Here is a 72089-nt window from a genome sequence, read left to right as displayed (position 1 = left end):
CCATTGTGGCCAGAAACATAGTTTTTATTTTTATTTTTTAATTAATTTTTTTATCTCAAGTTAATGTGAGGGTACACATAATTAGGACACATTATTTGCATTTATAACACAAAGTCTAACTTGTAGCTATGTTTCTCACACAGAAAGTGTACCATGTACCCTCACATTAAATTTGTTAAGTAATCTTTTGTTAATTAACATTGATTTATCCTAGAGAATGTTCTATGTGAATTTGAGAAGAAAGTGTCTTCTACTGTTGGGTGAAATATTCTGTGCATGTCACAGGTTCATTTGCTCTGAAGTGTTCAGATCCTTTCCTTATTGATATTCTTTATGAATGTTCAATACATCATCAAATTAGGGCATTGAAATCTCTTAGTATTATGTGTTGCTGTTTGTTTCGACCTTAAGTTCATTCAGTATCGCCTTACATATTTGGGTGCACTGATGTTTGGTGCATTTATATTTATAACTGTTATATTTTCCTGGTGAATTAACTGGTATATTACCTCCTTTGTCTTTCGTGATAGTTTTAACTCTGCCCCCACTTAATGTTTTGATGTCATAAATTATATCTTTTCATATCATGTAGCCATTAGTATATTGTATAGTTACTGTTATTTTTATATTTTTACTCTTTAGCATCAATAAGAAAACTAATAGTGTTGTACAAACCAGCTTAGCTTTATGCTTTTATGTGCTTTCATGTTGCTGTGTAGCATGTTTTTGTTGCAACTTTAAGGATTCCCTTTAGCATTTCTCGTAAGGCAGCTCTAGTGGTAACAAACTCTCTCAGCTTGTATTTATCTAGCAAAGAATTTCTCCCTTTGTTTTTGAAAGACAGTTTTATTGGATAAAGTATTTTTAATTGGAAGGCTTTTTTGTTTTTGTTTCAGCATTTTTGGTATATCATCCCACTCCTTCTGGCCTGAGAGGTTTCTGCTGAGAAATCTCTTATAATTTTATGAGAGCTTACTTTTGTATGACAAATCACTTTTCTCTTCTTGCCTTCACAATTCTCTTTTTCTTTTTCTTTTGACAATTTTATTTGATTTTAAGATCACTAAACTTCTTGAATCTAGACATTCTTTTTCCAGCTTGGGAAATTTTGTCCATTATTTCTTCTAATACGCTTTCTGTTCTCTCTCAATCTCTCTCTCACTCCTCCTCCTCCTCTTTCTGATACCTCCATAATGCATATATGAGTTGGCTTGATGTGTCCCATAATCTTCTTAGGTTTTAGTCACATAATTTTTTTTTTCTCTACTGACTGAATGATTTCAAAGGACCTGGGTTTTTGGTTTTGTTTTTCATTTCAATTCACTGATTCCTTCTTCTGCTTGATCAAATCTGCTTTTGAACTTCTCTAGTGAATTTTTCAATTTATTCTATTATTTAACTGTAAAATTTGTTTCTTTTTTCTGTTGTCTATTTCTCTGTTATTATTATTTTGTTCATGTATTGTTTTTCTGAGTTTGTTGAGCATCTTTTTAAGTGTTGGTTTGAATTCTTTATCAGGTAATTTACATATCTCAAAATTCTTAGCTTCAGCTTCTGGTTATTTTTTTTTTCTTTGATTGGATGATTTCCCCTATTTTTTCGTGTGCCTTCTAACTTGGTGTTGGGATTTACATTTTTAAAAAGGAGCCTAGTCTTTATAGACCAGCTTCTCTCAGGGAAAGAACTCCACCAACAATCCTAGCAAGAGATTCTAAGAGCCTCTCAAACCTATGCTAGTTGCATCAGTGTCCCATGTTAAGCAAGACAGAAACCAGTCTGCTAGACAGTCCCCTGAAAAGCCAAAACATTGAACATATGCTACATTCTTCTCATGGCTACCAACAGAGATACTGCCAAGCTGAATAAACCATCTGTCTGGTGTGCTTCAAGTCATCTGAAGTAGCTCTGAGCCACCCATCTCTTTTTAGTTCATAGCATTTCCTAGCATCTAGAGTATGTCAAGTCCCACCAATTTCTAAGAAGGTAAGATAGAAACCAGTCCTTCTGGCAGTTCCCATAGAAACCAACCACTCAGGCAACTCTCCCAAAAGAAAGAATAGTGAAGTATGGTTCAATTCTTTTCCTTCTCAATGAGAAGTGAGGGGTTTGTGGTATTCTCTTGTTCCATGCTAAGCCAAGGGAGGGACTAAGGGGTACAAATCTTCCCTTTTGTTCTCAGTAGCCCCAACTTGGTGCCCTTTCCCATCAGCATTTAAGTTCAGGCAAGACAGAAGCTAATCCTTTGAGTAGGCTGTAGAAACGTCTATGCTTTGCACATATGACTCAGTCTTATCTTTACTTTTTTCCTCTCCTCTCCTCTCCTCTCCTCTCCTCCCTTCCCTAAGGAGAAGCTGGAGCTGGAAGTCTTTTCATCATACCTCACTGAGCAAGCAGGAAGAAATATGTGAATGGATGCTACAAATTTGTCTACCAATTTTGTTGCGTCTGGTTTCACCTTTGCCTATGATTCAGGAGCCAATTAACTGTTTTCCAGAAGGAATTGGACAAAGTATTGTTGTTCCATCATTGTTTGCACTGGGGAAATGAGGGTCTGGGGTTTCCTATTCTCCCTTATTCTGACATCAATCCCCTTACTGTTGATTTTTCTTCTTTATTGGAAATCATGTTGCATGTTTGAGGTTTCTACTAGGCATTAAATTGTGCTAAAGAAAATGAAAATTTAGAAAAAGGAACAGAAATGGGGATAACTGGATACTCTTTGAAGGAAGAGTATAAAACAAGCTTCTTTCTCTTCTCATCTTATAGGTGTGCTCTAAAAGATACCAGTTTCTAGATATAATGTGATTTCTCTATGAGTAAGCTGAAACTAAAACTATATATTCACTGGTTGAGCCTTTGACTGAGTTTGAAAATAAAACAGCACTGCATTTGAAAGTCAAAACTATCTCTAATCATTCGGTTTATAATACCAGGCCTTGGGAATAAAAGAAAAACACTTATCTTTATATATCATCAACAGGCAATTAGAAAATTTAATGCAAGAAAAAATCTCAGTCTCAGTTGCAATAAAAATTATAAAGTATCATAACATAAAAGATGTAAATAATGATAAAATACCTAAATAGTGCTTAAAGACATAGACACTGGAGACAGACTACTTAAGTGTGAATCCCACCACTATCATTAGCTGTGTGATGCTTAGCAACTTTCTCTTATGTGTCTCAATTTTTTTATGTTAAAATGTGGATAATAATGATAACTATCTCATAAGGTTGTTGTATGGGTTGAAGAATTAATAAGTATAAAGTAGTTAGAAAAGCACCTGACACCAAGTAAATTCTATAGTATAGTTTATTTATCATCCTTATCATTGTTATTGCATGGAGAAAATCATAAAATAGTAATGAAGAATGTATGATGTAATAAATGAAAATAGAAATAAAAGCCACAATCCAGAATAGATAAATTCATTTTCAAACTCAAATTAACTAAGATAAAAATTAATATTTATGTAATAGAATAATGTAGAAAAAATAACATGTTCTTGAATGAAATAATTTAAGTGAGTTAAACTAAATTAGCTTATACATTTAATTAATTTATGATAAACATTCCAATTTTGTTTTATGTAACTTGACAAGTTGAATTATAATTTGGAAGAGAATGAAAAAGTTGTAAAAACCTAGCAATGATGATAACACCTTCACAGATATTGAACCTACTATAAAGCTATTTTAATTTAAAAGGTGTGGTATTGATGCATGACTAGACAAAAATTAATGGGACAAAATAGAGAATAAGTATAATCATTATATATGGGAATTCAGTATGTAATATGATTACATTTTAAATAATTAGAGGAAAAGATAGACTACTTAAAAACCAGTGTTAGTACAACTAGTCATATAGAGAGAGTAAGATACTTATCAAACTTGATCTTGCAGAAACAAATTCTAGGTGCATTTAAGATTCACATATTTTAAAACTACTAAAAATAGGAAAGTCTTAATACATACAGTATTGCACAGAACAGAAAATTTATGTCATTAATAATAATATTTTCTTTTTCTTTTTTGGGATGGGGCAGAGTCTCACTATGTCACCCTCAGTAGAGTGCTGTGGCTTCAAGCTCACAGCAACCTCAAACTCTTAAGTGATTCTCTTGCTTCAGCCTTCCAAGTAGCTGGGACTATAGGCATCTGCCACAATGCCTGGTTATTTTTTGGTTGTAGTTGTCCTTGTTTAGCAGGCCCAGGCTCGAACCTACCAACTGTAATGTATGTGGCCGGCATTCTACTCACTGAGCTATGGGTACCGAGCATAATAGTAACATTTTCTTACTACACTAAAAATTATAGCTTTTAAAATAATAATAATAAAAGAAAATACTGGCTCAGCACCTATAGCTCAGTGGTTGGGGGCTGGCCACATACGCTGGGGTTACCAAGTTGGAACCTGGCCAGGGCCTGCTAAACAACAATGACAACTACCCTGTTTCCCTGAAAATAAGACATCCTCCAAAAATAAGACCTACTTACAGGAAAGATAAGCCGTCCCCTGAAAATAAGACCTAGCGCATCTTTGGGAGCACACCTTAAAATAAGACACTGTCTTATTTTCGGGGAAACAGGGTACAACAAAACAGCCGGGTATAGTGTTGGGGGCCTGTAGTCCCAGCTACTTGGGAAGCTGAGATAAGAGAATCTCTTAAGCTCAAGAGTTTGAGGCTGCTATGAGCTGTGACACCCCAGTACTCTACTGAGGGTGACATAGTGAGACTCTGTCTCAAAAAATAAAAGAATAAAAAAGAAAGAAAAAAAAAACAGTATGAAGTTTCCTCAGAGAGCTACCATTTGATCTAGCAATTCCATTACTGGTTATCTGCCCAAAGGAAAATAAATAATTTTATCAAAAAGACACTTGCACTTGGAGGTTTCTTGTAGCACAATTCATACTTGCAAAAATACGGGATCTACCTAAGTTACTATAAATTCATGAGTGAATAAAGAAAGTGTGTGTGTGTGTGTGGGTGTGTGTACCATCAAATCATTACACACACACACATACTATAGACAATCCATGGAGTACGACTCAGTCATAAAGAAGAATTAAATAATGTCACTCTCAACAACATAAGTAAACTATCTCAGGAGTGGAAAACAAACACTATATGTTCTCATTAATAAGTGGAGGTAATGAGTGTTCAGGGACACAGAAAGACATAAAAGACATTGGAAACTAAAAGGCAGGAGGAAAGGAAAGAAGGGATGGATAAAAACTTACCTATTGGATAGAATGAAGGCTGTCCTTGTGGCAAAAACACTGAAATCCCTGAATTTAGCATTATAGAATGTATCCATTTAACACAAACTTTCTGACCCTCTTAATACATATCTTGAAGTTAAAAAAAGTAAGAGATATATTGTTAAAATTAAAAACCAAACAAAAGAATGTAAGAAAATATTTAACACATATGATTTAAATTATGAATATCTATTATATCTAGAACATAATTAATTTAAAGATACACCCCAACAATACACAAAGAAATACATATTATACTTGAGAGTATGTCCAACCTTATCACCTCATCTAATGCAAAATTAGAGAGAAAGGGCTGTTCTTTCTTTTGTCCATCAGATTATATACATACAATTTAGAAGTTACAATATGCTATTTGGTTAGTAATGCCCAGTTGCATCAGTGAGATAATTGTATTTTTTTATTACAGCTTTTAAAATGTTTTATAGAATTGTTGGAGTCAGGATGTAGGGGAGGTTGTGAATGTACCTTTACTCAATTTTGGTGCAAATGCAAATTCCTAAGCATTTTGGAGGACCATTTTGGAGTTTCTAAAAACATAATTTTATACCATTTAATCTAGTAACTTAATCATAGGAATTTAAGTTACAGGAATTTTCACGTACAGGTAGATACACACACACACATACGCACACACTATGCTCACTACATCATACTAAAAAGAAAACAATTAAATGTCCATGCACAGGAGAATAACCCATTGCCAGAATCTTTAAAACAAATATAGTCAATTTTTATGGAGTGATCTAGGAAGATCATAAGGTATATTTATATTAAGTGAAATAGGATTTTGTAGTAAAAATAATGACAACAGCGACATATATGGAAGTTTTACTATGTGCTTTCACATATCTATGTACTTTATGTATAATGAATACATGGAGTATTCAAAATTGTGGAACAGGCACAAAAAAACTCACAAAAATCTTTGAGGTGTGTACTGCTGTTATCCATTTTTTTTTTATTAAATCATAGCTGTGTACATTGATATGATCATAGGGCATCATTCACTAGCTTCACAGACCATTTACCAAGTTTCACATATACCCTTGTAAGATGCACCGCTGGTGTAATCCCACCAATCCCCTTTCCTCTACTCACCTCCCCCCTCCCGCCCCTCCCTGTCCCCCTTCCTCCTATTCTTAGGTTGTAACTGGGTTATAGCTTTCATGTGAAAACTCTAAATTAGTTTCATAGTAGGGCTGAATACAATGGGTACATTTTCTTCCATTCTTGAGATACTTTACTAAGAAGAATATGTTCCAGTTCCATCCATGTAAACATGAAAGAGGTAAAGTCTCCATCTTTCTTTAAGGCTGCATAATATTCCATGGTGTACATATACCACAATTTATTAATCCATTCATGGATCGATGGGCACCTGGGCTTCTTCCATGACTTAGCAATTATGAGTTGGGCTGCAATAAACATTCTGGTACAAATATCTTTGTTATGATGTGATTTTTCGTCTTCTGGGTATATGCCCAGTAGAGGGATTAGAGGATTGAATGGCAGATCTATTTTTAGATCTCTAAGTGTTCTCTATATCTCTTTCCAAAAGTAATGTACTAATTTGCATTCCTACCAGCAGTGCAAAAGTGTTCCCTTTTCTCCACATCCGTGCAAACATCTGGTCTTGGGATTTTGTGATATAGGCTAGTCTCACTGGAGTTAGATGGTATCTCAAAGTACTTTTGATTTGCATTTCTCTGATGATTAAAGATGATGAGCATTTTTTCATATGTCTGAAGGTCATGTGCCTGTCTTCTTCAGAGAAGTTTCTCTTCAAATTCCTTGCCCAGCCTGTGATGGAATCCCTTGTTCTATTCTTGCTAATGCGTTTGAGTTCTCTGTGGATTCTGGTTATTAAACCTTTGTCAGAGACATAACCTGCAAATACCTTCTCCCATTCTGAGGGCTGTTTGCTTGCTTTACTTACTGTGTTGTTGGCTGTGCAGAAGCTTTTTAGTTTGATCAAGTCCCAGTAGTGTATTTTTGAAGCTGCTTCAATTGCCCAGGGGATCCTCCTCATAAAATACTCGCCCATCCTGATTTCTTCAAGGGTTTTCCCTGCACTCTCCTCTAGTATTTTTATAGTGTCATGTCTTAAGTTTAAATCTTTGATACAGTGAGAGTCTATCTTAATTAATGGTGAAAGGTATGGGTCCATTTTCAGTCTTCTACAGGTTGCCAGCCAGTTCACCCAGCACCATTTGTTAAATAGGGAATCTTTTCCCCACTGAATGTTTTTAATTGGCTTGTAAAAGATTAAATAATGGTAAGTAGCTGGATTCATCTCTTGGTTCTCTATTATGTTCCAGACATCTACTTCTCTGTTTTTGTGCCAATACCATGCTGTTTTGATCACTATCGATTTGTAGTATAGTCTGAGGTCTGGTAGTGTGATTCCTCCTGCTTTGTTTTTATTTCTGAGTAATGTCTTGGCTATTCAAGGTTTTTTCTGATTCCATATAAAATGAAGTATTGTTTTTTCAAGATCTTTAAAGTATGACAGTGGAGCTTTAATAGGGATTGCATTGAAATTATATATTGCTTTGGGTAGTATGGACATTTTAACAATGTTGATTCTTCCCAGCCATGAGCATGGTATGTTTTTCCATTTGTTAATATTTTCAGCTATTTCTTTTCTTAGAGTTTCATAGTTCTCTTTATAGAGATTTTTCACGTCCTTTGTTAGATAAGTTCCCAAATATTTCATCTTCTTTGGCACTACTGTGAATGGGATGGAGTCCCTAACTGTTTTTTCAACTTGACTATTGTTGGTATATATAAAGGCTACCGATTTATGAATGTTGATTTTGTAACCTGAGACATTGCTGTATTCCTTGATCACTTCTAAGAGTTTTGAAGTAGAGTCCCTAGTGTTTTCCAGATATACTATCATATTATCTGCGAAGAGCGAAAGTTTGATCTCTTCTGATCCTATATGATACCCTTGATTGCCTTTTCTTCCCTAATTGCAGTAGCTAAAACTTCCATTACAATGTTAAAAAGCAATGGAGACAATGGGCAGCCTTGTCTGGTTCCTGATCTGAGTGGAAATGATTCCAATTTATCTCAATCAATATGATATTGGCTGTGGGTTTGCTGTAGATGGTCTCTATCAGTTTAAGAAATGTCCCTTCTATACTGATTTTCTTAAGTGTTCTGATCATGAAGGGATGCTGGATATTATCAAAAGCTTTTTCTGCATCGATTGAGAGAATCATATGGTCTTTGTTTTTTTAATTTCTTTATGTGCTGGTTACATTTATAGATTTACATATATTGAACCAGCTTTGAGACCCTGGGATAAAACTGACTTGGTCATGATGTACCATTTGTTTGATGTGTTGCTGGATTATGTTTGTTAGAATCTTGTTGAATATTTTTGCATCTATATTCATTAGTGATATCAGTCTATAATTTTCTTTTCTTGTTGGGTCTTCTCCTGGTTTGGGGATCAGGGTGATGTTTGCTTCATAGAACGTGTTGGGTAGTCTTCCTTCTTTTTCTACCTTTTGGAACAGGTTGAGTAATATAGGTACTAATTCCTCTTTAAAGGTTTGGTAGAATTCTGACATGAAACCATCTGGTCCCGGGCTTTTCTTTTTAGGGAGGTTTTGTATGCTTGATGCTATTTCTGAACTTGATATGGGCCTGTTCAACATTTCCACTTGATTCTGGCTAAGTCTTGGAAGGTGACGTGCTTCCAAGTATCGGTCAATTTCCTTCAGATTTTCATATTTCTGAGAATACAGTTTCTTGTAATATTCTTTAAGGATTTTTTGGATTTCTGAGGAGTCTGTTGTTATTTTTGTCTTTGTTGTTTCTGATTGATGAGATTAGAGATTTTAGTCTTTTTGTCCTGATTAGGTTGGCCAAAGGTTTATCTACTTTGTTGACCTTTTCAAAAACCCAGCTTTTTGATTTATTGATCTGTTGCATTATTCTTTTTTTTAATTTCATTTAATTCTGCTCTAATTTTGGTTATTTCTTTTCTTCTACTGGGTTTGGTTTGGAATGTTCTTCCTTTTTCCAGTTGGTTGAGATGTCCCATTAAGTTGTTAACTTCCTCTCTTTCCGTTCTCTTGAGGAAGGCTTGCAGTGCTATAAATTTCCCTCTTAGAACTTGCGGTGTCCCAGAGGTTCTGACAGTTGGTGTCTTCATTGTTGTTTTGTTCCAAAAAATTGGCGATTTCTTTCTTAATCTCATCTCTGACCCAGCTATCATTCAGCATAAGGTTATTTAACTTCCATGTTTTTGTATGAGTATGCAGATTCCTGTTGTTACTCAGCTCATGTTTTATTCCATGGTGGTCCGAGAAGATGCATGGAATAATTTCTATTCCTTTAAATTTACTGAGGTTAGACTTGTGACCTAAGATGTGATCGATTTTGGAGTAAGTTCCATGGGCTGCTGAGAAGTATGTGTATTCAGTGTTGTTGGGATGAAATGTTCTGTAGATGTCTGCTAAATCCAAATGTTGGATGGTTAGGTTTAAATCTAAGATTTCTTTGCTCAGCTTCTTGTTGGAGGATCGATCCAACACTGCCAAAGGAGTGTTGAAATCTCCGACTATTATGGAGCTGGAGGAAATCAAGTTGCTCATGTCAGTTAGAGTTTCTCTTATAAATTGAGGTGCATTCTTGTTGGGTGCATAGATATTAATAATTGAGATCTCATCATATTGAGTATTACCCTTAACAAATATAAAGTGACCATTCTAGTCCTTCCTTACTTTTGTTGGTTTAAAGCCTATTGTATCTGCAAATAAAATTGCAACACCTGCTTTTTTCTGATTACCATTTGCGTGAAATATGGATGACCATCCTTTCACCTTGAGTCTGTATTTGTCTTTCAAATTAAGATGTGACTCTTGTATGCAACAAATATCTGGCTTGAGTTTTTGTATCCAGTCAGCTAACCTATGCCTCTTTAGAGGACAGTTTAATCCGTTCACATTAATGGAGAATATTAATAAGTCTGGTGAAGTTTTGGGTATCGAGTTTTTCAAAACTCCAGTGTGCATTTTTTATCCTTTCACCAGTGTGGAAATTGGAGTTTGATCTGAAGTTTCTGAGTGAGTTTACTTTTCTGGTATAGGTTTGGGTTGGTCATTATGGAGGGTAGGTCTGAGAATATCCTGAAGAGCTGGTTTTGTTATGGCAAATTTCTTCAACATATGAATGTCATTAAAGTATTTATTTTCTCCATCATAAATGAAACTCAGTGTAGGTGGATACAAGATCTGGGGTTGAAAGTTATTTTGCTTTAGGAGATTAAAAGTCGGTGACCACCCTCTTCTGGCTCGAAAAGTTTCAGCAGAGAGATCTGCAGTCATTTTAATATTATTCCCTTTGAAGGTAATGGTTTTCTTTCTCCTGGCAGCTTTGAGAATTTTCTCCTTCATATTAACTTTAGTGAAGTTAATTACTATATTCCTGGGGGATGTCTTATTGGGGTTGAATCATGCTGGGGTTCTGAAGCTGTCTGCTGTCTGAATTTCAGAATCTCTAGGCATGTCTGGAAAATTCTCTTTCATAATTTCATGCAGAAGGGCCTCTGTGCCCAGTGAGGCCACTTCATCTGTTTCTGGAACCCCTATTATTCGGATATTTGCCTTCTTTGAATTATCCCAGAGCTCTCGGAGAGAATGATCCGTTTTTGCTCTCCATTTCTCTTCCTCTTTGAGAGTTTGGGAGCATTCAATGGCTTTATCTTCAATGTCAGAAATCCTTTCTTCTGCTTATTCCATTGATTCTACTGTATTTTTCATACCTTTGACGGCTGCAAATTCTTCAGTGTGTCTAAGTCTTTGGTGGTTTTGTCTTTAAATTCATTAAATTCTGAGACAACTTTTGAATTTCTCCTTGAATTCCTAATTCCACTTTGTTAATGTTGTCTGCAATCCAAATTCTGAATTCGATTTCTGACATCTCAGCCAGTTGTTTATGAATTCGATCTTCAATTACATCTGCCATATCTTTCCTTGGGGGGGTTGATCTATTTTGGTTATTCATGTTACCAGAGTTTTTCCACTGATTCCACCCCATGGTGGGTTTACTCCCTTTGATTTTTTTCCCCTGGGACTTTGTCAAGGGCCTGTACAGTGTTGTGTCCTGAGAAACTGGGGCCCTGTCTGGTGTGGTGGGGCTCAGAGGTTCTGTCTTGTTTTCAGCTCGTTTCTGTTCCACCCTAGTGAAACAGATACTCTGGATTGAAGTCTCAGCTGTGGAGAAATATCAGCAATTAAGTCACCCCGCCACCCACCGGCAAACAATTGGAAAAGAAAAATCAAACCTTCCTACCACCGTGCACCCTGATTTGTCCTCAGGCGACTGGTTCAGTTCAAAAGGTCCAAATCAATTGTCTCAGCTGCACCTGTCTTGGGTGAGAGAGTTTAAGAGGTCTCTGGGAACTGGATCACAGGGGTCTGGTGACTACTCTGGTGTGGCTTGCTCCAGTGCCGCGTGGAGTCAGGAGGAGCCACCCAGCCAATAGATCAGTCTGGGAAGGTTGCTGCCTCCTTCCCCACCTTCCTTGGGGGGGTTGATCTATTCTGGTTATTCATGTTGCACCACTGTCACACCCAGTCACTGATAGCCCTGCAGTTGGCTGACCCAGTTGCTTGTAGTGAATCGGTACTCCAGGAGTTTGTACCTGCCTGAATCACAAGGAAGTCTGCAAGGCCGCCGCACTCTGCCTCTCTCCAGCAGGAGGAGGTGAGGCCTGACAACCTTGGGTGCTAGATGAAGGTTGAGGGGTTTTCACTCAGGTCCAGTCTCGCCCCTGATTAATGTTACTGACAGAACAGAACAGAACAACTCTGCGTTTCCTCTGCAGAAGAGAAGCTGAATTGAGTTCCAAATCAGCCTGTGTTTGCTCTTGTATTGTCTATAGGCTGATGATCCCCTGAGGGCCAGGTGCGTCTTAGGTTTAGTAAAGCGGACCTCTGGGTCAGCCCCGCCCTGGGAGTTTCCCTGGTTTGCAAGTTGGAGTTGCCTCAGGCAAACTCAGAGTCTCTGGTTGCCCAGGGAGACAGGGGGTGTGGCTTCAGAATATTCTGTAGTGAGCCGTATTGCTAGCAAAAGAGGGCTGCTGTTTTAGGCCTCAGGCAACTGCTGCTCCGGTGTAGCTCCCTTCCAGCCAACCGTCCTCTCTCTGCTCCCGTACCCCAGAGTCTACACCGACCGGCTGCAGCCCGGCACTGTCTACATCACTCGAACAATCGCCCAAGAGTGTGCACTCCTAGGGGACAGGCCTCCAGAACTTGGAGCAAGAGCAGAGGGGAGCGTGGTGAGTGTTGGGAGCCTGGGGTTGTGGGCAGAGAACACACACAGTTTTACACAGTTTTATGACTGGCCGTATTGTCACCAAAAGACAGCTGTTGCACTGTGCCTCAGGGAACTGCCACTCTGGTGCGGTCCCCTCTCCGCTGACCATCCTCTCCTCACTCCCGTGCCCCAGAGCCGGCACCGACGAGCTGCAGTTGAGGCTCCATCCACACCCCTCGAGAAATCACCCAAGACTCTGAACTCCTGGGGGACTGGCCTCCAGACCTCAGTGTGAGTGGAGGGGAGCGCTGGGAGCTCAAAATTTCAGGTAGAGACTATATACTGTTTATACAGTTTTATGCCTGGCAGGAGGACACTGTGGCAGCCTAGTAGGGGAGGTAGGTCCAGTTTTTAGAGGGTTTCTCCCATGGAGTGTAGTGGGAGGACCTTTGAACTCTGACCGTTTGTTTGTGGGGCACTCTGAGCCGTTCTCATGGGGTAGGGGAGGGGACTCCCGTCCACTTGGTGATGGATTTTGTACCTTTTGTTTGTATCCTTGTGGTCACAGCTTGCCTCAGAGGGGTTGACGTGCATTCTTCAATCTTCTCTCTTAATGCAGCTCAAATCCACCAGGTTACTTGCTGAATTTTTGTCCTTTAACTCTCCTACTGGACGGGAGCCTCTGTGGAAAGCTGGCTTCAGTCAGCCATCTTGTCTCCGTCCCCCATCCATATTTTTAAGTATGGGGAACCTGAGGTGTAGAGAAGTGTAGTGACTTGGCAAAGGTTAAGGTTTTGAATTCTGGAAGTCTGAGTTTTGAGTCTGTGAGTATACGAGACGATGTCTCTCTACAAACAAATTAAAGGAAATGAAATTTAAATGTCTAAAACTCTGTATGTGTATAAGATTTATGTATATGTACACACAAATACAGTATGAATTTTGTGGAAGGCCTCAAAGGATATACTTTAAAGTCATGGGTGTTTGCTGTTGGCTATTTTAAATTGCACACAAACTTTATGGACACTGGTACTAAGAGTATTGGCTTTAGGACAAATGGAAAGGAAGGCAGATTTAATTACTCAATATTTTTCTGTATTGTTTGATGTTTTATAGCAAGAAGCATTCATTTAATACTTGTAGAATTAAAAATAATTATTTAAATAATTATCAAACCATTATACACCCACATACACACAATATACATGCAAATATATGTACATTTATTCAGTTCAATCTTTGTATGATGTTGGAGGTTATTTGTGAAGAATTTTATATTGGTCATGCCAGCAAGGCTTGAAATTTAAGAACTGATGAAATCATTTACTTCAAATATTTTAATCACTGAATTAATCATTTTAAAATTTCAACCCGTTGGGCCACTGTTGAAGGATGATACAATGAAAAATGTATTACAGCATAGTAATATTGATCTAAGGTCGTGTTTGCTGCTTTGATATCTCTGTTATTACCTAAATTCCCCTTTCTTTCCATCATTTATAGTTTCCTTTTCCTTTTCAGTCACCTTTAAATAGGTGACTAGATTTGCAAATTCAAAAACAGTTTATCGCAGTAAAAAATATTGACAACTTAAGTTCTCTGTAATTTTTTTAATAATACCTTTTTTTTTTCAGATTGATTTCTAATCCAAGCCTCCATGAGTAATCCCAGGTGTCCTGGGACCTGAAATAGACCCACTTCTAACCTGAATGCCACTTTACTCTGCATAAAGTAGTTTAGAATTGCAGCCTGAGAAAATAATTGCTTACAAAGCGTGTCTGCTGCTTTGGGGACCCTTTGAAAAGTATCCTACAGCAAAGGGGGCCCCTGCTGGAATATAAGGGGATGTTCTGATCTGAGTTTTTTTTAATGATTACATCGGTCTGAATTTAATGTAGCAAATGTTTTCAGTATAAGCATTAGACAACAACCAAAATTCTTTATGATGAAATATGAAATGATTTTATGCAGACAAAAAAATTAAGGCTACCACAATTCTATAGCTTAATTGTTCCTGGGATAATATGTTCAGCTTCCAATTATTCCATTTTAAAATATCTCAAGTTTACAATGATGAGTATAAAAAGCATTAGCAAATCCTACTCATTCAACCCTAGTTCTTGAAATGGCATCTGCCTTTGAGCTATAAAAATAACAGATGATTTTTTGATAGCTTATCAGTTAACAGACTGCTTAGTTAGAGTAGCACATTTTTATGCTAATGTCAGCAGAGAGGGAGAGAAAAAGAGAAGAAAAAGTGAAAACACAGAGCACTGTGGTAGGGGAGAGGGATTTAAAGTCTCATTGTACTCAGAAAATTAAGGATTTTTCCTTCTCTTGCTTTTTGCTCCATAAACTCAGGTGGAAATTTTAGTGATTTGAACTTATTTAAACTTAAAATAGGTTCTAGGGGCAGGTGAGGGAAATAATAAAATATAATTTCATGTTTAAATTCCATAAAATATGCCTTACACTGGGCACAAGATAGATATGAAGCCTTCATGGTGAAGAATTGCATTGAAGCACTCAGCAGCTAAAGGATGCATTTGTTGAAATGCAAAGATGACGGACACTGTGGTCTTGGAGTTAGGAGTATAATAGGAATCAATGCCACGAATTCAAACCTACTCAAATGAAAAAATATTGTTGAGGTCCTCATATTGTGGTGTTAAGAGAAATAACATACTAATAGAAACAGGTTTAATATTAGTTTTTCTAAATGCTTAGTTTAAAATAAATCATAAACTCACATAATCTTAGAACTGGAAGAAATCTATAATTTTATTGTTACAACCTATCATCCAGAGCCTGCATCCCATCTTCAATATCACAGTAGTAAAATAATATGCATTAGTATTGATTCATTTAAAGTTTAGCATTTATTAACTATTATGTCCTATACACTCTACTAGATAGATACTAATCAACTGAAGTTTAAAGAGTATTAATGAGAAGCGTAAATTTTACTTGGATAAGGAAGGAAAGGGAAAGTTCACCAGATAGATAAAGAGGAGAATGGTATTCAGGAAAGGAAAGCCGAAAGATAAATGCTCAGAAGGGAAAAAAAAATGTTCATTCAAAGAAATTCAAATAGTCTAACAAAAGAAGATAAATTGCATTAGAGAGTTGGAAAAATTAACCTGGGATGTAAGATAAAAACACTGTGTGTTGTGCCAGTGGAAGAGGGACAATAACACCAAAAATGAACCAATTGAGCAAAAATATTTCATTTATATTTCGAAGGGATCATTTTGAAAGTTTTGAAGCATAGCTTGAAGATGGTGGTGGTGAGTGATAATTAAATGAGACTGCATGCAGGAAGAAATTCAAGTAGTGGGATATTTCCTTCAAATAATAGTCCAAATAAAATATGCTGAGCTAAATTTAGCCAGTAGAAGAGAAAGGAAGGGAATTGATATAGGATATGGTTAGCCTGCAATCTCTACAAGTTTCAGAGATAAAAGAGCCCAGAGTTCCTCCTGAGCTTCTCCAACAGATGATTAGAGAGGTGTGCATCATCAGGCACTGGGACAAAGAGAAAGTTGTGTGAGGAAGATGAAGGACCTGAGGGGTCCTGGCCTACCGAGATAGTAGCTAGGAAGCTGTTGGAAACATGGGTCTTGAGTGGTTTGGACCAGAGAGGTTTGGAAGAGTTGTCTTTCTCAATCTGAGTTCCATGCGAAAACTAAGGTTTATAAAAAAAGGATGTGAATGGTCATTTTCTCAGTTCTCCTAAGGATGGCATGGATCTGGTATGAACTCTGAATGTATGTAAGAGAAATTATTTCATGGTATAGAATGGAGAATTAGAGCATTGGGGTTTAAGTTTTTTTCATCAACCTTGGCTGAAATGGCATTGATTCACCCAAGGAAAAGAGTGAAAGAAAGAAGAGTTAAGAGCTATGTACTTTGGTTCTTCTCAAACAAACCCAAGGAAAGAACAGCCAGAATGATTGGAAGAGATGTTTGAAATCTGGATTTCACAAATGAGTTTGGGAAAACCAAAAAAGAAGGAGTTTTGACAAAAGAAGATTGATTATGACAGTGTCTCAGGCTTTAGAAATAAGATAGAATTGTAACTACAGCCTTTATTAGTTACCCACTAAAACCCAGATATATTAAGAATGTATATTTATTTTTAAAAAGTATATATATTTAAAAATGAAGGTTTTTTTTTTATTAGATTCAGGACTAGAAATTCATTGATGACATCACAAAAATAAACTGTCAGTTGTGTGGTTATTTTAGAAAATAGATGTGAAGAATTTGATATGAAGAATTAGAAAATATAGAAGGAAATATTTTGGTTTGATATGGTAGAAGTTTTCTTCAATAATAAATTTTTAGGTGATGCTTGGGTCAGATCTGATATCTATGAACATGCAACAATAGTTCGTTCCTGATAAATTTGATGTTCTTTAGATAGTCTGTAAGATTTTGGGGTGAGCTATGACATTAATGGTGATCTTGCTTATAGACAGCCAAATTCTGTCCCCATGTAGCTTCCACTATCTTGTCACTCATCTCCCCCTGAGCATCATGGCCGAGACTTCCATGAAGCATCCTTTTAAATACTGATAATATAATCTCATGTTTGCTGGGAGCCATTACTCTTCCAGTTGTACATCTCCAGGTCAGATAAGCAGTTTTTTGTTTTTTTTTTCCTATATCATGGTTTCTCTTCACTCGCAGATCTCCTTGCCTTTCTCTGACATTGATCCATTTTTATTTAGAAGTGCCCTTTTGGGATTTGTACATAGTAGGAGTAGAATCAGTGCATGGAACTGAAGGATAATCATTTGATCATTTGTTATAGGAAGTGATGTTCTGTTCTTTATCTCCTTTGAGCTGATGAAGAGAATAAAATAAAAGAATTTTTACTCTGGAAACAAAGCTTTAATTCTTAAGAACTGTTATTAAATGATCTTTTTGTGCAAATAATTGTACTACTACTATGTTTCATGGGCTAAGGTAACCATTTATGTGTATTATCTAATAATACGCATAATGTAATTTTATTCTTGAAATAACCCCATGATGTACATACTCTCCAACAGATGGGGAAAGTGAACTCCTTACCCAGAGTTACGAACTAGTGTGTGAACGGCTTGGAATTTGAATCCAGGAGCATCTGGCTCCATCCAATATCTTCCTCATAGCACAGATGAGGAAACTAAGACCCCAAGGGTGACTTATTCAGAGATACCAACTAATCAACAGTAGATCAGGCTCTTTGATTAGGGGACCAGTACTGTGTTATAACCTATTATTTTTGAGAAGGGGGCTCATGAGTCTACAGCCAAGTATCACATGAGAAACTATGATTCTGTAAGTTGTTCAACTCATGTTTAAGAATGGACAGACTAATAGTATTCATAAGAATAAGGAAAACTGATACTCCTGAATGTCTTACAGAATATTTGTAGAACTCTGATGCTTTCTTAATGCTGACAACATTCACTGAAACAGATTGGCTAGTGTTCTATAAATCTCACAAATGAAATCTTACAGAAATCTTCTCCAAGGATTAGCATCTCTTCTGTGTTTCAACTTTACTATAATCAAGTTGGTCTGTCAAGGCATAGAAGGGATTATAAATATTTCTAGCAGCAATGAAGACATTTCCTAGGTCTACAGATCCTTTTTTGGTGGTGGGAGGGCCAGGGGAAAAGGAGAAGCTGCTTCAGTTTACAAAAGACATATTGTAATCTATCAAGATGGCATTTTTTTCTTTTTAAATCTTCTTCTTCTTTTTTTTAATCTCCTTTTCATTGTTAATATCTAAAGCATCACCAGAACCTAAGAGTGGCAGGCTTATTGTAAACATTCACTAACTATGTATTGAATAATACATGCTGGTCAATGGCTATTGCTATGAAAAAAAGGCTGCTCTTCTCAAACTTTCATCATAGAAAAGTCCAAGAAAACATTCTATTTTTAGTAAGAGCATCACATGCTATTAACATGTGAACTTGTTCTTGCCAAGTAAGTCAAGATGCGCATATTACCGTATTGGTTCTGTCATTCTCAAAGAAGAATATGTGACACCACGAAATCTGGGAAGCAGAGTTTTGTAATGAAGCAGGGTGTGTGTGTGTGTATTTAAGAGGAAAATCCTTCAAAATGGGAACAAAGGAGCTTATGATTATACCTGTACCTGTGATTGTCCCACATACCTCCAACTCCCCCACATACACACTCAGTTGTACTTTCTGAAGAAGTTTGAAAGTGGCGCACAGAGGGACAGTGCCTTCTTCAGGGACAAGTGGAAAAAAGGGATGTTTCCTAAACACCACAGCTCCACCTTGTCTCCTTAGCATTCTAAAGATCAGAGGAGTCTCTGTTTTTGAAACTAAGAGAGGTAAATGATTAGTCAGTGTATATGGACTATCATTTCAAATCAACTTAAACTATGTCACATTCAAAATTAGAATATCCACGTCCACCCTGTACATGTTCCAAGGTCTCTTCCAACATCACAGTCTTTGATTCCTTACCATCTGGTCTTGGTAGCTAAATGGATGTCAACAACACACTTAATTTACAGTCCCTTAACATTTAGCAGCATACTTACTCCCCAGTATTTTATCAATCTTGTTAATTAAAAAATAAAATTTATAAACTCTCAATGGAATATTTTGTTATATTTGTCTAAATTATCACTTTGTACACAGACATTTATCACACTATGATAAGTGCCGGCATTTATTCATTCAATGATGAGCTAATTTTGAAAATTGCCATCTTTCTTCATATCTCCTTTCTCCTAAAGTAGAGCTTCACAAACAGGACACCAATCCAATATTCCGTGAACTCACAGGCAAATAAGAGAAAACCAATAAGTAGCAAGTGAAAACCTAAACTTGCTTCAGAAAAACAAGTAATTGTTTCCTCAAGTAGGATGAAGACCTTATTCTTTCTTAGGTATTTAAATTGTGTCTTATATTTGAAAAGAGGAATAGGAAAAACTTGAAGTGGGAAGTTTAAATTATCATATTAGGAAGCCACCCTATTCTTCCCCACTTCTTTTTCTCTCATCAGGAAAAAATAGTTTACAAGTTGGGACAGCTCTGAAGTCTGTCATCTCAGCTGTTACATTCATGTATAATCATTTCAATTCAAGACCTTAAATTTAAACATAAAACTTAATTATTATCATTAATAATAATGTAAAGAAGACCAGAAATATAGAATCACATGTCTGTGCAATGCTCTAAACAAAAGGCCTTGTTTAGGATTGTGAGTCATTTCCCTTTGGTGCTCCTTATCTTCCCTGTAACAAAACTATCTGTATACAGTAAGGCTGATGAAAATGGAAGCTATGTCTCCCTCCACCTGTAACTTGTTATTTTTCATCTCTCTGGGTACTTTCTACCTCAGTTTGAATCAATTGAGTATATAAACACCTATAGAATATCACAGTTTTCTGTAAAAATGGATGGAAGTGACAGGTCTCTTCCCAAACAGGGCATATAAGGAAGCCACCCTGAAGAGGGCTCACTTATCCAAGACAGTGCCACGACAGGGGGAGAATATGAGAAAGCACTGAATTTAAGCTACAAGTAGAGAAAGTAAAAGATCATAAAAATGACCAAATTATTTTAAATATAACAGAAAACAAAACCATTTTAATGAAGATTTAAAGTTTTAGTGTCAAAGTTGTTTATTGCTGCTACCTCAATGAAATAAAAGACTTGATTTTACTTCAATATTTTGCTTTTCATTAACCTATGATACTAACCAAAAAGATGACAATAGAATTACAATTTTTCTTCATAATTTGGACCAACTCAAACCTCTCCCATAAAATTACAGAATCTAAACTCTGTCTAATTTTACAGGGGTATATCAGGAACTTGTCTAATGCATAAGCTTTGGAAGGTGGGCCATTTGGGCTTTAATCGGGTTTTTATTTTTCATAATAAAATTTGCTAGTGGATCTGTTCTAAAACAGTTGAGGAATTCAAGTACACTGAGCCTCATGCATTTTCCAGCCCTAAAGAATCACATACAATCACATACATTCAACATGCTCCAGGACAGTTGTAAGTATGCCTACTTCCCATGGAAAAAAGTATATTTAAGTAGATCAGTTACTGACACAGGAAGAATATACTAGCCATTATGTCTAGCAAAATGGAAGCCAGCCAAATTTCTGAATTTTATTTTGAAATATGTTTGTTGCATTGAAGATAAATAGATATAAAGAAAATCATTCAACATAAAAGGCAGAAAAATATTATGCCTACATACCTAAGGCCCTTGAAAACAATTATGCCACTTACACCTTGATGAATTGTAAGATAATAAATTATAACTTTGAATGAATCCATAGATCCAGCTTTGCATCCGCAAATGGGGGACAAATGGGAGACTTTTTTCATGATATTATCTACCACAATAACTCAATCACTTTCTTAGTTTGAAAAGTTCACCAAGCTTACAGAAACTTGGCTGTGTTACAAACAAATATTTTATGCATAGCTGGTGTGCACCTTTAAATATTGGGGGCTCTTTTCTATTTTTTTTTTTTTTATCAGTAACAGTCACTGTCTGGAAAAAAGTAACCAGATACATAGTGGAGTGAATGTGGTTCTTAAATGGAATGTGTTACTCTTTCCCACTCTACTGAATGAACTGTTAAAAGACCAAGAAGGCTGTCATAGAGATATCACAGGAAATAAAGGACTCCAAGCCAAGGGCGTGTCCAATGGGGTTGGCATGGAATGACAGACCGCCCTCCCCACATGGAAAATCTCGTCACCCATCTGAGATATCACATAACGGTGGCAGCGCTCCAGAGACAGAATGAGCTCCACCTGTTTGCAATGTGTTTAGCTATTAATATTTATGTAGTAATTCAAGGGAGTAAAAAATGACAAAATGAACCAAGTTGTATCACTGTTGGTGCTTTCAACCAAGATTTCTCTAGACAAAAAGAAAAAAAAGTAACAGCATGAATCTGTCCTTCACTGTAGGAAGAAATTATGTGACATCCTTAGGATGCCAAGGATTGTTGGAGAAGAGAAGGCAGTAGCCGCGGTGTTGGCATGCCCAGAACACTTATTCTACTATGAGAATTTTACTATTTGTAGTTGTACTCCTGAATCACATAAAAGCCATATAAAATTAAAAAAAAAACGTTCTCACAGTCCTATTCATACATAATAGCAAGCCACATTATTAAATATAGAAAGCACAAAAGTGGCACAAATTTTTCATCTGCCCTCTGAAATAAAAGAAATAAAAAAGATGATTGTCTCCATCAACATCCCCAAGAATGTTTTGTGCAAGCGTGTCCATTCTCAATGATAGCGGTCTCAAAAGCAGAGCAATATTACATGAAGATCATTTCTTGATTTTTGTGACCTTGTGATCCATTGGTTTTAGCTAAACTTTACTTGAACTGAACTTACTCATTTTTTTTTACCTATCCTCTATTTTTAAAAAATGAACCCATAAATGTAGCAGTAAGATGATATATTTTCCTATTTATCCTGAAATGACCCTCTTTCAAAGACTTACCTTGTAAGTCTATGTAGCATAACAGCAATACTCAAAACTGGATCCAAAGACATCCAAACTCTACTCTGCTTCTGAGCAATAGGATCTTTATGACAAAATAATCATGAGCACTGGGGCCAAACAGACCTGAACTCTAACCACAGATCACTCCAAATTAGCTGCTTGGCTCCATACATTTATTGAACTTTTGGAGCTATGATTTTGTATTTTCTGAACAGGGATAACATTATCTTACAGAGTTGTTGTGAGAGTTGAATATTATGGCACATGTAAAATATCTAGAATACATTTGAATTTCTTTTTTACCATGTCCTGGGCTAGGACTGATTCTACGATCACTGGTCTAATTTGTATGTGAAAAATTGCTGGACAATTTTATTTCATTCATTTATTTCTACCATGGAACTTCCCTAAGAGGTCTAGATGGTAATTATAAATTAGAATCTAGGACAGTGCCTATTATACAGAAGCTAATTTTTATATAACATATAAAAATATTTATCTATGAGTTCTGACAGTTAAGTTCACAAATTTGCCACCTTGCATTTCACTGGAAGCACTGTACAAACAACTCAGTAAGGTTTAGTTTTCACCTTGGTATATCAGCGTCTCACAGCTGTGTTTATGTTGATGTGTGGTGATGTCTTGCTCAGCAGTATTCATTATTGTCGCATGTGTTGGTGTGTTGTCTCAAGAACATCAGAGCTTTAGTTAGAGCAATGAACAAATGGTAAATTTCTTGTTAAACTTGGCAAGAGTGGAAGAAAAATTAGGGACATGTTAATCTAAGTTTATGGAGATGATACCATGAAGAAAATAATAGTCCACAAATGGGTTAAACATTTTTTTTCTGAGGGGAAATAATATGTCACTGATGAAGAGAGGGTAGGGTGGCCAGTAATGAGCAGAACTGATGAAAACATTGTAAAAATTCTTTCATTGAATTGTGCATCACCACAATCATTGGCTGACCATGATAAACTTGGTAGACCAAGTAAACATCAATAGAGAAACAGCTAGAAAAATCTTAACTGAAAATCTTGGCCAACATCTCCCAGCTCTTGCATCATAACAATGAACCAATTCACACAGCACTGTCTGTGCACACCCTCCCTACTCATCTGATCTGACACCCAGTGACATTTTTCTTTACCTGAAGAAAAAGAAATATTAAAAGGAAGACATTTTGATGACATTCAGGGAGTCCAGGTAATATAACAACAGCTTTGATGGCCATTCCAGAAAAGGAGTTTCAAAATTGCTTTGAAGGATGGACCGGGCACTGGCATCATTGGAACATAGCTTTCCAAGGGAAGTACTATGAAGGTGACTATAGCACTATTCAACAATGAGAAATGTAGCCTTTTTTCTAGGATATGTTCATGAACTTAATTTTCAAAGCTAGAATACGTGTGTTTGCGTGTGTGTGTGTGTGTATCTCTCACACAGAGAAACATATGAAGACATATAATCCAAACATTAGTCATATGGTTTAAATAAAGAAATGAAGACCCTAATTTAGGAGTTTTAACCCATCTCATTAAAACTTTGAAAGAACTCAATGTGTTTTAGGGCCTTCTAGATAGCACAGAGAGATAGATGTCTTTAGAATTTAATCCCTGTGGGAGCTATGAAATTACATTGACTTTGCCCTCAAGTTTCTTACAATCCACTGAACACTGCAAGTTAAGTCTTAAATTACTCACAGCATCTTTGTGATAATTTGTTCCTTCTGTTGTGTGCATGGACATTACAGCACAGAATCATCAGCATTGTAGCGAGATATCTAGACCAAGGTTGAATGGTTCCTTCCATGTTGCAGTTTAAATACTTAAACCCTAGAATAGCTGCATGGAAGTCTATTCCACCCTTTCCCTCAATACTGAAGATATTAAGAACTGTGAATAAGTATATAGTGGGCTGAAAAAAGCATGTCCCACTCTACCACCACCCAGAGATATTAGGTCTTAATCTCTGAAGTCTTTGTATGTTACCTTACAATGCGAAGTGTTTGGAAATGTGATTAAGGTAAAGATCTTGAGATGGGAAGATTAGCCTGGATAATGAAGGTGCTCTCTAAATGCTATCACAAGTACCCTTAAAAAAGAGAAAGAAGCAGGGGATATTAGACAAAACTGTAGTGGAGAAGATGATATGAAGGTAGAATGGAGAGTGGAATGATACAACCAAAGAGTAAAGAAGCCAGAAGCAAGGAGAGGCTTCTCCCCGCAGAGGCTCTTGATTTTGGCCCAGTGACACTGATTAAGGTGTCTGGACTCCAGAACAGAGAGAGGTTATATTTCGGGGTATTTTTCTTCAATTTTGTGAGGGTACATACAATTAAGTTACATTGTTTCCATTTGTAAGGCAAAGTCCCAGTTGTCGTTGAGTCCTTCATCCAGGAAGTGTGCCATATCCCTCCACATATTACCTGTTAGGTGGGATATTACGAAACCCTCTATTCTTAAATTATTGTGTTTTTCTCTCATGTGGGCCCACTGTCGTTAATCTACTAGTTTTAAGTTAGTATTGAGTACGTGGAATGCTTGATTTTCCATTCTTGAGATATTAATACTTTACTTAAGAGAATGGTCTCCAAGTCCTTCCAGGTAAATACAAAAGGTAGCAAGTCTCCATTTAAACTTAAGGCAAGAAACTATAAAAAACTCTAGAAGAAAGTATGGAAAAAAACTCTTAAAGATATTGGTCTTGGGAAAGAATTTAGAAAGAAGATCCTAAAGGCAATCTTAGCAACAACAAAAGTAAATAAATAGATCTGGTAAAGTAAACAGTTGCTGCACAGCTAAGTATACAGTCAAAAAAGCAAAGAGACAACCTTCAGAATGGGGGAAATTATTTACATGGTGTGAATCTGACAAAGGGCTAGCAGCCAGAATCTGTATTTCTGTTTCTTTAAGTCACCACATTGGTAGTACTTGGGTACAGTAGTCACAGGAAACTTTTAATAATATACCTAATAATACTTCCTCTGGGTTCTATTTCACATTTTATTGAACAGCTCATTGCAAGTCACTAAGTCAAAAATGGGAATGGGTTTAAAAGTACGTGAAGGTGAACATGACTTCAACCAGTTCTGCAGGAATGTAAGAGGCTCTCAAACATTCTTTAGCTATGGAAAGTAAAGACTTACCATCTTAGCTCCTGTAGACGTGTCTTTCTTCCACCACAGCAACAATTGCAGTTGCTCCCAGAAAACCCTGGTGATTGCTTTTCCATCCCTGCTGACTGTCACATCACAAAACGCTTGACTGGCCTCATATCTCGAGATCCTCTATTTGGACCTCTCTCCCTCTCCACTGTCACTGCTTATCACTCTTCCTCTCTCATGTGCCCATGCAGGTCTTCCTTAACTACTTTCCAACCCTCTGGTCACTCAGTTTCTATACATAACATTCCTTCTGCTGGAGATAGCTCCTCCTTCCTCTCCTCCCTGACTTCTAGGCTAGATTACAACCCATATTCTACAACAACTTACACAGCCTCCTTCTTTGTTATTATTTATTATAGTTACTAGTCTGATAGGTCTTCCCCAATGGACTACAAGTGCTGGGACGGTAGAGACTGTGCCCATTTTATTTGTTGCTGCACCTTCATACCTACCATTAAGTGTGCTTGGCTCTCATAATAGGTAGCAAATTAATATTTGTTGGAATATAAATAACTAAATGAGTGAATGGATGGATGACCTTTCTCAAGGACTGAAATTCCAGCTTACATGTTTATTTTCTTTTTCAAAATATGATTCAGTAATTTCAAGTTGCCATGATTTTATTTTAACCCTAGGCACATAGGCCTGAGCCTGAAAATGTTTCACTGCTGTAATAAAGGTCCTGTTGCACAAATTTAAATTTGCATCCCTCCCATCAGCTTTACGTATTAAATTGGGTGTGTGTATCCCTGTGGCAATTACACAGATAACACCTGCCAACATAGCCTCACCCACTAGGGAAGAATAGATTAGGATTCCACCTAAAATGAGATCTATAAAATGTCACAAATACATGAGACGTATCTCCACCTGTTTTAGAGAACATTACTGAGGTGCTTTTGTCTTCTTATTTTATCTCCACAAGCTCTTTGGGTAAGCTGCAGAGTGGCTTAGGTTACTTGCATGACACCCTTTGGCCCTGCATTTCATAAGTGAGCCTATTGTTGGAATTGATGCCAATTTGATAGTGATCAAACTTTGCTCTCATCAAATGCCAACTCTTTAGACCCTCTGGAAATAGTCAATGACCATAACTCATTTCTAGTGGAAAAGGCTGTATGCAACAGCCAGCTGTCTTAGCAGGAAGGAAAAATGATTTGCTTTTTCAAATTGGCTTTCAAAAGCATATCTGCTGCCAAAAGGCCTCTGGGCATGTGTATGAAACATGGAAAACAGATACAACAATACACAAGAAAAAGAAATAAATCCCTAGAGCTGGCTCCCCATGAAGTAGCCAAGTGGGCTCTACCAATGGAATTGAATGAACCACAGAAACATCTCCCTAGTACTCTATAAATATCTCTTCTCGATGAGACTTGAAATATAGGGAGGAGGAAAGTACACATTGGAACCATTCTATGAGTTATGATTAAAAAGTAATCAGTGCCATACCTTTTAAACCACTTTGCTAGTTTAAAGCATGTTTTCTGTTTTAGAAAAATATTATGTCTTAGAAATAGTATCATTTATTTTTAAAGAACTACAAAAAAAAGTAAAAATCTCCAAGCTCCCTGAAAATTCAGAGATGCATGTTAATGTAAAATTTAACCGCAATAACTTTTTAAAACATCTTTGACTTACAGGTTTCATTATACAAATATATTCTTACTCTCTTGCTCACGGGAGAATCCAGAATTCATACTTAATGTTCTGATTAATGAGCATAAACAATGCTTTTAAGATTTTTTTTTACCTGTGTATAATCAAGCCATCTAGTTACCAGTAACTGCAAATGTCACAGATTTCAATGGTCTCTTTGGGACTTTTAATCTGTTTGCTTTTATAAAGAAGGTGATTTTATTTTTACATTAAGGAAGCATTAACATCATTAAATGGGCTCCCACTGTATGATAACTGCAAATGTCACATTGATCCAGAAAGATAAGAAAATGTGTTCATCTTTGGAACAAATATCCAAGGCATGAGCAGGCAACCCACACTATTTGCATTAAAAAACAAATTGTATAAATGCAGAAGATTGATGTACCATCTGTTCATGTCCTTCACTTTTCTGGCTCTTCTGTGTTGAGATATTTTTATGGAATAGTTACGTTTATTATTTTGAAAATGAGCCACAGGTTAAAAAAGTTTATGATGGGTAATATAACTCAAAGCTACTGGTTTGCTGTATTTCAGGTATTAAAGCTTACATTATGTTGCCTTTCATGCTTTTAAATGTAGCACTCTATTGCTTATGTAGTCTGATGCTCAGATCAAAATAAAATGTATACACAACTATAAAGAATGTTTAAGACAAAATCCAAAATATCTTACTAAGATGTCTCTTGGCAAGGAGAAGAAAAAAGGTCCTTTAAAAATTTATGACTTTAGAAACCACTGGCAATAGACATCACCGTGCTCTGTTACACATAAGAAAAACGAAGGAGTAAAACAGAGTAAATATCTTTCGGGAGGAAGTACATTGGATTTTAAAACGTCTACAAAGGCATTATTTTTTCTTTCCTTGGTCATGTAAATGTTACTAGCTAATCTACTAACTTAAGAAATTGCATTCTTCTTCTGCTTCCTTTATGCACTAACACTAACAATATTTGCTTTCTTTTTCAAGTTGAAAAAGAACCAACTACCAGAGGTATCCTGTATGAAGTTTATGATTTCATTGTGAGTATACTATTCTCTTTGACAACTGGATAAAGAATCCCAACAAGAACAAAAAAAGCAATTGTGTAGACCGTTTTCCTATATAATCGCCCTCTGGTGGTAACTGCCTTAGACACCCTTGGCCAAATTTTTCCTGTAGTACTTTTCAAAATTGCACAAGCCTCCTCTTTTTTGCTGTGAAAGTTTACATCGTGTGGTGTATATGGTTAAATGCCATTTTATGCATATTTATAGATGCAAATGATTAACGAAGGTTGATATTCCTGCTGAGTTCGATCTTATACTTTTGTCATCCTTGCTTCCTGCTTAGAAAAACGAATGACCAAAATACAAAATAAAAAGCTTTTTCTTGAATTTTGACCAATTTTGAAACATTTTTGGCTGTAAAATCAAAATCTTAAAACAATTTTTAGCATCCAATCTTCTAATCTTAAAAAAAAAAAAAAAACACCTGATTTTCTTCATTCCAAACCACAGTGAAGTAGTTATATTTGGAAAAGATATGATGGTAGCAATAATATAGATTTATATTTTATTCTCTTCTCATTGAAACTATGGGGAAAAAATCCACACTAGAATAACTTGCTGTACCATCAATAATCAATTTCTCTTATGCAATGTAATATTTACCTTATTCTCGTATGCAATTTAATTATTTATCCTTTAAACATTTTCCTATTTTAATTATTTTTTAGTTTTTGGACATAGTGCAATAGAGTCTGTGAAAGAACAGGATGTTATTTTCTGGAAAAGTCAAGCCCTATCATTTAGCATTTCCAAACTTGGGGGGACCATGCATCCACGGAGGTCCTCTTTGATTCATCTAGATTCTGAAGAATCAAAGCAAGTTTCTAAATGAAGTAAGAGGGATCAAAGACTGTAAATAAAAAGAGTGAAGGAAATACACATAGTAGAAAGAAGAAGTGCTGGGTAGGATTTCCTGGAAAAAGTGAAAGAGTTGTGAATATAGAACGAGGCACTACAGAATATTCCAGAATACCAAATTTTTTTTCTCAGAATTGTTTGCATTTAACCCTAGACAATAAATTGGTCTGCCCAATGACTTCCAGACTATAAGGATAAAGCTGGAGATCACGTTGGAAATGTGATATGGAAAACATTAGTAAAATAAAGCTTACACTCATTATAGAACATAAGTGACCTTCATGTTGTATATAGAAGAATAAAATGCTGTAATATGATCTGCCGTAGCATTTTATAAAGGTCAGAGAAAATTCCTGTAAATCCATATTTACTCATGGAAGGAGGAGAGTCTATTTTAGAAGCAATGGCTAAAAAAAATTGTAATTGCTAATACTAGAAATATGCAGAAAAACATATATATTCATATACCCATGTTTTTTCATTATGAGAATCTAAAGAAAGATTTTTATTTTACAACCATAAATTGATCAATGAAAAAGGCTGGAAGTGACTATTTTGGCTCATTCTTCCTTATCTACTTGTTCAATTCCAAGACAAAAATTCACGTTACTTCTTTTTCTGTCTGAAATTTGTTTATAAAATAATTCCAAATGCATTCCATCCTGGTTCATCAGTGTCTAGTTCAGAATTCTTCATACTCATATGATAAGGCGCACACGGAACTGTAGGGACCTATGACATAAAATGAATCTGGGCACAGTTTTCTAAATATACAGGAGCACATAATAATCTTTGCCTAGCCATTTCCTAAATCACAGGGTTTTTATGTGAATTTTTATTTTATATCAAACATCCTAAAATCTCAGCTTATTGACTATTTATTCAGTTCTCTCTTTATTTCTTTCAGAAAGTGGCATTTGGTGCCTTTTATTCATGTTTTATTTAAAAATAATAGTATCCAGCTGCTTAATATGGTTAGTATCTAGTACAAAATTAAATGTTCTATCTTCCTTAGTTCACCAATGTTATATTGGTCTCTTAAATCATGTAGATCTCTTTAAAAGTATGATTAGAGATCTTTGTGTTTTAAAAGATGTAAAAGAGGATTCCATTGGTTTGTGTATTTTCTTTATTGAACATTTAACTATATTATTATCCTTTTTCATACTATTTTAAAAGCATGATTTGTGGGGGACTGTGAGTAGAAGGTTACCCTAATTCACATGACTATGAAAGCTAAAATAAAATACAGTTACACTGGTAGAACTGGTGTCTTGAATTCTTTTTAACATAGAAGAGAATGCCCTTGAGTACAGTGGAAAACTATTCCATTAAAACCATGCTGTTCACCTATTTCAGACAACTGTCCAATGAAGTAGCTGTATTTTGTTAGCATAAAGTTCCAAAGGGGATTCTGCAACATATCTTTAAAAAACAAAACAACTCTTCCTGTCTTCTTTATCTTTCCTGGATGTTAAATTAAGCTTTGCTGAGATAATGCCAGGATCTGGTTCTCCCTTTACAAAAAAAAAAAAAAAGATTTTTTTTAAGAAAGCTTATTTATTTTAACAAAGATGTTGATCATGATACCTACTATAGATATTAAAACCATAAAAATGTAGGGGTTTTTCCAAGTGTAAAGCTTAGATATTAAAGTTACTCTTAAGCTTTTTTATTGCAGTTTATGCAATAAACCATGTAAGTACATTTGATTTTTCAGAGGAAGGAAGTATAAGGAAGAAAATGATTTGATATAATATAAAAAATAAGTAAGAACAAGCTTGGTAGATTTTTTAAAATATATACTTTAAATTTTGGTAAGGGTGTCATTTTATATGTGGCAGTAAGGGGAAATAAAAAGATTGTAAGCTATGTTTATCCATATCCCCCTCTTTGGGAGGTTACTCACTATCTAAGACAGTTCATTCTCATGTGAAATGCCTTAAAAGATGCATATCCAGGAACTCAAAAGACAGCACAGAATCCTGTGGTGTGGGGAAAGAATGATATCACACCATTTATAACACTAAGCCATTGGCTCAACGGTAAAAGCCCAAAAGCCTCCTACGACAGGAGTCTGTGTACCAGGTCTTGTTCATACTGATGAAATAACTTTCTCCAGCTGAGGGAAATAATTCATTTTAATTGACAACTAAAACAGAGACCTTAGAAATTGACACAACTAAAAAATTAATTGTGTGTGGAGATGGCAGGGTAAAAGTTAGCCAACTGCCTGTTTCAGTGAAATGACCACAGCAGCTCCTTCAGGTAAACAGTTTTTAGCTGAATTGACTGACTGCTTTTGCGTCATGTATAATAGAACAAGTAACAATTGGGCAAAAGCATATGTTTTCCCTTTGGTAGGGCGATAAGCTATAATGTAAGACTATTTTAAAGCCTTATTGTTTCATTTTTAGTCTTTTCATATATGAATTTTGAGTATACCAGACAAATTTACACAAACTTGAGCAAAATTAAAGCCTGAAGATACATCTGTTTTTCCATACATATTTGGTTGGGCAAAGAAAGCAGATAGGTGGAGGGTAAAAAAATCATAGCTAGTAAAATAGAAATGTCTCAGTTAAAGATATATGTCATTTACACAAATAAATAAATATTCAAATTTTTTTCTTTTGTGCATACATATTATAAATGAGGCCACACCATCTTAAATACTAGAATTATAAAAGCTAGTACTTTATAATATCTGTGCTGAGTAGCACTTACAGTATTCATAAATAAAATAAATTCTTTAAAAAAGATGAATTCTTTGAGGGAAAGTACCGTTTAACTTGGCACGAAATTGTTTCTTAAAATGCCCTTTAATGAGATCTGCTTAAATTATTTAAATTATTTTTTTTCAATTTATTACAGAACTTTTGCATGCTTTGGAGTAAAAACTTGCCGTAACTTTCCTTGAGTTTGAGAAAAAAATAGAAATTTTGACTTTTAAAGGTCAAAAGAACTTTCTGAGCACTGTCTCTTCACGTGGTACATGAAATATAGTTTTCTTGTTTCGGACTTGGCGCTGCCCTTTGTTGCGCTGTTCCTTCACACTGCTGCTGCACACAAAACCCTGGGTTTTGTTTCCCCGTCCTTTTCATGTCTTTCTCCTTTTGTAAGCACAGGGGGGTACCTCCTCCTCTCACTGATTAAGCACCAAAGTTATGCTCAGAATTATATAGAATATAAAATTAGATATTGTCCCTGCCCAGTGGGCTCACAGTATCTCCAAATTTGCTGTAAAATATGTCTACATATTGTATAACAGATGCACTTCAAGTGCTAAATGTCTGGAGATAAATCTATTATTGACTTCATCCTCTCAACCTTTCCAATTTCCTTTATCATTTGTCAGCTCTCTTTATGTACATGCCCAGGCAGATTGGTAATTGCAGAGCATGTTCTTTATTTCATTTCGTTTTATTTTTTTTTACAAGGAGCCACAGTCCAAATGAGCCATGACAGATTTCAGTCCTATGCGTTGGGGCACTAATAACATTTGACTCCAACCCACGGGCACTTGTCTTCCTATAGTAAGAGCAATAGTAGTTATTCAAATACATTCCGTAGTGCTTTATCCCTCATTAGATTCTGTTTGCTTTAAAATATTTTATAAATTGTCTTCAAAAATGCTCGCCTTTCTTCTGGGCTAGAGGAACAGCTAATAAATTGTATATAGTTAAAATTTGGGAAAAGACACGGGTGGTTTTTTATGTGTTTTAGGACATACCTATAATAATCTTAAACATTTTTTATAATTGTGTTAAGGCACCTTTGCATTAGCATTTCAACACAGACACATATTTGACGCATATAATTTATATATTTAAACATATAAAAAGCATTGCTTTCTTGAGACCTCAGTGCCGTCGTATATACTTTAATTACACAGCTGTTGCTTTTGCACACATCTAGGTAAAAACTCGTAATCTGGAAGAGAGTATTTCTATAGTATTATAATCGTTAAAATCGCTCAATTAATTCTGCTAAATCTGTGGATCGATAGTTTACGATAAAATTCCTTCAGACTTTAGAGTTGAAATGTGAGTATTCAGCCTGCATGGAAGCAACTTTTGTCATTTCTTTAATAAAAGAACAGTTTTACTTCTCATCTTAAAAATAAAGCAAGAAAATATGTAAAAATAAAATGTCCTCTTCTTCCCTCCCTTTTTTGTTTATTTCTGAGTCTTTTCTTCATTTCAAATGAGTTTTTAAACACATTTGGCAGTCAGTACCCCTAATCATTCAAAGAGTTGTGTGACAAGGGGGGAGCTGGCTAGATACCATCAGTTCTTTTAAAATGTATTAGTCTTTAACCACCTGTCTTCTCTCTTAAAATTTAAAAGGAAAAAAAAAGTATATATTTTGGTGAGAGAATCAGCTTAATGATTTTATAATGATGCTTTGAGATACATAGTTTAGCATATCTCATGACTTAAGACCTTGTAAACATGATGGAAATGAGCTCGTTTGTTCATAGTTCGTCTTTTGGTAAAAATCATCCTTTTTACCATAGTGAACCTACATGGGGCAAATGAAATCGATCATCAAGAAGGAATCTTTTCTATGGCTGGCTTTGTCTTTATGGCCCAAGGTAAAGTTATATTTTGGTTTCCATGTTAGCGTTATGTTTCTGTCCCCAGGGTAAAGAGAGCAGAATTTCATTGTTGTTACAGCATTGCCAATAATCTCTTCTATGTTCATTGATTTTGCACTTCATAAAATATGATTTGGCTATTAAGACACTAGTACCTGATGATCTATTTTATACATCCTCGGTTTGGTTCCACCCTGTCCTGGAAATACCTACTGCCTGTGCTGACTTAATGGTTTTAACTGAAAGGACACCTCTAGAATTCTGAGACAAGCTCTTTAAAACTATAATCTCATCTATATTCTGAGGATAATTTGTAGCTTCCATTGATAATTAGTAAAATTTGACCAGGGTGATCTGAAGTTATTTCATTTTGAAAGAACAGTGTTTCTCAAGAAACAAAAGCATTTAATGTAATACTCTCCTGGAATTTCATAGAATCCTAAAAATCTCAAAACTGTATTGAGGAGGAAGGGTTGTGTTTCCTCTTCCAGAAATTTTGACACCTCACCAGAGGGAGGAGAAGGGTGCTGATAATAACACTGTACCATATACTACATAATAGGGGAGGCAAACGTAATTTGCTTCCCACACTCTGGCCCTTGGAAGTACTGTAATAGTCATAGGCTGGGGAACAAGGATGGAAAGTGGACAAAAGAAGAAATAAAACAACTACTCTGGGGAATAGGGTACAATTTCGTGGTACAGGACATTTAGAGAGATAAAAATTGGGAAATAGAGAAAAGAAAACCAAGTGTTGGTAGAATAATAAAACAATTTTTATTATTATTATTAATTATAATGTTAAATTATTTAACATTTTTCAGAATGACAACATTCTGAAAAATCATAGAAATTTATGTGGATAATCATATTTCATTCATGTAATAAATATTTAAGTGTCAACTATGCACTGGACATTATCCTGGGTCCCAGGGATGAAATGGTGAATAAAAACCTTATATAGTGTCTTATGTAGCTTACAACTCATGGGCTAAAAAAAATATTAACAAAATAGTAACACAACTGCCGTGTACAAACTTTTGGTTATAAGACAAGCAAGTTCTGCATATCTAATATACTACATGAGTGGTGATCTATGTATTAATTAATTTAATTAATCTTAAATTAATCATAACACAATGTGTATGTATATTAAATTGTCGTGTTGTACACCCTGTATATATTCAGTCTTTGTTTTCAAGTTAATTATATTTAAGTTAAAAAATTCAAATGCTACAAAAAGAAGACAGCATGGTATCACAAGGGCAGTTAATAAAAACCTGGTCTCGTTTGGGCATCCTGAAAGTGTTGAATGAGACTTAAGAATAAACAGAAATTAGGTTATCCTTACATCAACTTTAAAGTGTAGAAATAATAAGGCAGACACATTAATAACAAACCTAGGCTTTTGCTTTGTGTTTATAGGTTTAGTAAAAGGAAATTAAAGGCTAAGAGTTTATGTATCTGAAATTACTGTTAATTCATAACCTCATATGCTAGTCAGATCTCACAATGTAACACTCGCAGGCAGTAGTTTTACTATATATCTATAAACTTCAGTTTTCAGTTTAAAATCTCAGATGTTTCCATTTGCATTTAGCTAAAAAATTGGCAAGAAGATTATCATCTCGGATCCAATTTTTTTAATGGAAAACTAATTTTGATTTATGGGGTGGCAAAAATATAAACATTTTAGATAAATCTTTTGCCAATTTCAAGATAAAAAATGGTTTTAACTGTTAACTTTGGCCTTTTGAAGGATTATTTTTAACTGAATATGTCAATGTTTTTACCCTATTATGTTTTTCTATGTAAAATCACACAGTATTACCTTGTTCTGTTTCACAGTACATTGTAACCTTTTAGGAGGCACTGGCACGCCTGTCCTTCCATAATAATAGTCCCTGTGGAATGAAGTCAGAGCCTCCATATCATTAGCATTTGTTCAAGTAAGTGTGTGATAGTTATTAGCACATTCTGAGAAACATGGAAACTCTTTTAAAATAAATTTAATACTTCGTGTGATTGCTTTTATAAAAAGAAACAAAGATGCTGGTGAGAAATATTTGTGATGCATCTTTGCTAGCATTAGTGCTCAGCCGTTGGTGGTCTGGTGGTACCCAGTTACAGGGATCTAAAATGAAACAAAACAAAGCTGCTTTAAAAATAATCTGAGCAGCACCTTGACGGGAAATCAATCAACTCTGAGCAAGCTCAGGACAACCAAGTCTCCTGAAGTTTCCACAGGAATATTAAGTTGATTACTCCAAAGTCCTTGCCTTATATCATTGTTTACTCCTTTGTAGAACTTTTTAGTAAGTAAATAGACACTAATAAAAATATTTAAAAAAATAAATGATCGGCTCCTTTTGCCTATCTCTGTCATAGCACTCTAGTCTTCCTCTTTCAAAGCATTTACCAAAATGTACAGTCATGATCTCATTTGCTTTTTTTGTTTTCTTTTTCTTAACCACATGTAAAAAAGTAATATACCATAGCAGCTGGCCCTCATCAGTTTTAGAAGTCAGCCTAGGGAAGCTTTTAAAAATTATTTTACATTCACAGAAAAGTATTAACTTTTGATTATTTTAGAGAATACCTTTTGGATTTATAAGTAAATTAAATGTGATGGAGGATATGTATTCAAGAAGGCTTAAATTCTAGTTTTACATTTCAGTTTTTCAAAATATAATATACATATGTATATATACATAAATTACACACATGTACCTATATAATTTTTATCAAATTACAAATATCTTAACATGTACATGCATATGTACATATATACATTTTTATTTATGTTTATTTAAAAAGATGTATCTGAATTTGTCTGTATATATATAAACATATGTATTAACAAATTAGAAATATCTTAATTATTGTTTGATTTAAACTACTATGAAAATAACAAGATTGATGGTAAATTCTTCCAGCTTTATTGACATTTAATGTATATACAACAAAATGTAACAATTTTAAGTGTACATTTTTATAACTTCTGACAAACGTATTCAGTCTCATGACTCCATCACCCCAGTTTCCTTGTGCCCATTTATAGTCAATTCCCTCCCTCTACTTTCTATAACTAAGCTTGCTTTTTTTAGGATTTTTATTTTGGCTACTTTTTTTTTTTAACTGTCTATCTCCCCAACACGAGTATAAGCTCCTTGAGATCAAGGACTGGATTAGTCAACAACACCCTGGATTTAAGAATTGATAAGAAAGACTACTCAGAGACATAGACTTGGTGAAAATTATACTTCCCAGCAGCAAGCTTGGAAGAAACAAGGACAGGAAACAGCATATGTTGAGTGAGAGTAATTCCCAAATATGAGTCTCTTCATGAGACATACCTTGTTGGTTGTGATAATTAAGCTAAATGAGATGGATACTGCCACATTGCACAAAGACATGTATCAAACTCCTATGATCCCTGCCACATCACCCTGAAACGCTCAAATCACCTCGTATGTCTGCATCCAATTTTATATGTGTCTAAACTCAGACTTTCGAGAAGCAGTATAATTTCACTATATGTTGCATTAGTCACAAGTTAGCTAATAACCATCATCCTTCATGCATGTGGGGTGCACTGCAGTGACTAACCAGTCCAGTAGCCTGGTAACCTATTTAACTGCTTCACTTAACCCAGGAAGGATGAAACGAGAAGCACTGACCAATATCTCTCTCAAGGTATTAGACCCATCACCATGAATTCAGGGTTTAGCACAGGCCCTGGACATAGTAGTTATCAGAAAAGATCTGGTGAATGAATAAATTTGAAACCTCTGTTTACTTATCCACAACATGGATCCAAACCACAGTGCATACCCTTTAGCTGCAAGTATATAGGGAACACTCAGTATGGTGCCTACCGATGTTTGGTAAAACTACATAAGATGTTTATTGATATGATTACTACAACAGCTCTGAAAATTAAAAGTCTAGATTAATTATGCTGATGATCCAAGAAGAAACTTTTTAGCCTGTTTCATTCTCCATTTTTCTCAGACTTGGGGAATTTGGCTAATTGTATGGCTACGTATATAATAATAACCTGCAACCACAGTTCTTACTGCTCAATTGCTGGGTGATTGACAAATGTATTCGTCCAAAGAGTATGATGAGTTTCATAGATTTTAATGAAATCTCCAAGTCAGTTTGTACATTTACCTTGAGCACTCTCTCCATTGATTTTTGTAGAAAGAAAAGCCCTGATGAATCACTACACAGAGAGAGAGAGTATAAGAGAATTTCAGAGTTGCCAGTGTAACTGGGCTTGAGAGTTTGGCAGAGGCTGATTTTGTTTAATCTGCTTAATGAAGTTTTCATAAATTTATGGATCTATTATTTAAAGTTGAAAGCTCATGGCTTTTTCTTTGTTTGCTCTTATAAAGCACATTGATTAAGCACCACTGAATCAGGCAATGTGCTTTCACCCTGTCCAGAAAGTACCCAGATATGGAATTTAGTTTTTCTTAGAAAATTAGTTAAAGAGAACATTAAAGATCATCTAGTCCAACCTCTTACTCATCAGACAAGAGTTTAGCAGATGGCCCTGGGAAGTCAAGGATAGAGTGAGAACCTATAGTTCCTCCAGTTCCCTCTACTCTGTCTCACTTTCTTTTATCAACTAGCAAGACACATCTCCTTACATTTTATAATACGATTTTTCATCTACTTTTTAAGTTAAAAATTAATTTTCTTCCGACCTACTGAAAACAGTTCACTTGAAGTACATAAAGTTGGTAAGTTCGTCCCCTGTCCCAGTGCTGTCTTCTCATTACTGGGTCTTTACCTTTGTATTCTGTTAACATCTTCTGTTTTAGGGAAAAGGAAAAAAGAGGCTAAATTTATATGCAAAATTTCCTCATAGATATTCAAAGAAAAATCAGACAAAATAGAAACATGAAAGGGAAGAGGGACCTAGTACTAAATACATCATTTCCTACCTGTCTATTCATGATGTCTCTTAGATAATTTTTACATATGATAGTTCTAAATACTAAAAAAAAAATTAAAACAAGCTTGCTATAAATCAGCTGAGCTTCCTCTTTTCATCTCACCTTTGACTAAAATTTGGGTTACTTTATTTCACTGTGACGGCAGCAGTGATACTGATAATTCATAACCTCTTGTCCTAAACCGTCAAGTGAGTTTTATATGGCACTTCAGTTAAGGGTGCCTCCTGAACATGATTCTGGGAAATTCAGATAAACCAAGATTGCATCAATAACACACAGATGATAAATTTTACATAGAAAAATAGCCCTCTGGTTGAAAAAGACCATGGGGATGGAAAGTAGGAATGAAAAACACAGTATCCACATACAAAAAGGTTTAGAAATAAGATTGTCAAGTTAAGGCCCAGGCAGAGGGACACTGTAATGGGATACAGTTTTTGTCCATGGAACTTAATAATGTCATGAAAATGTGAGTGACAGACAGAAGGCAATTTTTAAAATGACAATACCATTGAAAATATTGCATTCTTTTTAATTATAAAAATGAGACATGTGCCAGGTAAACAAACAAATTAACAACAACAACAACAACAAAACGGTGCCAATAAACTGCATAATGAAAAGTGTCTACATCCCCCCAATTCCACTCCCCAGAGGCAGCCACTAGTGTTTCTTCAATCTCTTTTTTTTAATCTGCCTTCAGAATGCTCTCCAGTACCCACTGAGGTCACATCACAAATGCGTGAGAGAATGTTATAGCTTCAAAATGTGCCCATAGAAGCAGAATGATTCTTGCAAGCCCTTTAAGGAAACCTATACATTTTTCACATTTCTAGGGCATCATTTCACAAACCTACTCTAAAAACCATCCAAAATTGAACATATTGGAGGCAATCAGCCAAAAATCAAGACTACACCATGTTAAGCATTAAGAGCCAAGAAGAGTGACTGGATGTCATGTGCAGAGCTGTGAAAACCCAGCCCATCTTGACAAAAAATAGATTTACTGTATACCGTGCACTGTAAATGGCAGCATGTGGAGCGAGCAATCGCAAGAGCGAAAGAAACTCTGTGACATGCCATATCGCAAGCTCTGCGGGGCTGGGAGGCAGACGAACTTTCTGGTTACTTTATGTCACAAACCATCTTTTGGGTATGCTATACTGCATCAACTAATTAAGGTGTACATTTTTCAGCTCATGTCAGCTATTCTATGACTCAGAGCAAAAAGGTTTGGGTGCAGTGAAATTGTTTGGCTAATTCGTATCTGCTTCTCTTTGAGTGTGGGGTCTGTTGGTAAGGCACACACTTTGCATTTCCGGGAAATAGAGTCAGGGTGTTGTTTTACTATTACATGGAAGATACTTCAAATGCCAGTGCTCTGTCATTTTTACCTCCTATTATTTCTGAAAAAGAAGGGAAATGTTTATAGGGAGAGAACCTGGCTCCAGATCTCCTATATCCCTAACCTATAGCAAAATGTGGTAGAGAAACAATCTTTGAAAGTTCAATAATTTTAGGCTGTTTGCTCTTTGCATAATACCCAAAAGGGTAAATATAATTTAGGGCTATTCGTCTTTCTGCCATCATCGATGTTTAGCACAGAGCCAAGAGCTCCTGGCTAAGGATTCCTAAAATCAGTTGGTGTACATTTCTTACTCATTTAATGAAAGATGCCAATTAAACAGTATTTTCCACTTGAGAATTAAGGAATCCGTGATAACTTGAGATACAATTATTACAATGTTAGGCTGTTGTTGTGGCATAGTGTATTAGAAACACACTTTCTAAATATTCCAAATGCAATGTGATGATATAAAGTTAAATATATGATAACTTATACTGAGGTGATATACCAAAATATTATATATTATGCCATGTGCATTATACTAACATGTTTTATATTATGCTATGTGTACATACATTGTATTCTTATTGTATAAGTGAATAATATATTTATACAACTATAAAATAATTACTATACCCACTTCTTAAACCTATGGATTTCATATTCACAGTTTCTTCCTTAAAATCCGAAGAACTTAAGCAGTGTTTGAGAAAATCAATAAATTAATAATGGCACCATATCAATTTAAATATTTAACTTGCAAGCCTCAAAATCTATGCATTTCATACCCAGTGAAGTGTTTTTATCATCAGTTAGGGCACATCCCAGAAGAATTATACTTTGTGTCTTAGTATGAACAAAGGGAAGATTTTTAAGAAGGCATAAGAATGTTTTCTTGTACATCTGTGTTCATTATAAGCAGAAAGTTTACAAACACTGTTAATACTTTTTCTGTGTAGCAGCCTTCAAGAAAAAAACAGTATTTATTGTGAAAGAAAATTGCCGTTTCAATAGTACTTTCCCCCAGTACATAAAGAAAAACCCAAAACATATATTTAGCCATATACTATACATGCTAAGTTTAGTTCACTTGGAATGCTTTAACCAGCTTTCTCTTCATGATCTTTGTATTCAAAATAAATCCTAAATAAGCTATAATTCAATAGACAAGCTGAGCAATGACTATACATACTCTGTTTGAATAGAAAAGTATACAATCACAAAGCTATGATCACTTATTTTTAAAAAATGCTATGTGCTACGATGATGTAGGAAAAAACACACATTGGTCTTCATTTTATCTGAAAACAAAAATTGCTGGGAACCTGTGGTGGCTGGAGGGGGGAAACCTAACAAGAATTTGTTCCTGGGGTGAAGTAGCTTTCCTAACAGCTGTACTATAATAAAATGGAAAGATAGTGGGTAGCACACCATTTCTAACTAACAACAAGGCAAACATGACAAGTCAGATCATTCTATATTTAAAACCACAACGTGAAGGTAAATAGACTTTATTTCATCATGTGATTCAACGCTAAGCCTTCCTTTTCCCAACTTTTTCAGAAAAAGGCACTAAGAGGCAAGAAGCATAGGGTGATTCTCCATTTGCATTGAATAAGGGTATCTTTAAGCTTAATCAAAACTTTGTCTTAAAGGGCCATGGGGATGAGATGCACTTTGCAGGACACAGAAGCACTGTCACCATACGTGGTTGGTATCTTTCCTGTTTTGGTCTACTGGATGGGAAAGAGATATTTTCTGCCCATTGCTTCAACTGCCTTTGAAATAACTTGGTTCTTCTGCTACCATTTTATACGGAGGGCATGTTATTTGCATTGGCCCAAATTAGGTACTTAGAGTTCAAATCTGTTATTATACAAATACATTTTTTAATCCATTTCTTTCTTTTTTGAGTGTGGACTCAGAGCAATTTCTTTGGTTTGGGTTTTGCTTATAAACACAGCCCTATCTATCTCCCAAACTGTCATTCAAAAAACAAGAATGATTCCAAGCTGAGTCCACTGGCATTCAAGGTTTCAATACTTCTGTGTAAGAAGTTGAACGTTAGACAAGTTACCATGTTGTGGTTGTTCACCATGTGGACTAGAATGGGCGAGGTGATTTTGAGGGTCCAAAATTTTTCATTTTTTTTTTTTTAGTCCGAAGAAGCTCCAGGTAAGGCTGAGGTCCTTTGCCTGTCCTCAATTTGTTTCCTGTCCTGGGAAATTCTATCATCCAAGTTAACAGAAACATTCTCCTCAGTTTGTGCTCAGCTTACATTTTATCAATGTTTGTTTCTTTGTTTTTAGTGCTCCCCCTAAATGAAAACAAAATCACAAAATTATTTGAAAATAGGCCTTTGATACAGGGTCACTATTTTGAAGAGGCCCACGTGGCCCCAGTAGTTCACATAAGCCTGGGACTATTACAGTTTTTAAAATATTTCTCATTGCTAATACAAATCTGGTTTCTTTACAAATGTGGTTCAGCAATTGATTTGATGGTTCATTCTCATAGTCTATGATGCGTTCCGTGCATCATTCTCCAATGTAATTTTTGAATTGGTATAACCAGGTAAATACAAATTGGGACCATATTTCCAAAGCCTGAATAGGGGTATTATCTTGTGAAGAAAGTCTGCTTTCTTCAAAGAAAAAGAAAATCAGTAACAGTTGTGTTCTCACTCTGCACTGAGCAGGTAATGAACAAATATTATGTCCTTTAAGATCCCCTACTCCTCATGATCTATAAGTTATTATTATGCTCGTGATATAGACAGGGAGTCTGAGGCACAGAGAAACTTTAAGTACTTTGTCTAAAACCTACAGCTGTATAGGAAATCGAGTTTGTTTTCCACCATGTTGTCTTCCTGGTTTTAATGTGTAAATCAAGTTCTTTTGATTCTACTATCTGGTAGAAACACTGTTAACTGAAAGAAAGAAAAATAGTTGGTATTGATTTCATATCATTCTCACCAAAGATTTCCAAGTTGTTAGGTTTCCTAAACGTTGTTAAATAGCAGCTATCCACAAGTTCTTAAACATCATTCAATTGTAATGCCATTTATAAGGCTACAATAGGAAATAATCTTTGGTAGTAACATTGCAAAAACATAGGAAGAAGATACATTTTCTATTTTTTCCCTCATGTTGTCTAATGAAGGAGATTTTAAACTTAACTATCTACTATATTGCCATGTTTTTAAGACATCTTATAGTCAACTTGTCCATTAGACTCGAACCTCAATTCTTTTAAAACACATCCTGGAAAGTGCTGACTGATCAAATGCGCTGACTGTTCTAAGAGGCAGGATATGTCCTGTAAAATGATTTTTTATTCTTTCCCTTAGGAGCTAGACAAAGTTTTCTAAAATGCCGACAAGTATGGAGTAGTCTTAAAGGCAGTGCTTTGTATTATGGCAGCACAAATTTTAAAAATCATGCCTTAATATAATTTGAAGCTTAGCTCCCATGAAATTTGAATGTAGTATTTAATTACATTTCAGATTTTTCTGAGGGACTATCAGAACTTTCGGGGGCTTCCCAAGACTTAAAAAAAAGGGTAAAGTACAGAGCAGAAAAATGAGCATTGTAGAGCATGGTGTACTCGAGATGTTCGTAATTGTAATAAATGCTTTTGAAAAAAATGTCTAAGAACAATTGGAACACTGACAATAGTAGCTGCTTTAGAAAATGGTTGTTGAATCAAAAAACGAAGGAAAGAAAGAAAAAGGAAGGAAGAATGGGAGGAAGTGTGGGAGGGAGAGAGGAAGGAGATGGGGTTTGAAATTAAAATCTAAATGGTATTAATTATATACTGCATATGTTAGAGTTATTAGAAACTAAATAGGCACCTATTTTTGCTCCTTTTTTAGGCTAAATTTCTTTCTAAAGACATTCCAGACAAGAATCTTTGCTCCCACTGAGAAATCAACAAAACAGTAACATAGAACTCTTGTTTCATCCATTAAAAATAGTTCCTTAACCTTTTACTAGGGAGTTAAAGACTACAGTTTAATCAGAAAAGCAGCAGCGTATTTTAATAAAATCTATAAATGTATAATGAGTGCCTAAAACTGGGGTTCTGAAGAACACAAAGGTAAACAAAACATAACAGGTGCCCTCAAGGAGGCTGAAATTTGGAAACAGAATTTAGTCAGCTGCATAAATGGCCATCATCAAAAACCCACTTATGAAGTTCTCCAAAAAAGCAGCAGAAACTCCATGTGTAGGCTGATCTAGATGTAGATTTCTGAGCCAAGAACCAGGAGACACCAGTACTACAGGAAATTCACTGGATGGCTTCAGACCTTCTGTTCTTCAGTCTCTGTAATATTGGAATATTAATATATGCTATACACTAATTTTTATGAATGGATAAAGATGAATACATACGCATTGAAGCAGTGTAATCTCTTACAAGGAAAGTCATGACTCATATAAAATATTAGCATGAATGGGTATTCCTTTGAAAGGCATTCCAGGAGCTCATCAAATTTCGGTTGAGAAAAGCTGCATTTGTCAACAAATAACTGTAGGCATTGATATAAACAAATCAAACTCTTTTAAAATGTTGTTCAAATGGTTCAAGTGATGTTTCTGATTATAAAATGACTTTTCTGCTGATAGACATTTCCTACTGTGTCTGTCAAATGGTAGGTTCATGGCTTAGTCAGGGACAAAGTTATTAAGGACATAAAACACCATCTGGATGGAGCTAATAAACATAAAACATAACCTTCAGATACACTGCTGCAGTGGCCAGACTGTGCCAGGCCAGATTACCCTTTGTTTGTGTTTAAATCTGAGCCATGGTCTAAGCCTTCAACTGGGCTGGCTTTTCTTGTTTCCCCTTGACTGAAATGCAAAGATTCCGGGAGGTAAGCAAGTTTTCTTATGCATCACACCAGACTAGATTCGGCGTCTCTATGGCTGATGTGACTTGCCTAAACTGTTCTTTTATTATTTTCTTTTGAAATCTCCTAAATGTAATATAACAATTGACTTAGAAAGTAAGGACTCATAAAATGGAAGAAAGAAATACACCTCACACTGTACAAAACTTCCTTTTGGTGAAACCCAAGGAAATGCACGTTACAACCAGGAACACCCGACCCTTGAAAAACAACTTAATCCCTTGAAAAAAATCATCTCCAATACAAAATGATCACGCAGATACTAAAATTCAAGACTTAAGCTTCACTGAAATAGAAAAAGACACCATTTTTTATAAATCGAAATAATATAATCAGCTGACCTCTCTCACATACTTCCTCCATGTGATACAAATGACTAAAATATGCAATGACTCCCTTGAACTGTTTATGGTTATGGAATTTATTATGATGGTTAATGGTATATGATATTATTAGGCCATAGGGAACATATTCTTGGGGAATATTACACAATTCCTCCTCATGAAAGTCAAGCTGCTCATGTCACACTGCTTATGTAGTGTTGGACTGAGCCTCTGTCGTTAGGAGACATGTGACTGATGCCCAGGTAGACGTTGTGATGTGCCATCCAGGACTCCCTTCGGGAATGGAAGACTTGTTTCCTCAGCTGTTGGGAGTGTTTAGGGTAGATCGTTTCAGCTGGTGCACATTTTCAGGGATTTCATTATGCAAAGGCGTGTCCCCTTGCTGGGTCATCCCACACAATCAGGGAGTGGTTGTAAATGTCACCCTCTTAGTACGACTTGGGTCTCTCTGATGCACTGTCCCACCTTCAGGCTTCCATTTTGACTGCATTTTAGCCTACTTTCTTCCTCTGTCTAATCCTGCTTCATTCTATTCCACAGGCATTAATCCCATGAATATTTCTCAATGAACTTCCTGAGCACTCACGCCTGCCTCAGGAAGTGTATTAGGGTTCTGCAGATAAACAGAACAAATAATACAAACACACTCCACACACACACACACACACACACACACGGTGCCAAAATAATGTATACACAGTTTAAGAAAGGAAAATACTGTATTAAAATTGTAATACCCAATATATACCAATAATGTTTGTATATTGTATCTTGTATCTCTTGTGATTGTAGAAGTCAAACATGACTTGAGTTTATACACAAACACACACACACACACACACACACACATGCATACATATGCAGGGCAAAGCAAGGTGAGACAGAGACACACACCTGGGGAGGCTGAGAAGTCCCACCATCTGCCATCTGAAAGCCAGAGGCCCAGAGAGCTAACGGCACAGCTCCAGCCCAAACCCAAAGATCTGAGAACCAGGAACCCTGAGGTCTAAGAACAGGCAAAGAAGGGTGTTACAGTTAACCCAGAGAGAGGAAGTCCACCATTTCCCTGCCTTTTTGTTCTATTTAGGCCCTCAAAGGATTGGATGATGCCCAGTGAATTAGTGAGGGAAGGGGGTGACGTTCTTTACTCGGTTACGGAATCAATTGCTAATCCCTTCTGGAAATACCTTCACAGACATACCTAGAAATAACATTTTACCAGCTATCTGGGCATCCCTTACCCTGGTCTAGTTGACACACAAAATTAATCATGACTGCCTGGGGTTTAGAAAATCCAGCCTACAGGAGTAGTCTTTCTGGAGGATAAAAGACTGTAAGCTTCACCGGCTGTGAAAGCCTTTCCCAGCTCCCTTCTGGTCCTTCTCTGAACTTGCCCAGCAAGAGACAGGAGCACTCACTCTGCAGATGTGCCCTAGAAGCCAGTCAGCGCTCGAAGAGTTAAAGAGATTTAGTGACTAACAAGTAGGATTATTTTTAAAAGAAAAATCATAAAACACTATGAGCCATGCTATGCAAATTGCCCTGAAAGCGTCGGCAGTAAAGGCTGACTACTCAGCAACATCAATCCATACCCACAGGCCTCCGCAATTAGTCTACCATGGTGAAATTGCAGCGACAGACACATGTTTCATTCTTCATTTCTGTGTAGCCTCAACATTTGAAAATCTCCTCTCTTCCTGAGTAAGAGGCATTTCATTAGATCAGAATGACAGCTATATAGTAAGAGTTTTAAAGCAAAAATGCAGATTACAAGTGGGAATGCTATGCAAAATGGTGATTAAATTAATTATGAGGTCTTTTTGAAATTTTCAAAGCTAAATTATGTTAATATTTCCCAATAGATTAGGAATCTGAATGTTTTGCTTTCAAATGTTAAGAGCATTAGGTAGGATGATATTGATGTCCTACCTGTATTGATGGGCTATTTGGTTATTAATATTTTCCTTACACTCATTTATTTCAGTAGTCCTGTCTTTTGGTGATGACTGACGTTAACGGTCCTCATGAAGTCACAGACTTATACTGCTGAAAGATAGAACTCTCTGCACATGTCCTTTGCCAGTTTACTCTGATCCTAATCCTCTCCTGAAAGCGTTTATCCTTGTGGTATGAGTCACATGGAACTTGAGGCCATTGCTTCCATCACTGTCCTTTTTTGTTGTTACGGGTCTTCTCCGTGATACAACTTTGAGTGCTGAATCCTCCCTTACTGTACTGACAGCCTGTTCAGTATTTTATGCTTCTTTGGTAGGCCTTAGAGAACTCACCAGAGTGGCTCAAATACAGGTAATCCTGGATACATACTTTCCAATTAATTTTTTAGCCTATTTGATGACAGAATTTATTTGTGGCTCAGAAGCTGAGCAGTTGACTGCAAAATTCAGTGGCACCATCACTTTCTTGCTTTCACACAATGGACTATTCTTTCAGAGTTGATGAACCTCTCTTCTCTGGGCTTTTGAGATTCTGAGCTTTTCTAGCTCATGTTCTACCAAGCATCTCACATTTCCAGCTTCCTTCCCAACTCTTTTCTATGTCCTCTCACTACAGAAGCCAGGCACTCTGTCAAATGCTGGGATTTGAAGATTAATCATCTTTAATACCTATTTTCATTAAGAGAAGGACATTTTCTCAAAAGGGAGACTCCTACGTTTTATTCATTAAACAAGTTATTTACTGAACATCTACTATGTGCATTAGTCTAAGGTCTGGGGTAAAACCAAGAAAAAGTGATATCTTACACTCGCTGAGCCTACATTTTTATGAGTCTAGGAGAAGAGAGAAGCAAAACCCTAAATGCCGGTCCGTTGGCTGGTGGCAGCATAGTGGGGCAGCAAACTCAACCCCTCTGCCGACCACTTAAAAATATAGTGTCACTTCTTGAAGCCGCAGTTTCCCACCTGCAAAATGGAGAATATGCTAGAATTTCTCTTACATTATTATTAGGATGATGAAATGGATTCATATTTTAAAAGCCTCTTAAAAATGAGTGGCACAAGTTACTGCAGAAATAGTAGTCATCGAATAAAGGGAAAAGAGCTACATGTGCTAGGGAGGAAATAAAGCTGGGGTAGAGGATAGAGAGAGTGAGTGGAAGACTGCAACGGTGTACAGGGTTTTCAGAAAAGGCCTCCAGGAGAGGGGACACTAGACTCACACCTCAACGGAAGACAGGTGTAAGGCTTGCTGATACCTTTGGGAGGAACGTTCCCAACTGAAACCAGAAACAGACCAGTGAGACTTGAAAAGGGAGAGGAATGTAGAACAGCAGGTGTTGGGTCGCTTCCCGGGCACCTTTCTGATCACGTGCCTTCTTATTTCTAAGCCAATTCCAAATCCTAATAATTACTTTTTTTGTTCTTACACGTCTCAAACACATTTGAGTGATCGATCGTTTTTAATTTTTAGTAGGGATTGCTATCAGGCATATTGGTCTACATTTTCTCAATATTTTCCTCGTTCATTCCTTGAAAACTGTAATATTATTGTCCATTTCCAGTCTTCTGGGTCTTCTCCCATCTCCTACTATTTCTTAGTGGCTATCAGCAATGTTTTTGTGATCAACATTTCTGAGAATCCGCAGATATAATTTGTCTCAACTTCGTGGCTTAGATTTTGTTAACGTGGAACTCGGTGGGAAGCATCCCCTTAACCAGACATATGTCTGTGTTCTGTCCCCAGTTTCCATCATGCCTATATTGTTATTCTAGAGCTTTCTCTTAGCATCCAACGACACCCTCAAGCAGTAAAATGCCCCTTCTGTTTTCTTGTTCCATTTAGGTGGCCTGACGGCTCTCTCCAGCATCATTAATGCAGTGGTATTTGACTTTTCTATATTTAGTTAGATTTTATGTTTTTACTTTTATCTTTGTAAAAAATATTTCAGATCAATGGTTATCAGAAAACTCCCTGGGTAACTGTTGAAATCTACTTTTAGTTTTCTTTGTTTTACATTTACGTACTTCCTGCTTTGTTAACTTCTAAAAGTCACAAGAGATTGTATTGTCACTATATCTTTATAGAGGTTCTTCCAAACTTCCTGATCATTTTTCTTTGAGGTGATATTAGGCATCAAGCAGGTGAGTCAAATTATTAAAATGAATTGGCGGGAGCTTGTTGAACTGGAGACGCTCCTGTGGAAAGGAGGCAGCCACTGACCTGTCCCAGCTGATCAGCTGACAGTTACCAGAGTCGGCTCCTTTTGAGAAAGTTGAAATCCTAGAATTTTTATGTGCAAGTTGCATTCATTTCCTATGGATGCATGGCTTAATGATTTAACTTAGTGACTTCAACAAGAGTAATATATTTTCTCACAGTTTTAGAGCCTCCCAGGTTGTCACGTAGTTGGTTCCTTCTGAGGTCCTAGAGAGAGAATTTATTCCATACTTCACTCCAACTGCTGGTGATTTGTGGACCAAATTTGGCCTCCTTAGCTTGTGGAAGTACCACCCAATCTCTGTCTTCATCTTCACGTGTTGTTCTTCCCATGTGCCAGTTTGTGTCCAAGTTTCCTCTTTTTATAAGGACACAAGTCATATAGGATTAGAGGTCCACCCTATCCCAGCACGAACTCACCTTTAACTAACTGTATCTGCAACAAAATTGTTTCTAAATAAGGTCACATTCTAAGGCCCTGGCAAGTAGGACCCAACATTTTGGGAGACACAATTCAATCATAACACAAATTACTGATTTTATAATGTTAGCAACCATTTCTAATTTATTTTTAATCCCTGGGTAGTCCAGGTACAATGTACCTACACGTCAGACTCATCCAGCAGGTCCCAAGTTTATAACTTCTGCCTTAGTTGTTTTTAGCATCTCACTTGCTTGTTTCCTGGACCTATTGTACCTGTTTCTTGGACCTGCTCTGTCCTTACTTAAATATAGATTAATATTATGTACAGATAAGCCCGTCAGGCTCATTCAGCACAGAGCAGGCTTACGTGAGAGCTTCTGAGTACTGCAGCCCTTTAATTGTAATGAAGAGTATTTTCATGCTTGAATTTTTGAAAACCATTATCAAATGAACTCAGATATTCCCAAACTGTGAATATTTAGTCAAACTTCATTTACACACATCTTATTCTGCATATTGCACTATAAATAATTAAAAGGAAAGAAAATTGTAAAATATTCAGTATGATTTGAGTTTATAAAATATCAATATTTTTAACTTTCCTCTGAATACAAGAATATGATTATATGTGTATGTTCATAAAAAAAAGGAACAAAATGAAGTTCCACTAGCAATTAGGAAAAATATTGAAGTGAACATTTTAGGCTAAGAGATTAAAGAAATACTTTGTTGTCATTTTGAAATCTGTCTCTCTAATGAGTTGGGAGATGAGAGAAAGTTTTCAAAGTAGCTAATTATAACTATTAAAATTGCATGAAGAGCTTTTTGTATAATCTATAAAAATTCAGCTTGCATATTTTCCCAAATTTCTATCTCTAAAGCAAATAAAAATAAGAACAAAAAACTCCTCTGACTATTCTCTTCATTTGAAAGTTTTCTGAATACTTATAGCATGGACAGGTTAGTGTTTTCTAAGACAGAAATTCACACTGTTTTCGAAACACTAAACCTCTTCTTTTGTTAAGGGTATTATTTTTAGGGAGATGAGTTGCCTGGTTGTGTAGTTACTTACTAGTTTATGCTTTTACAGAAATGGTAAGTCTGCTCTTTTTGAAAGCCAAGGTTGTACCCATCTGATAAGTTCTTTCATAAAAGTGGATCTTATTTTGCAATTAAGATGTATAGGCACAGTTCTTTCACCAAAATAAAACTAGTCTTAATTTTACATAAAGTTAAAGAAAGCAAAGCCTTTGGAAAGAGTTCACAATTAGAGAACCGTAGTGTGTGTTCCTTCTTTAATAATGTACACGAATGGGAAAACGCGGAGGTTTTTTTCACTCCAGTAACAAGCATTTTATGGCAAGCACTGTGACTACAAACACAGAACCTGTGTCCCTAGTTTGTGCCTGTCAGCCAGCTTGCTGTGACTCTAGCCTTTTCTGTTCCTCTCTATCCAGGCACTGTGCTCAGGACTTGTCCCAATCTGCATCGTCAGCTGCAAACAACAGAGATCAACTCGGCTGTCATTAAGCAGAGGAAAGCATTGTTTGAAAGGAGGCCGGATTGCTTTCTGAATCAAGAAGGTTAGAGAGCTCGCTTACCCCATGATCATATCAATGTATACAGTTATGATTTAATAAAAAAAAAAAAAAAAGGAAAGAAAACTGGAGAACACAGAGGCCAGAGAGGGAGAATGCAGCCCTAGAAACTGCCTAGCCGGGCTGATGAGCAGGAAACGCAGCCTGATGAGGAGGAAACGCAGCCCCCACGACCCCCTGGTGCCTTCACTGGGCCCAGTAGCAGACATTTGCCCTGCTACTGGGCCTTCAACTTTGTTGCCACGATAGCCACTGCTTTTTGTGTTGTTTTTTCTCATTGCTAAAGATTCAAAGTGCTAAATGGATAAACTTAAGCCGAATATTCATGCTCTGCCTCTCAAAAGGCAAGAACTGCTTTGCCCCAGCTTTACATGGGATGTGAATCTCCTCCTCCCACTGAGTCTGAGATTCCCTCAAAAGGGCAATGTGTTTAATTTTTTGAATTGCAAAATTTGACAAATTTCTCTAAGCTCCCTCCCTTTGTCCCTCTAATATTTGTACACCATTTTTTCTCATACTCACAGCTCCAACAATATAATGCAAATACTCCCTCAAACAATTAAAACCAGCCACTTGCTCTTCAGAGAAGACAAAGCAAAATTTCATTAGATGGTGCCTCATGCTCAAGCATGGTACTTTAGGATGATGTCCATTCAACCCTAGGTGTATACACTCATCCTTTAGTATCCCTGAGGGATTGGTTCCAAAGTCCCCATGGATACCAAATAATTGGCAAAATAGCTGACAAAATCCATGGAGGTGCAAGCCCCTTATACAAAGCAGCATAGTATTTGCACATACCTACTCACACCCTGCTGTGTACTTTAGGTTATCTTGAGATCACTTATAGTACCTAAGACCGTGTAGATGCTATATAAATAGTTGATAAACTGTATTTAAAAATCTGTTATTTTTTATTGCTGTACTGTTATTTTTCAATTGTTTTTTCCCCCCTGAATACTTTCAATCAGCTGTGAATTGAATACATGGATGCAGAACCCATAGATAAAGAGGTCCAATTATATTCTGTTACCTACAATATTAAACTATAGACTTCTTTATTACTACCTCCCTTGAAATTCAATGGTAGGATATAGGAAAAGGACCAAACCTTTATGCTTGAGGGATCTGTATCTTGATGTTCCTAGTCATGTAGGGGTCTATTAAATTTAACCATTCTTTTGTACAAAGAAGCATCATACGAGATTACCTGGTTTTCTGTTGTTTGCTTGCTTGCTTGTTTTTAGCACATCTCTTTCATATTTTTTTCCATGAGGATTCCAAAAAGGCTAATCCATTTCCAATTCAACAGAACCATTTTTATGTCTCCTATTGGAAACATTAATCCTTTAGACAATAAAACCTCTGAACAGCAGCACGTAGAAGCAAACATTTTGCCAATGGGTAGTTAGTTTTAATTATGAGAGATGCCACCCCACTGCCATTTCCTTGGAGTTGAGGAAGAAACAGCAACTTATACAGGTATTAGTTCAGTTCTGGCTCTACATTTGTTCAGAGGATAGACAGAATGCTACAGGGTAGTGTTCCACTTGGCAGAGTGAGTGTTCATCTGACACCTTAACACAGTGTTAGATGGCCGTTTTACTAATCTATAAGGTCACCTGTTTGAGAAGATAGGGAACAGTAAATCCCATTGACATTGATCACTCACCTTGCTTTTTCATTGGAAAGCAAGTGTCTTGGTCAAAAGAATTCCTGTGTGAGAAACCTCATGTGCAAATGATATTTATTAAATTCATAAAATGGCAAGTTGAGACAAACATGGCAGTCAAGAAAAGCAAAACAGACTCCATAATAGGTGTCTATTCCCATAAGAACATAATATTTTAGTTATCCAGTAGCTGTGTTGTCCTTAGAAGAGTCAGAGGCAATTGCTACTATTTTTACTGACAAATCAGCCACTCAGCAAAGGAAAAAAAAAAATGTGTGTTAGTGAGCTATGTAGCTGTGTGAGGCTGCTCTGCTTATTTAGATACAAAATGCCCAGTAAATATCTAATTTTGGAGGCTGGAGTGCAAAAGTAGAGCCACACTGCTTTGGGTATTCATAATTCACCAGACTCGCAGTGACTTGAGCATAGTAAAATTATCCATGCTCTCCTTGTTAGCAAATTTAGGTTACTAAATACCATTCTTACCCTCCAACTTTCTAAGAAAACATGCTGTGTTGACATCATAGAAAGAAAAAGTAACTTTTAGCTTAAAGCAATTTATGTACAGGAGCCGCCAACTTCAAAATTAAATAATAAATAAGGGAAGAAAAATGATAAATTCCCTTAGTACAACAAAAGAAGGTTTGCAGACCACTGCTAGAATCAGCCATGGATTTCAACTAAGTATGACCCAAAACCAACTGGACTGATGGGTATGAATGGTCCATATTTAGTTTTATAACACATTTAGCTATGATTCAGAAACAGAATTTACCTAAAAAAAATAAAAATAGCAAACAATAGCCTACTTGCAACAAACATCATCACCAATCATCTGCCTTCTTAATTGAGAGAACTATATTGTTATTAATTAAAAGAAAAATTCTACAAAGTTATCAAAAGTGAAAATTGAGCCTATCAGCCCCCGTGTAGCTTCCTCTTAACTCTCCTTTTTTCTATATCCTTCAAGAGATCAGAACCACCAGGAAATGAGATGACAAAATGTAAGAGTGGGCACAAAACAAAATAGCAGGCTGCCCAGTGAGAATGATAGTCACCAGGAGTAAGATTCTGAGATCAGGGTGAAGATTCCGGGATGTTACACTTTTGGGGACTTGTGCACTTTTTTCTTTTGTTTGTTTGTTTGTTTTTTGTATTTTACTGGTTCAAGGTCCCAGAGAATCAGGAAAGGAGAAGAGAGGAGCCCACTGTAACAAATCAAAATCGGGTAAGAATCCCAAACAGAAACCTACAGCTGTGCTTGGGCTAGTGTACAGCAGCCCCCTGTCCATATATGGAGCTGACCATCTAGTGGACGGTGGACTGGGCCAGGGAAAGCTATGAGTTTTGCGTTAAGATGCATCTCACTATGACCCACCTCATTTGTAGATTCATAAAGAGGCGAGAACAGATTTTGTGAACAAAATACTGCAGGACAGGGCAATGAAAACATCATTCTGAAGACTCCGAGGTTGAGTCTTGGAAAATAGTAGAATAGTTTATATTCAGTTAATTGATTCAATTAATATTTATTAGGTGCCTGGTATACCTAGGCACTCATCTGGGATATGTAATTTAAAAACCTAAGACATACATAATTCCTACCTCCATATAGATTCAGCCTAGGTGGAGATATAGCCAAAAAAATAGACATTTATAACACCTTGTTATGCAGTACAGTTTACAAAAAGGGTTTAATAGAGTGGGACAGAAAAACAAAGGAACACACACTTAATCCAGTTTGGGGAGGACTGGTGATTTAGTCAGAGATGAGGTCCTACTTGAAGTGGCATCTAGTTGAAATCTAGCAGCTTATTTGGGGTCAGTTTGGTAAATGGTAAAAGAAGATAAATACCTAAGAGGAAAATGACTGGAGGCAGGCATGCATGGGGCTCCAGTAGTTCACCCTGGCTGTATGGCAGGATCTGCAGAGTATGAATGGGCAGGGAACCAGGGCTGTGGGGAGACTGGGCACGGCAGGAAGTGGCCAGCAGCCAGAATGTGAGGGGCCTGTGAGACTCCTTAAGAAGTGGTGAGTTTATCTCAAAGCAGCATAAAGCCCCAGATGCTTGTTTAGAAGAGTAGTACGATCATCTTCGGACTTTAGGACCATCCTTCTACAGCTGTGTGAAGAATCATTTTGAGCCAGTAACAGGGAAACAGAAGTGACCGTGGAAGAAGGAAGTGTCACCATCAGGAATGATAGTGGACTGAAGTGATGTCTACAGTACCAAAGTGGAGAGAAGTAGATGGAATTTATTGACCACTAGGAGGTGCAAGCAGAAATACTTGGTAATTGTGTAGTGTACATGAAGAGGAAGATGGATGAGCCGAGGGGAGTGTAGGCTTCTCTGGCTTGGGTATGCCATCGACTCAGAGAGAAACCAAATGTGGATCAGATGAGTGGCAAGGAGTGAGGGGGGGATGAGTTAAAATGATATGGGAATTTGTACTCTCTATGAAATAGTTGAGTGAAAACATCTAATAGGTAACTGAAGATATGAGTCTGGAGCTCTGGAGAGACTGTTGGACAAGGCTCTGCATTCTGTAATCTCCAACACACAGACTGTCACTGATAGTCTGAAACCAGAGTGGAAGGGCGTGCAGAGTGAGAAGAGATGCAGTTACATCCAGGAGCATAGAGAATCCTCCATTTAAAGGAGGGAAGTATTTTTTTGTTTGTCGGCAGTATAACAAAAATATTTGCAGGTTATACCTCCAACAAAGATTTAATAACCAGAATCCACAGAGAACTCAAACGTGTTAGCAAGAAAAGAACAAGGGATCCCATCTCAGGCTGGGCAAAGGACTTGAAGAGAAACTTCTCTAAAGAAAACAGACACACAGCCTACAGACATATGAAAAAATGCTCATCATCCTTAACCATCAGAGAAATGCAAATCAAAACTACTTTGAGATATCACCTAACTCCAGTAAAATTAGCCCACATAACAAAATCCCCAAACCAGAGATGTTAGCGTGGATGTGGAGAAAAGGGCACACTTCTACACTGCTGGTGGGAATGCAAACTAATACATTCCTTTTGGAAGGATGTTTGGAGAATACTTAGAAATCTAAAAATAGACCTGCCATTCAATCCTATAATTCCTTTACTAGGTTTATACCGAGAAGACCAAAAATCACAACATAACAAAGACATCTGTACAAAAATGTTTATTGCAGCCCAATTCATAATTGCTAAGTCATGGAAGAAGCCCAAGTGCCCATCGACCCACGAATGGACTAGCAAATGGTGGTACATGTATACCATGGAATATTATGCAGCCTTAAAGAAAGATGGAGACTTTACCTCTTTCATGTTTACATGGATGGAGCTGGAACATATTCTTCTTAGCAAAGTACCTCAAGAATGGAAGAAAAAGTATCCAATGTACTCAGCCCTACTATAAGCTAATTTATAGCTTTCATATAGCTTTTTTATAGCTTTCATAACCCCAACTATAGCACAAGAATATGGGGAAAGGGCCAAGGGAGGGGAGGGGAGGTGGGAAGTTGGGGAGGAGGGAGGGTAACTGGTGGGGCCACATCTACGGTGCATCTTAGAATGGGTACATGTGAAACTTACTAAATGCAGAATACAAATATCTTCATACAATAAGAAAATGCCATGAAGGCTATATAAATATTTGATGGAAATATTTCAGATTGTATATGAAACCAGCACATTGTACCCCTTTATTGCACTAATGTACACAGCTATGATTTTTTAAAAAAAAACCATAACATTAAATGCTATCCATCTTCTGCACAGATCAAATTATAGCAGGCAATTTACCTAAAAATAAATAAATAAATAAATAAATAAATAAATAAATAAATGGGGTGGAAGAAGCAAGGATGAAGACAAATGCAGGTCAGGGTTTTGTATGTAAGTCAGAAATTTTATTGGGTGGTTTGCCTTACCCGTAGGACCTAGGAAGCAAGTTTCTCCTTGGGAAAGAACACCAAGGGAAACAGGGAGGGAGGGGACAGGAGAAGAAAGATGGTCCAAAAACAGAGGAATTGCTGGACGGTGCCTTTATAAGCCAGGAATTTATGACAGCTCCAGTCTAGAGGGAGTTGCAGTTTCTCAACCTTCCTAGTGCCACGGCCCTTTAATACAGTTCCTGTGGCTCGGGACCCACAGGTTGAGAACCGCTGGTCTAGAGACTGGGAGGAGTGCTTTTTCTCCCCCCAGCCAGAGTTCTCAGTAGCTCTGATGCAGGCCCAGAGGGAAGATGAAAAAAGGACTGCATGATGAAAAAGGACAATGGTCAATGATGTTTGATACAAACCAATTTACAGAATAAAAAATAAATGGAAACAAGAATATATGTATTAGTAGAAAAAAAAGTGCCCTGGCTTGTATGTTCTTTTTGAATGTCACACTACACTTTCAAACAAGATACCCCACCCCTGCACTGCAGAATAGGTCCTAATACTGGTGAGGTGGTGTTATTTTTATAAGAACTTAATTTAAAAAGAGACACAGAATCCAGGAAGAAAAAAAAAACAAAAACAGTTTATCTACAAGGCAAATAAAATCAGGTTATTTTCAGAATTCTCTCTGAAATGGAAGAAAACTGAGTTATAAGGGAAGAAAAAGTGACCAAGGAGAGTTACATTATAAATTTACATTTAATCTGAATTATAAAACTATATTTAATCTGTGAAAGCAAAATAAGACAATCTAAGTTAATTAAAAACTTTAACACTCAGTCTTATTATTGAAAAAATTGAAATGCCATTTTAATAGAATGAAAGGGAAAGAAAAAGTTTAGTAATAAGAATTAACAATATTTGATAGGATAGCAAAGTGACTATAGTCAACAATAAGTTATGGTATACTTTAAAATAACTAAAAGAGCCGTACTGAAATATTATTAACACAAAGAAATGATAAATGCTTGAGCTGATGGATACCTCAATTGCCCTTATTTGATTAACACCCATTATGTGCCTGTATCAAAACATTACATGTATCCTACAAATATTTGTAACCATTATGTACAAATAATAATAAAAAATAATTTTTTAAAAATGTTCAATATAGTTGTCTTTTAAATGTCTATGAACATTGAAATCAATTAAACAAATAAATAAACTAAAATAATTGTGAATCTAACACAAGTCTGAATACAGAGGCCAAAAAGTGTTTCTTAAAGAAAAAAAAAATAGAAAATTTATAAACCATGTCCTAGTATATCCAACAGCTTGCTCATACAAACATAAAGAAACAAAATTAAATTCATAAAAAATTATAGAAAGTGCAATTACACAAAACTTGCCACAAGAAAGTTTACTAATGGTATATGTGTTTGAACATTTAATAAAATCTATGTATATACGTAAAGTTTAAAAATTTAATAAAATAAAGTAGGGGTTTGAAAAATAGATTTAAGGAAAGCAGGCATTTAAGTAATTGAATAATCAAGATAAAATATAGTTATCAAAGAATTACTATTAAGTGCAAGGTCACCATTTGGGGCATTTCTAGGAAGAAATTATTTTAAATTTTTACACAAAAAAATAACTTTTGCACTATTTAAATATTTCAGAACATTGCAGCTCTTTAATTGACAATGTCAGTATAATCTTGGTGTCAAAACTTGACAAGGATACCACATAAACTACAGGCTAATTTTATTTGTAAGTTACAAATTAGTCTATATAAAATACTGGCAAACTTTTAACAAATTTTCTTAATGTTTTCCTTTAATTCCAAAAGTAATACATCATAACAACTGAAATAATTTTAAAATGAATTTTTAGCAACTAGTACCCTAAAGAGTGTTAAGAGAGTAACACAGCAAGACCAAGTAGAGTTTATTCCAGTCAGATACAGATTGCTGAAATTAATGAAAATTAAAGTCTAGGCAGTCTTCATTATCTCAAAACAGTAGGAAATGATCTTTAGAATTAATTCACTTAAGTTAGGAACTACACATTCACGTAAAATAGTTTGAAATAAAAATAAAATTTGTGAACTGTATTTGTTTTCACCTAACAAATGTAACTGGAATTGAAACTAGGAGCCAATTTCTAAAATAAATCAAATTCCAGAAATTTCTAAAAACATTTCTGCAATAAAATTATAAGATCATAGTTTCATAATTTCATAATTATCACAAAGAGATCCTTCTAGCAAAATTTCTAGAGTATTCCATTTATTTCCTAAGAGAAAGTCAAAGCATTTTCTCTTAAATACATTTAATGTCATCAAACGTTTTGGTGTTTTCTTCCTCTAAAACTGACTGGCATAAATTTCTTACTTCGAGCCTCTCGTATCAATGGATTTAAGTATGATTCTAGTAATTGTTCAACATTAGTTTTGTTAATTTCATGAAATCACATATATTATATATAACAACATTTGCTATTTCAGTTTACAATTGAGTTGCATTGTTTGATGCTTACTATAAAATCAAAGAATGACTTAATAGGGTAATATTTATAAGAAAGGGACTAAATTTAAAAGCGGTCAGTTGGCTAGTAAATATTTTTGTATTCCAATGACTTCTGCACTCTTATGTAATCTTAAGAGCTCTAGGGGCTTGAATAATAACTATTTTGATCATTGCACATATTTTTCCATAGTTCCTCCTTTATATAATCATAAATCTTTATTTCACCACATGAAAAGGGAAAGAAGGGGAAATATGTAACTCCAAAGTTACAAAACTAGTATACAGAAAAAATACCTAATTAGAAAAAATCCTGTAAAATAGAACTAGACAGATAAACCCTTAAAAATATTTTTATTTTAAATTTCAAACTAACAATTGACTAATATGTAACTGCCCTAAACACTATCATTGAAAACTCAAGCTAAGATAAAGTCAAATTCTAGCACAACTTTTATTTAAATAACATCATTTTGGAAGTTCCAATCAAATAACTAAAACTAAAAACAAAGTGAAGCAAATTCCCTGAAAATTGATAAAATTATTGATATTTAAAAATGATATAATTGTGTAAACAGAAAAACTAAAAGAATCAGCTCAAATATTGAAATAATGAAGAAAATTCCTATATAGCAACAATAATCAGGTTGAAATATAGTGGGGAGATACTCTATTTTTAATAGCAACAACACAGATAAAATGTTAGGATACTTAGCCAAACAATGATCAGGGCTTACATGCAAAAAAGCACACAATTTGCTGAAGAACATAAAATATCAAATAAATGGAGACATGAAAATGTTAATAGAAAGACTTAATAGTCAAGGTATTAATAACCCTAAGATTAATTTACATAAGTAACACAATCATAATTCCTTTCATGAGAAACCTCACAAAATAATTCTGCTTTGTATCTGGAAGAATAAGCTGATAAAATAAGTCAGAAGAAGAAATGGAGAACAAGTTATGAGGGAAACCTGCATTATAAGAAATAAAAATTATAGTTAGAACCATTGAAGTATTTGCTCAGGGAATGACAGATCATTGGTACAGAATGGAAACTCTAGAAACAAAATGTTTATACACAGTCACAATATGAGGCAACATGTAAATGATAACTATGGCACATAAATTCATAAGGAAAGTACTGAATTAACAATAAATAATTCCAGACCTTTTTTTAGTTACAGAAGAATTTAACTATTATTTTCAAAATCAGAGCCACCCGACAGGCAAATGGAAATATGAATCTGATATTGGACATTAGGAAGAATTGTAAAAGCACCATCTTTGAAAGTCATTCATGGTTGAAATTGTAGGAGAGCCTGTATGGACAGAAAGAATGAGGAAGAAACAGCCTGGGTGTACAACTTTGAGGAATTACTATATTTATGGGCAGAGGAAGAAAAGGAGCCTGTGAAGAGACGTTGGGTCCTCCAGGTCCACAAAGCAAAAGACGGAAGCACTGTAAAAAAAAAAAATCCAGGCATCAGGGAGATTGAAAAAAATACTAGATTTGATAACAAATGAGTCATTGGGGGTTTGTGAAAGAACAGAAAGCAGTTTCCAGGAGGTAAAGGAGAAAATAGATGGTAAAGAATTACGTTCAAAGGTAAACTCCACATTTACGACATTTGGCTGTGAAACACAGGAGAGAGAAAAGATGACAAACATATGTATTTAGACAATCAATCTAGGCCCTTCCACGTGCAACTAATTTTTTAGCCTTTATTTTTGTTTTTAACATTTTTGTGCATTATTTGGGGGGGAGGCATAAATAAATTCATGTATAATTAAATAATAAAATGCACCCCCTTTTAGTTACACTGTTCTATAAATCAGCAAAAGTGCAGTTTTGTATACACTTCTACAGTCAAGATACAGAAGATTTTTATGACTCCAAAAGGTTTTCTCCTGTTTCTTTGCACTAAGTCTCCACCCATATCCCAAACCCCTGACATACACTGGTCTTTTTTTCTGTCCCTGTAGCTTTGCTGTTTTCAGAGAGTAATATAAATGGAATCATGTAGTACCAAGTCTTTTGAGTCTGGCTTCTTTTACTTAGCATAATACCTTTGAGCTCTATCCACATTTAGAAGGTATCCTATTTATTTCTCAGTACTCTTGCATTTTATGGCTGTACCACAGTTTCACCATCATCAAATTCAGTCCTTACAACTAACTATTTAATGAGATGCTGTCATCTTCACTTTACTGATGACAGCGCTGTGGACGCAAGAGTTCCCGACCTTCCTGAAACTCCTGGCTAATAAAAACTGGAGCTGGGCCTGTCAATCTCAAATCCCAGGGACAGCATGAACTTCAGAAATGAAAAAGTGATTTTAAAAAAAGGAAGAGGGAGAAGGAAGGATTATAGATCTAGATGTTGGGGAAGATGATTTTTAGAAATTTTATTAACAAGTTGTCTCTCATTGAAAATCAGATAAAATGTTTGTTTTTAATACAACGAACTTGTGCTTTTTTGAGTTTTATGTCTCTCCCACCCCCTTTTGTGCATTTCACTATTTTAAAAGATAATATATGAATTTCAGGGAACTCGATCCACTTTGCACCCCTGGAACATTTTAAAGATCCTTAAGCAAATTGAACTTCTGATTTGGATCTGTTCCTGGGGGACATTTGCCACAGCCACATGCTTCCATCAAATGTACAGTACATGATCAGAAGGAGTCATACTATAGATAGAAAAAGGACAAACTGCATTTGAATCTGTTCATTTCTAAATTTAACGGTTCATTTTTGTGTTTATGTAGAGCAGCATCAAAGCTCTGCTTTGCCAATACTGTATTTTATTTAATTCTTAGATTTATACTAATTCATCCATTGCTGACTTTTGAATAACTCATCTCCTTACAGGAGTGATTTTTGTGCATATATAGAAAACAAGTTGGTCAGAACTCCTGCTGCCTTTAGTGCCGCGGCAAGTCCCTCCCCCTTTTCTTGATGGTAATAAAGGCGCCCCGCAAGGGCCACCACAAGGAATGTGTTTCACATCACAACACAGATGGCTTGTTTACACCATTTCCCCTTCTCATAGACATTTTTAGGGATGAATTCAAATTTTACTTTTTATTGCATTATATGTCTTATAATACCAGTCTCGACACAACCTTCTTTTGCCCTCGAAATAGAGTAAGAAACGATTCTACCGCCATTCCTTTTAACATATAAAAATTAACAGGAATTAGAAGAAATAGGTGTCCCCCTCCTAGCTGTTTGCAAACTTTTAAACAATTATTTACATAACCTCAAGGATTCTGTGTTCAGTGCTCATCTTGTTACTAAGAAAGCAAAGTCTAGAACCCTCTCTTGAATTTTGGATGACTTAACTCATTATATGATTGGAACATCTTCTTTGGCCCTATATATAAATGTTTCAGGTCAGTCTTTTTGTTGTTGTTGTTTTTTGAAGCACAACATTATTGATAAACATGAGAACAATGGTTCTCAGATTTTATCATACTGTAGAATTGCCCAGGAGCTTTTGAAAAACAGTGATGCTTCCAGCCCATCATCACAATTTCTCAATTAATTGTTTTGGAGTGGAAATGCCCAAGCATTCGAACTTTTAAAGTTTCATCAGGTGACCTTAATGAATGACCTGAGTTGAAAAACGTTGGCCTAGAATCTGCAATCAAACATTCAGTAGGATGCTAATAAAGAATTTTATTTGTTTTTTCCCTTGGCATCCTTAAAAAATATATGCTTGCCATTTAAGGTTATAAGAGTGTATAGACGTGGGAAGGTTTCCATAGTGATGAGTATTTAGGGAGAAAGTGGCAGCTCTCCTATTGCGTATCCAACAGGTTGGTGAGAGTGTTTTGTAACCTCTTATAAGAATATGGCCTTTATCTAGTTCCTGGAGCAGTTTTTATGCTAGTGCCTTACCCTGAAGGACATTCAGTAAACTCTTACTTCCAAAATTAAAGAGCCATCTGTTCTCCAGTGCCAAAAAACGCAGCAAAACAATGACACTTCCTTTAGTCACTGTAAGCCAGGCTGTCTCACCCTCAGCACTATTCACATGCAGGCCAAAGCTTCTCTGTGAGGAAGGCTGCTTTGAGCACACGGGATGCTCAGCAGCATCCCTGCCTCCTACCCACAAGATGCCGGCTGCAGTCCCTCCACTTGTAACAACCAGAAATGTCTCTAGATATTGCTAAATGCCTTCATAGGGATAAAATTGCCCCCAGGGAGAACACTGTTTTAAGCATATAAGTGTAATTTTAAACCTCGATGAAAATATTTTATCAGGGTCATTATTATTAGGGCACTGATATGTGCCCACACTGTTGTCATACACCTTTTTTTATTAAATATCTAAACTACTAAATATCTGTTCTCAAAACTGGGGCAAAATGTTTTTGTCAAATAGGCCATACAGTGTTTTCTAAGTATTATCATAAACTTTTAAAATTTCTAACATGAAGGAGACCCTGATCTTATCATTGTAGGGTATACAGTCGCAAGGAAAACAGGAAATATAAGAAAAAAGAAATAGCAACACTCTGTGCTAGTATTAAAACCCAGCAAAGGTTTTGGCCTACTAGCATTCTGGAGTTACATACAAGTAAACAAAAGCTAAATTTGCCACATTCCTAGAAGATTCTATTGATTCAATTCTTTCTTCCTTTACGTGTCCCCTCAGACTTCCGTAACCTGTACCCTGCCTTATAGGTTTGGAAGACACTGTAAGAGCGGTAAAAGAAATTGTCTTGTTGCTGTAATTTTATACTTAAGTTGGGGATCATCTATCTTGTGAATTCTTGGCATTGTGCATTTTTCTCCCCCAAAAGCAGCTGTGGATAGTGGCTTGGCTGGAAAACTGAACCCCAGCAGCATTACTTGGAACTTGACATTTCTTGCCAGTGTATGTCAATCAACATGATAATTGTTGAAATTATATTAATCTTACACCAACTAGGAGAAAGGTAAGACAATATAATCCACTATAAACACAAGAATTGAATAAAGAAACATTAAAAATGTTCAAGAACTGTGGGAAATATATGTGAATTCAAGCAGCTTTCATTCTGAATTCCTAGGACTGGTGAGTGGGGAGTTTCAAGTATTCCCTACGACTAAATTAAGAGCCTGTTGAAGTGTTCAGTAAGTTGGGAGTACAGCAGCATATTCTGGAGTTCAATGAAGAAGCCATTGATATCATTAAGGGTAAAGGACAGAAGAACACTTCACGGAAGATCTGGGAATTTATCTGTTTTTTGTAGGAAAGTTAAATCTTTTGTGATTTTTTAGAACGATGAGGAAGAAACTCCAGTGATGACGGAAGAGTGGACCATGTCCAGGGCAGAAGAGGGGAAAGTGAGAGAGAGTATAGAGGAAGCGCTGGAGTGAACTGGGCTTCAGAGTAGTCTTCAGAAAGTCTTCTGCAGGTACATGGGCCAAAAATAGAAATCAGTGTTCATGCCTCATGAGATGAGGTTGGGAACTGTGTTCTGTGTGTGCAAATATAATCATGTACTACCCTTTTTATCTGAGTAAGATAATTACAGGGTATGTCATTATTTTTCATAGAGTTAGTAGGAATGTTGCTTGGGATTCAGGATCCTGTCCAACAATGAGGACCCATTCTCTCTCTCACCCACACACACACAAACACAAATACACACACAAAATTGGCCTTATTTTTCAAGTCCAAACTATAAAGCATCTTTCATTATCTGTAGCAAAAAGAATTTTCTTCAAACCCTCTTGTATAAAAACAAACAATACAATAAAAGCTACATGTAAAATCACATGTACTATTCATTTCCAAAAGATATGAAAATAGACATAAAAATGCATCTCCCTAGATGTTTACTACATATATATTATAAAAATAGAATACTGAAAGGAAACGTAGCATTGTTATTTCAGAATATATGAATTATGAATACAAGTGATGAGCACATTTCATTTTCATCTTTACATATATCTTAATTTTTCTTAATTAACATGTATCATTATTTAATCAAAAATACATACAGGTCGAGCATCCCTAACCCCCCAAATTAAATCTCAAATGCTCTAATGCCCAAGATTTTTTGAGCACTAATATGACACTACAAGTGAAAAGTTCTGTATATACTCACCTCATGTTATAGTCAAAACAGAGTCAAAACTTTGTGTCATGATCAAAGCTTTAAAAAATATTGTATAAAGTTGCCTTCAGGCTATGTGTATAAAATATATATGAAACACAAAAGGATTTTATGTTTAGACCTGGGTACCATCCCCAAGGTATCTTATTATGGATGTGCAAAATCTGAAAAAATACTAAATCTGAACACTTCTGGTTCTAAACAGTTCAGATAAGGGATACTCAACCTATATCAATATTAATAATATTAATGATATTAATGACCCAGGCACTATGCTACCTCTTTGTAATATTTTGTGACGATCATCTCAGTAAGTTTTAAAACAGTTATTTGTTTTAGTTAGAGCTTATATTAGCCTCATAGCATAGGTAAGGAAAATGAAGTTTAGAAATATTAACAATATTCCAATTGATACATTTTAGTAGTAGAAAATCTAAGGCTTCACCTAATCATTGTAACTCAAGAGACTGTACTTTTAACCTTGGAAACCATTGAGTCCCTTAATAAAAATAAGATAATGGAAATTTGAGAATACATAGTTAAACCTCATATTAGTACATAAACTCCTAGAAAAATTCTAATGCTCTCCCCATTTTTCTATATTAATGCTAAATTTTATTTTAATTAAACCCAAGGGGAATTTCACCTATTAGCTATGTGATTTCATGTTCTTTGTAAGTCCCTTCATTATCATTTTTGGGATGCGTATACCTCATACAGAATTTATAAGATTCTGTTCCTTTCTAAAAGTTAACATCAATATGCATTTGTTATTATCATAATCTATTTTATTCACAGGCTACAAATGCAAAGGGTAGAATGACACTTCTGTGTAGTGACTACATGCTTTAAGAATATTGGTTAGTTCTCAGTTGGTTTTCTGCTGTTAAACCACTTATGCATTAGCATAAATGTCGCTTTTTATGAATTTCAGGAATATAATTTATCATGTAACTAACTCAAAACTAATAATAAAGCTAAAAGCTATATATTTACTTTCAGGCATCACATTTAAGGAAAAGTATACTATTTTTTTATTTTATAAAAATAACCCAAATGTTTTCTATTTCACTTGCAGTGTTTTCCCAGAGTGAAATCTGACTCATATTTCACATGTAGTAAGATTTCTAGGACAGTCTTTATTTGAACAATTAAAACTCTGTGGCACAAGAAAGTCTGTGTTCAGTGTGGCAGACACAGAAGCAAGATGTGTTATAATTCCAATTTGAGTCGTTTATTATATGTCACAGGGGTATAACAAAAATTTTGAGGATCACATGCTATGCACTAGACCATTCAATCAACCTAATTGAGGTTAAAATCAAATGTAATTTAAGATTATAGAGAAGCCCTTCATATCTATAATACCTAACCACTCAGTAAAGAAAAATTTTTGAATTGTTGTACACACAATACTGACTAAAAGATGGTTTGACATCAAGCAAATCTAGAACCAACATAAATGTGTATGCATATTTATTATATATAGGGTGCACATAAAGTTCATATGCAATTTACTATTTAGTAAAACTAGTTTTACTATGTTAAACTATTTTAAATTGTGCACAAACTTTAAGTCCACCCTGTATGTGTATATGTCCCTATATATGTGAAACAAATTTGCACAAAGGATAAAATAGCTAAATATTTTTACAATTCTGACGTTTGTATCTAATGCCTCTCATTGGTATAGGACAGAAAAGCTAATAAAAGTCAGAATATGCAGCAAGTGAAAGATCATGTAGGTTTTTCATATTTTCAATGTCATGAAAGTTTAGCTCTGTTAATTATCAAATATAGAATATCTTATCTACTATGTCTTGTGTGATTTTAGCTGGGACTAGAAAACAGATTCAACTTGTGGGTTAGAGTTGATATTAATGGACAAGAGTATCTGTTGTCATCTATAGTTGAATATTTTAAATTGCACGTGAACTTTATGGACGCCTTGTATTATTATCTTATGTTTTATTAACATTTTTAAAAGTTGGTTATGACCAATTTAACCGATTTTAAAACCCATGATAGTATACCACCATGGTTTGAAACATACCAAACTTCTTTGTTTAAAGTAACCACTTTTCCAGTAATCAAAGATTTCTATGAGCTGTAAAACTTCTTGGCAGATTTGGGTCCATATTCATCAAATACATCTGCATGGTCAGCTCACGTTTAACTTTTTATCTTTGACCTATTACATTGACTGAGATAACTACAGTGTTTTTCTACTACCTACTTAAAAAAACATAATCTTATACATGAAAATTTACATCTTTGTTTGGGATATAGATTTATTTTATCTATTTATCTAATTAAGCAAATAGAAAAAAATGAACTTTGAAAATTTAGATTCCTTTTCTTTACAGTTAATGACAACATCTTGATCTATCTTTATTCAAATCAAATGTTTTGGGTTTGTTTTTTGTTTTTGTTTTTGTTTTTTTTGCATACATGAAAAAATCCTGGCTGGGATTTTCTACATGCATGAAGTTGTTCTAGAAATCAGATCTCAGCTTGAAGCTCATGACTTATAATTTCGTCAGTGACCCTAGGTCAGCGGTTCTCAACCTGTGGGTCGCGACTCCTTTTTAACAAAGAAAATACATTGCAGCATTAGGAAGGTTGAGAACCACTTCCCTAGGTGAACTTTCCCATTCTTTTGTCCTTGTATATTCATGCAGACCTCAACTGATGTTTTAAAAATAATCCATCAATATGCTTTAATTCAGGATTTTTCTCTATTGATGAAATACACTTAGTGTCTCCAGTGGAAGTTATTTATATTTTATTTGTAAAGGCACTTACAAATGCTACTATCTTTTTTAAAGGAAAATATTAGACATTAACAATAACAAATTCCAAAATACACTTTTTCTAATGATATTTGAATTTAAAATGTTAAAAGTGAATTTTCAGATGGGTAGTATAATTTAAAGAAAATAAGAATGGGAGAATATCACCAACAGCTTGTGTTTAACTTAAAATTGTACAAGGTTTGCTTGGAGAGCTGCTTAAAGATATTAGTTACTGGGTGCTTATCATCAGGGGTCAGGCCCATCAAGGATAGCAGAAAATTTATTTAAAAAAAGTAAGCCTGGGAGGCACCTGTGGCTCAAAGGAGTAGGGCGCCGGCCCCATATGCCGGAGGTGGCTTGTTCAAACCCAGCCCTGGCCAGAAACTGCAAAAACAAAAAAATAAATAAATAAAAAACAGTAAGCCTGTCAAATTGAACTTGGTTGGAAGCCAGCTCTGTCCTTATAGTGTAAAGTCAAATGGGGTCACTGAGAAACAGCATCTTGGTTGCTACGACCAGTGCAGTTTTAACCAGTAAACTTAAGGCAGAGATTGAACCAAATATTCTCCTACCTGCCCCTTTGTGCTGAGTTTTGTGCTTTGTTGAAAGTTTTAATACATGAGTGTGAACTCAAAAAATAGTAAATTATAGACTGTGTTCTTAGATATCTCCCTTATCTAACACATAAAGTCCATTTAATTTTAATTTATAATTATCTTAGTAAAATATGTTTCTAATCCACTTTAAATCCTCTTCTTAGGAAGATTTCAAATTATTTCTGATTGGTTAATAATGCTGAGAATAAAGTATTAATTTAATTTTATATTTCCGGTTACTGTCATAACTTGTGTTCACTGCTTTAGCTATTAATTCTGTGTGGATCTAATTTCTTTAAAGAGTAGAAATAACTAGTCTTAAAATCAGAGACGATGACTATTTCTTTGATAGAATTTTGATTTGAAACACACTCTTAAGGCAGATATCTTAATTTCTAACAGTAAAATCTACACCAAATGAATGGAGCTTTACTCCCTCAATACCTAACCTTGAAGAACATTATTTAGTGCTTGCTTTTAGGCAAACAAATTTTAGCCTTTTGTCATTTTGACATGAAGTTCTCATAACTGTAAATCAAGAAATTTGTATAGGTGAGGAATAGAGCCAGTCTCCAACATTGTGAATAGTATTAGCAAGAAATTTTGGTGGAAAGAAATAAATAGATCCAAAGCTACTGAGTTTCGTTTAGAAGACAGAACTATTCCATAGAGTGTCGTCTTTCGAGTAAATTCCTGACAATATATATCCATTTGTAACTGTGACAATTAACAGTGTCTATTTCCAATTTCAATATTGTGAGGAGGATGGTAATGATTATGATAATTTTTTATTCATTTTATTTCTGCCATAAGACCATTCTAGGTCTCTATGTATCTCTACAAAATGCTGTGTTCTTTGCAAAGGGAAAACCAAAATTGCTTTAGTAAGTGACCCTTAAAAAATTTCTCCAAATCCCCATTTGGTTTGGATTTCCCTTAATCTATTCTGGGATGGGAATATAACAGAGAAGAGCATATGGTCCTAATAGATATTCAGACCAGATGTTAGCTGTCTAACGTGTATCCTATTCCTTAACGTCTGAGCAGAGGAGCCTGTAAGAGACGATGTTGAAGTCGTTAACTAGAGACCTTGGTCATTCCATTATTCTCACCAGTTTACAAAAGTTAAAAGTTCCAGATTGCAGTACCTCCAGTTCTGTCACTTTGAATTTCTGGACAATGTTAACAGCATTAAACTTGTTGCATATACACCTGAAGGGGGAAAGAGAAAACACATTTGACATCAGATCCCAGGCCCATATTAGAAACAGGAGGTCTCAGGACTGGGGTCAGTCTTTAGCCATCTCTGTTGTCTAGCAACAAACACATTGAACCTCCTCCGGGAGGTAGGTCTCCTCTTATTCTACACTCAGGCATATCCCAGAGCCATTGTCTTAATTACTATGACCTAACACAGATCTTGCTACCCAATAGGAGCACAACACACACTCACTCAAATGAATTGAAGCAATTTACACTAGCATTTTTTGGAGACTGGTGCTCTGAACGGCATTGGACAGCTTGAGTTTGAGCAAAGTAACCTTAACTAAAAAGTTATATTACATGTACTCCTTGGAATTATTAAAATCAGTTGTAGTTTTTGTTATTAGTTAAATTATATCTCCTTTTGTTTCTTTATGTGGTAAGGCACACTCTTACTGCAGAGAAAATAGCTTCATTTAACACACAAGACAACATTAAAAGAGAAATAGTTTTTCAAAGTGCCCACTTTACCGTATAGTAAAGTGCCCTTTAAAAGAAGTCACAAGAAGTTGTCTATTCCAGGAACCACCAGAGAGGGGGAATAACAAGATTTGATAACCAAATATTAGATCTGTAGATTAGGAGTGTAAATGATCTTTCTTTTCAGTTGTTGAACACTACACACACACACCCCCAAAAAAAATCATGAGCATGAAATGAAACATTTTACACATGGGTAATTATGAAGAGAGACACAAATATGGTACAAAATTGAAAGCCTTCTCTTTCTGCATAGAGAAAAGACAACATTGCCCTTTATAGGCCAATTGGAAAGACTTTTTAATGAGAAGTATGGTTTGGAGGATAAATACTGTATGTTATTGTTTTAATCCTTAAAATCTGTTTTTACTAATTGATAATCACTGGCAAGTAAGGACGTTAGTGATAAATTTAGTTATGATGCTTCCCTCTTCATTTGCAATGAAAATCTGGGTTTAAAAAAAACACAATTTTTAATCAACAGGAGCTTGAAATAGAGAATCAAGGTCATGCACCGCCTTTAATTTTATCTATAATTCTAATGTCGAAAGCGCTGGCATTGTCACAAGAGCTCCTGTGAGCTCTTAAATGATGACCTTTCTTCTAATCACAAAAGGTTTTAGGGCCGTGTCTTTAGGTTCAATAAGATAAAAGAAGAAAAAGGTACCAGACCAGTCATTCTGGAGGTAATCAGCAGAAACTGGCTATGGTTTTACTGAGGAAACTCTCTGGGGATTCAGCCTTGACCGGAACCTGGAGGGTCCCGCTTGGAAACTTCAGTAAGCAAGGTAATTCCGCCTCTCCAAAAAGAGGGAAGCACAGCAAAGATCCTGGCGTTGCAAACATCCTACTCAGACTAGCTCCGCTGGGCTAAAGGACTGTGAGCATCTTGCATCTCTCCAGTTAGAGTAAAAATCCCTGAGGAGGCTTCAGAGTGGCTGAGTTTAGTTACCTCTCTGCTCTAGTACTAGGTCCTCCCTATGGGAAAGTGGGGAGAAAAATATGGAGATTCTGGCTCACTTGGCTTTCTTGGTGCAATGCCAGAATCTGGAATTACCTTCTTACCAAAACTACACATAACGGGTGACAGATAATTTTCTGAGCAGCTAGAGTGCCATAAGGAACAGGATAGGATGCTGGCAACCTAACACCCCACAGTGTCCAAGACCAAAATAAAGCACTTCGCATCCAACATGGTATACCTCTAGTCACAGGAAAAGAAACTGTTATCTATGGCAGTACTTCCACAGCCCGTACAGACCACAGGGCCTCAGAAAGATAAGCACGAGAGAGGAAAGAGAGAGGTCAGGTATTGGCCGCTTCCCTTGAAAGATGACGTTACAGTAGGTGGGTAGGTGTAGCACAAGCATTCACTCCAATTAGATGGATTCTATCAATTTGCCCATTTTAAAGATAAGAAAACAGAAGCACAAGAAAATTAAATAAGTGCACAAAGATTAAAAGGGGAAATGGAAGGGTGAATTTGGGGTGCCAGATTATAGCCCATGCTCTTCCCACACCAAGGATGTGCCTATATCAGAGTCAGGGCTCTGCCCTGCATGC

Source organism: Nycticebus coucang, chromosome 7 (assembly GCF_027406575.1).
Source record: "Nycticebus coucang isolate mNycCou1 chromosome 7, mNycCou1.pri, whole genome shotgun sequence".
NCBI classification, from domain to species: Eukaryota; Metazoa; Chordata; class Mammalia; order Primates; family Lorisidae; genus Nycticebus; species Nycticebus coucang.
The sequence above is the reverse complement of the archived record's forward strand: the minus strand, read 5'-3'. Positions refer to the sequence as shown.